Source organism: Tursiops truncatus, chromosome 3 (assembly GCF_011762595.2).
Source record: "Tursiops truncatus isolate mTurTru1 chromosome 3, mTurTru1.mat.Y, whole genome shotgun sequence".
In the NCBI taxonomy this organism is placed as follows: Eukaryota; Metazoa; Chordata; class Mammalia; order Artiodactyla; family Delphinidae; genus Tursiops; species Tursiops truncatus.
The window spans coordinates 164,481,512-164,544,355 of NC_047036.1; the positions used below are offsets into that span (position 1 = coordinate 164,481,512).

The following is a 62,844-nucleotide window of genomic DNA, read 5'->3' on the forward strand; positions in this document are numbered from 1 at the left end:
CACCGGTGAAGCCCTTGCCGCTTGTTTTTGTTTCACATAAATAATATAGCCACATGGTCCAGCATTCCAAAAGGGCAAAAAGATTCAGAAAAATTCCTTTGCCAATAGATTTAACCCTGCTAATTAACATTCCTTATCTCCAGGAATTTATCCATGTCTTGTCTCTTTCCCAAGATTTTATGTGTAAATAAGTAAGTATACATAATTCCTTCCATCCCCCCCTTTTTTACATAAACAGTAGCACACTGTGCATTCCGTCCTATGTCTTTTTTTACACCCACTTACAGATAGGAAACAACCTCTAGGATATTATATAGAAAAATATTCTTTTATTTTTTGTTGTTGTGGAGTCTGTCACCGTATGAATGGTAAACAATTCTTTTATCTAATCCCCACTGATGGGGAACTAGGTTCTTCCCAGTATTTTGCTACAGACAAGGCTCAATGAATGGCTGTGTCCACTTCTCTCTCTCTCTCTTTTTTTTTTTTTTTTGGCCACACGGCCCGGCTTGTGGGATCTTAGTCCCCCGACCAGGGATTAAACCCCAGGCCCTGGCAGTGAAAGGGCCGAGTCCTAACCACTGGGCCACCATGTGCAGTCCTAACCACTGCACGTGTTTGTGAGTACATCTTAGGAGCAATTCCCAGAAGTAGAATAGCTGAATAAAAGGGTGTGCATTTGTTGTTTTGATGGATGTTTGCAGACTGAGCAGTTAATGTGGGGGAAGAGGCATCACACGCTCACTCATGCAGGGCTACCTGAGCCTTTGCTGTGTGCCAACTACATCGTAGGTACTTTGCTAGGTGCTGGCATAAAGTTATCACCCCAAAATGTGCGATCACCAGCTGAGGCAAAGGCTCTAAAAGAAAGATCTGTGGTTTTAAGAGCCTATCGAGACACCCTGATAGTGTTGGGGGAGGTCAGAAAAGGCTCCTTGAAGGAGGTGATGGGTGAGCTAAAATAGGAAGAACGACTAGCGATTCTCCAAGTAGGAGAAGTAGGCATATGGAGCAACAGGGCTTTCCAGTTTAAAGGAACAGCAAGTGCTAAAACCTTGCAATAATTATTTATGGCCGAATAACAAAAAGCCCCACAGTCTAGTGGCTTAGAACACTACCACCCATGTATTCTGCAAGATGCTATGGAAAAACCCAAATGAACTTTTTGGCCAACCCCACATTATCATTCAGCGGTTTCTATAGGTTGGGAAATGGGGAGCAGCAAAGTGAGCAGTTCCAGCTGGAGGGGTCTCATGAGGTTACAGTCAGATATAGGCTGGGGCTACAGTCGTCTGAAGGCTTGACTGGAGCTGGAGGAACCACTTCCAAAGCAGCTCACTCACATGGCTGACAAAATGGTTCCTCTTCCCATGGGCATCCCCGTGGGGCTCCTTGAGCATCCTCACAACATGGTGGCTGGCTTCCCCCATGAGAACAAGGTGGTGCTGTGATGGCTTTTATGGCCTAGCCTCAGAAGTCCTGCACCTTCACTTCCAGGGAGTGGCCCTGATTCACTGTTGGAGAGGACTCCACAAAGGCATGAATACTGAGGCAAGGAATGTTGGAGGCCCTCTAGTAGGCTGGCTTCCACAGCCCTGAGGCAGGAAGGGGTAGGGAGTGTCCAGGATGTAGCTCAGCTGGGGTGAGTCAAGGGATGAGTGGCAAAAGCTGATGTGGGCAGAGCTAGGGGTTGGCTGTAGGGGTAGGGCTGTAGGGCTTTACCCTAAGAGCACTGAGAAGCCATTCAGGTACCTTCAGTGGGGCAGGGAGGAGGTGATACGATCAGATCTAGATTCTAAGAAGATCCTTCCCAGTTCCTTGCAGAGAATAGGTGGTGAGAGGGCTTAGTGGCAGCCCAGGAAGGAGGCCGGGCAGGCATCCAGGACAGAGGGGAGGATGACCTGAGCTGGGGTGGTAGCCCTGGAGGGGCAGATCAGCTAATGGACTCAAGGGCTGTTTGAAGGAAAACCCCTCCAGGCTTGGCAGTAAGCCTCCTTTGGTCCCAAACAGAAAGCCCTTCGCCCGCTCAAGGGCCCTGCAAAGGAGCAGGCTGGTTTGCCCAGCATACCCCAGAGTTAGTTTCCCCAGATCCGATTTCCGGTCACTTGAGCCTGGAGAGAGAGCGTGCGAGGGCTGCCCTTGCAGTCTTCCTGCCTGGCCGCCTGCCTGGAGTGAGAGTGGCGAAGTGTTCCTGTTGAACCCTCGAGTGCCGCTGTCACCGCCCGGGGCCTCTGCTGGGCTGGCACCAAGTGAGAGCTCAGACTAATTCCCCAGCATGTGGCGTGACTCAGCTTCGGCCTTCTGCCTGACTGTGGCTCCGGACACGTGACCATCCCTCCACCAGCCCTGTGCTCTGGGCTGCCTGGACCTTGGTTGTGCTGACCCCTGGTCTCTCCTGGCCTCTTGAGTATGGCCCTCTAGCTAGAGGCAGGAACGTGGCCTGGGAAGCAGGGAGCTGGGGCAGATCTTCTGAGGGGTTTGTGAACGCTACCGAGAGGTGGGGTCAGAGTGAATGCCCACAGGAGCTGAATCTAACTTTCTGGAAGTTCCGGTTGCTTCTCTCAAGGGATGAGCCCATTTCTAGGTGGGGAAGGAGTCTCTGGTGGTCCAGCCAGTCACTCTGGAGCCTCCTGGAAGCTATCAATATCCCTTCCCCATGACCTTGACTGATATATTACTGGTCAGGTGAGTCGAGTGAGGCAGGTGATTCAGGGATTAAAGACAGAACCTCGGGCTTCCCTGGTGGCACAGTGGTTGAGAGTCCTGCAGGCGACACGGGTTCGTGCCCCGGTCCGGGAAGATCCCACATGCCGCGGAGCAGCTGGGCCCGTGAGCCATGGCCGCTGAGCCTGCGCGTCCGGAGCCTGTGCTCCGCAATGGGAGAGGCCACAACAGTGAGAGGCCCGCGTACCACAAAAAAAAAAAAAAAAGACAGAAACTGGGTTTGCAAGTGATCTGATTCGGGCCTCAGTCTCCCTGTTTGTGAACTGGAAATCACTGTGTTGTGGGGCAGAAAACAGCTCTATACCTACCAACATTTGCATCAGGCACCTCCCAGGTGCGATCTCCCATGTCCTATATATTTATTTAACCGATATTTGGATTCCTACTGAGTGAGCCCTTGGAGGTCAGCTGTGAACGAGGCAGATCACCAAGTCCTTGCCCTCTGGAGCTCAGTCTTTGCAGGGGTCGGCACACTAAGGCCCATGGTCTAAATCTAGCCAGCCAAGTTTGTTTTTTTTTTTGTCTGTGCCACACCGTTTGCAGGATCTTAGTTCCCCCACCAGGGATTGAACCTGGGCCCACGGTAGTGAAAGCACCAAGTCCTAATCACTGGACAACCAGGGAATTCCTTGGCCTGTCAAGTTTTTATAAATAAAGTCTTATTGGAATACAGCCATACCTATTCATTTGTGTATTGTCCATGGCTGTTTTTACAAGGGCAGCACTGAGTAGTTAAAACCGAACATGTGGCCCACAAAACCTAAAATATTTACTATCTGATCCTGTATAGAAAAACTGCTGACCTCTGCTCTGCTCTAGTGGAACAGAAAGGCTACAACAGACGGAAATGAGTCTGTGACAGTGGTAAATGCTATGAAGCAACAGGATAATAGGAGAGAGAGACTGGGGGTGAGGGGTTGCTTCCAGGTGGGCAGGGGGAAGCCTCTGGGTAGTAGCAATCTTTGAGCTGTGAATCTCCCAGAAAAGTGGCCTGGGCAGAATTGACAGCAAAGGCAAAGCCCTGCGGCACTTAAGAGCTTGAAAGACTGAAAGTGGGTCAACGAAGCTGGAGCTCAATGAGGGGGAAATGAGCTGCATCCAGGCAGGACCCTGTAAATGGAGTTAAATGCTTACATTTTATTTCAAGGGCAATGAGAAGTTCTGGAAAGTTCTAGTGGGAAAGAAAAGGGCATTAACATTTTTTTAAATTAATTAAAATTTATTCTTGGCTGCATTGGGTTTTCGTTGCTGCGCGCGGGCTTTCTCTAGTTGCAGCGAGAGGGGGCTACTCTTCGTTGCAGTGCGCAGGCTTTTCATTGTGGTGGCTTCTCTTGTTGCAGAGCACGGGCTCTAGGCACGTGGGTTTCAGTAGTTGTGGCGCACGGGCTTGGTTGCTCCACGGCACGTGGGATCTTCCTGGACCAGGACTTGAACCAATGTCCCCTGCATTGGCAGGCAGATTCTTAACCACTGTGCCACCAGGGAAGTCCCACATTTTTTTTTTTTAATGCCCTCTGGATGCAGTGGTCTGGGAGACTGGGGAAGAAAGAGGCTGTTACAATAGCCCCGGTGAGAGATGATGGCAGTCTGGGTTGGAGCGGCAGCCCAGTCAAAAAGCAGAAAGACCTGGGTGTATTTCATCAGAGGACGAACAAACAAAGATTGCTCACCTCCTGCATGTGAGGGAAGAAGAGGAATTAGAGGTGGTGCCTGGCTTTTTGTCTCTGAGCAACTTGAGAGCAGAGCAGCTGGGCTGGAAGCCCAGCTTTGGCACCAACTTGCTGGGGGCCCTTAGGCAAATCTTTGTCCCTGAGCCCTTGCCCCATCTGTAAAATGGGTCAAATCATCCCTTGGCAAAGGGATTAAAAAGAGAACCTACCTGAGAGGGAGGCTCCAATAAGTGCAGCTGCTCTCCTGTGAGCTGAGGCCCCTGAAGAGGGCAGGTCAGCTCATCTATCTCCTCTTCCTTCCCTGTCCTGTGAGCGCCCCCTTTCCTAAGGTGAGTTAGGAACCCACATGCTGGCTTCTGACAGGTCTACAGGGCTTGACAGCTGGGTCACTGTTTTACATTCAGGCTTTGGAACTAAAGACACCTGGATTCATTGTCCCTGCTGCTTACTGAGCCTGTGATCTTGGGTATAAGCAGCTTCCTTTGTGACAAATATCCTAGACCATGGGAAATGGGGGTCCTGATATCTCCCTTTATGGCGGCTAAGGATTAAATTAAATAACTCCTAAAGATTCTGGTACAGTAAGAACAGAAGTGCTGATTAAATATGAAATTAATAGCTATTAGTTCTATTCCTAATATTTCAGCCCTCCTGGATCCTGCCCTGTGTGGGTAATGCATGGCAACCAGAGGGTCTGAGGTCCACTTCTAGAAGCTCTCCACCAGCTGTCGGAGGAACCTAGTTTGTGTGTGTTTACCAACATGTTCACTTGTAAATCTTAATACAAAAATGTAAATATATGCCATAACTTCTAACTCCATTCTGATGCTTTTTTTGTTGTTGTGGCAGATAAGTACTTTTTTTTTTCAACTCAACCCTATCCTATGAATGGTTTATTTCTTCTTTATTGCGGTAAAAAACACATAGCATTTACATCTTAACCTTTAAGTGTATAGTACAGTAGTGTTAACTACATGCACATTATTTTGCAGCAGATCTCTGAAACTTTCATCTTGTAAAACTGAAACTCCATTCCCATTGAATGAATCCCCTCCCCCCCCCCACCCCCCCAACCCCTGGTAACTACCATTGTTCTTTCCCTTTCTACAAGGCGACTAAATTAGATACCTCAAATAAGTGGAATCATGCAGTGTGTCTTTTGGTGACTGGCTTATTGCACTTAGCATAATGACCTCGAGGTTAATCCAGGTTGTTGCAAAAGGGCAGGATTTGCTGAATAATCCACTATATGTATATGCCACATTTTCTTTATCCATTCATCTATCCAAAGACATTTAGGTTGCTTCCACCTCTTGGCTATTGTGAATAGTGCTGCTATGAAGGTGGGTGTGCAAGTATCTCTTTGAGATCCTGTTTTCTATTCTTTTGAATATATATCCAGAAGTGGGATTGCTGTATCATATGATAATTCTATTTTTAATTTTTTGAGGAACCTCCACGCTTTTTTCTTTCTTTTTTTTAACTTTTGGCCGTGCTGAGTGGCATGCGGGGTCTTAGCTCCCTGACCAGGGATCACACTCGTGCCACCTGAAGTGGAAGCACGGAGTCTTAGCCACTGGACAGCCAGGGAAGTCCCCACACTTTTCTATAGCAGCTGCACTATTCTAAATCCCTACCAACAGTGTACATGGGTCCTAATCTCCGTGTTCTCCCTAATACTTTTTGTTCTGATGGTGGCCATCCTAATGCCTGTGAAGTGATCTCATTGTGTGTTTTTTATTTAATTAATTAATTGGCTGCGTTGGGTCTTTGTTGCTGCAAGTGGGCTCTCTCTAGTTGCAGCGAGCAGGGGCTACTCTACGTTGTGGTGCACGGGCTTCTCGTTGCGGTAGTTTTTCTTGTTGCGGAGCACAAGCTCTAGAGTGCAGCCTCAGTAGTTGTGGTGCACGGGCTTAGTTGCTCCACGGCATGTGGGATCTTCCTGGACCAGGGATCGAACCCGTATCCCCTGCATTGGCAGGCGGATTCTCAACCACTGTGCTACCAGGGAAGTCCCCTCATTGTGGTTTTGATTTGCATTTCCCCGATTGGTCATGTTGAACTTCTTTTCATATGCTTGTTGTCCATCTGTACCTACTTTATGGAACTGTCTATTCAAATCCCCTGCCTGTTTTTTAATTGAGTTGTCTTTGCATTGTAGGAATTCCTTATACATTCTGGATATTAAGTCTTTATCAGATATACGATTTGCAAACATTTTTCTCCCATTCTATTGGTTGCCTTTTCACTTTGATTCCTTTGCTGTGCATGAGTTGGGGTTAGGATTATTTTAATGTAGTCCCATTTGTCTATTCTAGCTTCTGTGACCTGTGCTTTTGGTGTCATATTCAAGAAATCATTGCCAAGTCCAATGTCACGAAGCTTCCCCCCCCCGCCGCCCCCCCCCACATTTTCTTCTAGGAGTGCCATAGTTTTAGGTTTAGGTTTAGGTCTTTAATCCATTTTGAGTTAACTTGTATATACGGTGTAAGGTAAGGGTCCAGTTTCATTCTTTTGCATGTAGATAGCCGGTTTTCTCAGCACCATGTGTTGAAGAGATTATCCTTGCTCAAGTTCTGGTGTTTTTTAAAGCACACAGACTGTGGAAGTGGCCCAGGTCTCCCTACCAGTGAGATCTTTGGTGCTACTCGCGTATTTTGTGCATCCTCAACATTTTCTGGAGTAAGTGCTATTAGACCCTTTTCACAGATGAGGAAACTAAAGCTGGGTCCAAATGACCTGCCCAAGATCGTCATAGTAAGTAAATAGGTGTAGGTGGGATTGGAACTGAGGACTTGAACTCTAGTGCCCACATCCTGGAACACCCTGAGGATGTTCCTCATTTTTTCCCTAGCAGGCGGGGAAAGAACGAATGAATGAAGGTCTCAGGCAAAGCTCCCAGCAAACGGAGGAGCTTGGACAAGCCCACTGCTCCACGCGGGGGTGCGCTCCCGTCCCGCGCATGCGCGGCCCCTACGCAGGGCCAGCCACACTGCGTCTACCCACACATGGTACGGCCTCCCTCCGTGTGGTACGGCCCGCTTTCCCCCACGCCCAGGCCGGGATGGTACGCGCTGCCTCCGCTCGCCGCCCCTCCCCATCGGTTTCCGCGCGAAAAGCCAGGGCTGCCTGTGCTGCCGCCGCCTCTGCTGCACCTTCCAAGATGCCTGCCCGTACCGCCCCAGCCCGGGTGCCCGCGCTGGCCTCCAGGGCCTTCTCACTGCCCGACGATGTCCGCAGGCGGTAGGTGCTGCGGGGGACTGCGAACCTGGGGTGGGTTGCACGGTGTTGGGGGTGGGGGTGGGGGCCGTTTCCCCTCCGGGTAGCCCGTGGCCGCCGCTGACAGGCGGGCGCGCATGCGTGGGATGGCGCGGCGCGCGGCGGCAGTTGGCGCGGGCAGGGTGGCACTTCCGGTCGCGCGCGCCCCTGGCCGTTTGGCGCCAAAATGGGCCGAGGCCCTCTCACAGCTCCCTGGTGACTGGAAACTTGGGGGTCTCTTCTGACCTCAAAGTAGAGCAAGCCTTGGGTTCGCCTTGGGGATCCCCTTCCTGGAGCAGCCTCAGGCCCAGCCCCTGCCGCCAGCCTGGTCGCGCAGGAAGTGGGCAGCCCGCGGCCTCAGAATACCCCTCGGCCCGGGCACTAAGGCCTCCACTTCCGGTGCCCGGTCCTCTCGAGGGGGTCGGGCCGGCCTGGTCCCCGGGGGTATTTTGGGGGTCCCCTGGGTGCCCCCACGCCACGCATCCCGATGGCAGCCTCCAGAGACAGATGTCGCCGGTCGGGGGACGGGCGCGGCCGGCTCAGGTTTGCGAGCCCCGTCTTCCTCTGGGGGCTCCCTCCATCACCTCATACGGCTAGGGTAGGCGCATTCTGCAAGGAACTCTTCACATACCGTGAGGGCTAGGGCTCGGACGCCGTGAAAGCTGAGTGGTTTCTTCTAGTAAATCGGTGCCTGTGAGCCGTGGGCATCAAGGAAGCCTTGCTAGGGAGAACTGGCTGCAGTTTCCTCCGTGTGTGTGTGTGTGTGTGTGTGTGTGTGTAGGGGGAGTGAGGGGCCAGCACCTAACATCGGGGACTTAGCCAGTCTTAGCTAATCTGTGCACAGGGGTCAGCGGCAAGACCGTTGGGCCCAGGTTTCTTGTTCCTGAAGGGCATCAGTTTCACTCCTGGAAGCTTGCACACCTCACTTGGAGCACTAGTCACGGGAGCCTCGACCAGCCCTGAACACTTCCAGCCAGATTTGTGAACCTGATCTTGCCATTTCTCTATTTCCCTGTGCTTGTTTCCTAAAGTTGTGCCAGTCCAGTCCTGATTTGGGCTTTTGGGCGTGGAGAGTAGGTGTTGCAGGCATTTGGGTCTCCCTCCCAGGCGTCAGACCACTTCTTAACCACAGTTAGAGGGTGCTCTGCCTTGCTGAAGAATCCCTATAACTTAAAAATGGAAACATAACTTAAAAATGGAAATGGCGTTAAGGAAGTATCTGGCTTCACTTTAGACCCAGGACAGAGATGTTTGGGCCCAGCCTTCCTTAACTTGATGGTGGGAATGCCACCTCCACTGGCTCATCTAACCTTGGGCAAGTTTCATAAACAAGTTACATCTGTGGACTAGGACAGTTAACATGGGCTTTAAACTGCTATTGGATTAAATGAGAATATGCCTGGCACATAAAGGCCCCCCCCCCCCCCGCCGTGTTAGCATTATTGACTAATCTAGCTTGCTTTTTTTTCCATTCTGCTAATTGTATAAAACACTTTACATTGTCTCATTTAATCCTCAAGTGTTCTCAAGAGTGGTTGCCACAGGAGTTAACAGCAAGGAAGCAAAGATTCCTGCGGAAGTCTGCTTCTTGCCAAAACCTTTCCCTTCAGCTAGGGCTTTTATTGGGCCAGAGCAAGTGTTTTGTTTGGTTGAATTTGAATGTTCTTAGGTGAGTGTTACAATCCGCCATTCACCCTAGGTTCCATATTACTTTGAATGAGAATTGCTTACTGTGGCTTAGAGTCTTGGGTTTCTGCCTCAGACCATTGACATTGTCAGCTTATGTGACCCTCTCAACAGCTTTTCTTAAATTTTGAATTTCAGCCTATAAAATACACACATAAGCATGGCATTCAGTACTCCTTTTACAATACTCCCTTATACCTCCTTGTAAACAGAGGTAGAACTTTTTGATTCATGGAAATTAGGGACCTCATATTATGGATTATACTGCTAAGTTCAGTAGAATGCTCTAGGAACAAAATGTAGGCCTAGACCTCACTCAGGCATTTCTGTCACTTGTGCTAACTTGTGTTTATATAGCAGCTTCTTTTAAAACTCACACAGTTACATTAACTATGTAACGATACTAGAAAGTATTCTTAACATTTGGGTTTTTAAGTTTAACTTTTTTTTGAAGTATTTTATGTCCTAAGTCTTCTAAAAATAACGCCTTTCAGGACAAGCCACATTTTTCCACTTGAATTTTCTTACTCTGTCCAAGCCACCATCTTTTGTATAGAAAAGCAATAGTCTTCCTACTCGTCTTTCTGTTGCCACTCAGGTCTGCTTTCTATAAGTGGAAACTGTGGTCCTCTTTCGATACAAGTTGGAGACAGAGGTTTTCCTGCCCCTTACACTGCCTAATGCACTTGGCTTCAAGTCCGGGATCCCCGTCCACTTGCCTGACTCATCTTGTGCTCTTTTCCTCACAAACCACACAGGTTACCTTTTAGGTTCTCAGGACCTGGGACCGTGCAGAGCAACCAGTGTGAGGCTGGGTTCCACCTACCCCTTCACCATGCTGGGTATTGTCTGTTCATCCGTAAGACTGCTCAGAAAGACACTCCCCTTTCCCTGCGATGAGGTGTTGAATTCTGTCAGCGCATCCGCATGCTGCCTTTGCAGCTTGGGAGTTGATGATGACTTGTTGTCTGAGCATGTTTGCCCCATTCATTGTACTTGCAGCTCGGTGTCCACTAGACTCGAATGCTTACATGCCAGACGTTCCCCTTCACCGAGGCCTGGATTTACATATTGATTCTAACAACCTCATTGCACAACTCATTTAGCCTTTGTAATTATGACAGCTTTCTTATCTGCTAGCCACTCTGATTAGATTAGAGTGAAGTTCTTAACTAGTTCCATGGCTCCTGAGTAGGTATGGAGGGCAAAACTGAGTTACCTTTTCTAGTTCTCCCCTGCACTAGGATTCTAGAGGTGCAGACTACTGGAGTTCAGATCCCACGCCACCCCTTGCCAGCTGTATGACCGAGTCATCTAACCTCCTGATGCTTTATCTGTAAAATGGGATGGAGGTGCCTGCTCCACTGGGGCATTGTGAAGGCTGAGCTGATAGGTGTAAACGTGGTAGAACAGCACCTGCACAGAAACCTCCTTCACTGCTTATCACGTGGCAGCTGTATGTTTCACTCCTGTTATTGGGGTGGGGGGCGGTGCATAACTTAAAGTACCAACACGCAGACCTGATACTAAGGCAGATACTAATATAGCAGTGTATGTCTGCTTATCATTCCAACCTTCCTGTTTGCCTGGTTTCTTGTATTATCGTCTCAACTTGCTCTTTTTAATTTTATTTATTTTTGGCTGCGTTGGGTCTTCGTTGCTGCGTTAGGGTTTTTTCTAGTTGCGGTGAGCGGGGGCTACTCTTTGTGGCAGTGCGCAGACTTCTCATTGCGGTGGTATGGAGCACAGGCTCTAGGTGCGTGGGCTTCAGTAGTTGTGGCACGCGGGCTTCAGTAGTTGTGGCACACGGGCTTCAGTAGTTGTGGCTCACAGGCCCTAGAGCGCAGGCTCAGTAGTTGTGGCGCATGGGCTTAGTTGCTCCGCGGCTTGTGGGATCTTCCCGGACCAGGGCTCAAACCCTGTCCCCTGCATTGGCAGGCGGATTCTTAACCACTGCACCACCAGGGAAGTCCCTGGTCTTGCTCTTTCTCCTGCCACCTTAGCTTAGCTTTTGTGCCGGGTGTCCAGTCTATTCTTCAGTTAAGGTGGTTTTCTACCCTTAATTCTTTGTATCCTTGGGTTTTGTGATGCTGTTTGCCACCAGGGGACCTCTTCCCTGATTTCTGCCATATTCCTTTTCAATTCCTGGACCCTTATTTTCTTCCAGTCTTAGATTTCTGCTTTCAGCAGTTGGGGGTACAGCTGGAGAGGCCTCTTTGGAGAGCCCGTTCTAATTTCTGGCTGCCGAATAGCCATCTAGATAGCTATTCACTGAAATGTCACTCCTAAAATTCATGGTCTGCTTACTTTCTCCCACCGAAAAGTTCAGAATTTCTGGTACTGTATTAATTTTTAATTGCTGCCGTAACAAACTACTTCAGTCTTAGTAGCTTAAATAAAACAAATTTGCTATCTTCTGATTCTGTAGGTCAGAAATGTGGTGTGGGTCTCACTGGATTAAAATTAAAGTGTCAGCAGGCTACATTCCTTTCTGGAGGCGCTAGGGGAGGACCTGTTTCTTACTCTTTCAGGTTGTTGGCAGAATTCGGTCCCTTGTGGTTATAAGACTGAGGTCCCTCTTCTCTTACTGGCTGTAAGGTGAGAGCCATTCCCAACTACTAGAGGTGATGACATCTGTTGGCTTGTGGCCCCCTTCCTCCGTCTTTAAAGCCAGCAAAGCCAGTTCTCACATCACATCTTTTTGACCCTTCTGTAGTCACATCGCTTGAAATACTGTAGCTGGGAAGTTTCTCTGCTCCTAGGATTTAAGTGACTCGATTGGGCCTACCTGGATAAGCCAAGAAAACCTCCCCATCTCAAGGGCTGTAACCTTAATCACATCTGCAAAGCCCCTTTTGCCCTGTAAGGTAACATATTCACAGGTTCTGGGGAATTAGGGCATGGATATCTTTGCGGGGGGTGGTCCGTTTTCCTTCGTACCACAAATATTATCTCTGGTAGCCCTATACCAACCTCCATGCAGCCCATTACAAAAGGCAGAGTAGACGGAGCTTTGTAACTTCTCTAGCATGTTCTCAGCTCCTGCTGCTAAACCATATTACAGACCAGCATTTCTAGTTTAGGATGTTAGAGTGATTTAACATCTTATCTCTTCCTGTCTGATATATTGTTTATTTCTGCCAGATTGACTTTATTTTTTCCTACTAAAAGATGCCTGATACCTTGGGTTCTACCACCCCCATGACTCTTCTGATGGTTTGTTAACTATGGAGCAAAGTCAATGATTTTGAGCCTGACATTGCTGACCTCCCTCAGACTGGCACCCACCTCCTCTCTCTGGACTTGCCTTTCTTCCCCTGTGTCAGCCCGACTTGTGTGGGTTCCTTGGGTGAACTCTGAGCCAGCGCCCCTGCTGTGCTGCTCCTGTTTCGGACAGCTCCCTCTGCCCGGTTCCCGCTGAGCTCTCAATGTCTCTGGATCCCTCCTTCCTGATGCTGATTATACCCTTTTGCTTCAGAAGCCTCAGATTTGAACTCTATTTGTCCACACAGTGGTTTATGTATATCTTTTTCTCCTTTAAAGAACTGCTCTGAGGGAAGCAACTAGGAATGAATTGTGGGATCTTAGACTGGAAGGGAGCTACGGTTTTCTTTTATAAGGTGGTTGCTGTTCTCTGTGACTCCTCTACCTGGTCCTTCATGTCTGCTTCTAATCCTCCTGGCTATGAATGTCAAGCAGATGTGAGGTAGTGTCACCAGTTTTACTGGGAAGGGGATGGGTGCTCCAGTGAAAGCCTGGGTGTCAGGAGCGGCGCACTGGCCAGCCTTCTTCCTGCCACACCTCTGGCTCCTCGGTGCCTGCCCTGGGCTCCAACCTTCCACTCTGGGGCCAAGCAGGTCAAATCCAATCTTCACAGGGCAAGACACTTCAGATAGTCTGAAGATTTGTTTCTCCCTGCCAGGCTAAATATCCCACTTCACAGGAAAGCTTCAAAGAATTCAGACCCACAGATCTGTCTCCTGGCCAGATGTAGGAGTTGTCAGCATTGTGGAAAGGGCCCTTTGATGGGCTTCAGTCTAAGTGTTATCCTTGACACCTGAGGTAACCTGGTCGAGGTAGGAGCTGTGTCCTGCCAGGGTTTTGTGAGGAGAATGACTGAAGACAGGTAGGTGTGATGCTCCTGCAGCAGCATGTGAGTACCGAGTTATGCAGTTGTCCTCATCCAAGGCTCTCCCAGGACCTGAGTTGCTTTGAGGGTAAAATGACTTTTGCCTGGAAGGGGCTTCACATGCTTCTGGAAAGCTTGACTCGGAATCTTGAGTCCAAGTTACACAACATATGTGAAATATAATATATTACCGCTGTATCTGGAGGCTGCTAAGTCTTTCTTTTTTTTTTTTTTTTGGCCGTACCTTGTGGCATATGGGATCTTCGTTCCCCGACCAGGGATCGAACCGGCGCCCCCTGCCTTGGAAGCACGGAGTCTTAACCACTGGACTGCCAGGGAAGTCCCTGCTAAGTCTTTTCTATAGAAAGGCCTTTCCTGACCATCCAGCAAGTCATGAGGTCCCTGCCTGGTAGTGCCTACATCCCATCACTCAGCTTGTTGCCTGGAACAGGGCCTGGCGTAGAGTAGGCACCCACAGATGGCAGTGGTGGTTGAAGCTAGAAGCAGGATCCACGTGCACTCGGAGTAGCCACTGTATGTCATTAGTCCAGCAAAGCCTGTCACTCAATTCCTGGCTGTGCTGCTTACACTTGCCCTCTGGGAAGGCCAGCCTGGCAGAGCTCTGTTCCTGTCCTCTGGGCTGCTGGTAACTGAGTACCTAGCCTGGGTGCTGGAGGGGAGGAGCCATAGATGGTGGAGGCCCAGTTCCCGCCCAGGGTGCTGCCCCTCTGCTGACGGACGCTTGCCCAGCTGGTTAGACCTGTTCTCACCCAACTGCCCACAGTCAGCACCCAGGCTAGGAACAGCAGCCTCCCCATTTCCTCGGTGTCTTCTAGTTTTGTTCCTTTATTCTTTTTGCTCCCTTCCTCCCCAAAGAGGCAAGATACTAATCTTCAATAATCAAATCAGACCATGATTTTCCAGCTAAACTCATGACAGTTCTGTACTTGTGAATGACTAGGTACAAACATTTACAAGGATGAGCTCTTGGGTGAGGCGCCAGCCAACTTTTCTAGCTTCATCTGTCTTCCTTGTGTGTGGGCACCCCCTGCTGCCTCAGATGCCTTGACTCCTCCATTTTCCTATATTCCTCATCAGGAATATGCTGCCACCACCCCATCCTGGCCTTTGGGAATGTTAGCTGGCTGTTCCCCACAGCATCCTGTCACCCTGGTCCACTCTTTCTAACCTCTGTATGCCCTCCTATGAAATCTTGTCAGGTCCAACTGGAGGAAGACCACCTGTAGGTCAGTTAACTTGGGAAGGACCCCAACTGTGTGACCTGCTTCCCCTTTCCCAGTGTCTTTAAAAGAATGTTAAAAAAAAAAAGAAATAATGTTGTTCTAGAGCTCCTATATCATCTCTTACCACCATCAGAAAACCACCCCCCAAAAGGGGGGCCTCATTCATATTGAAAATAACTTTTTAAAAAATTAATTAATTAATTTTAGTTTTGGCTGTGTTGGGTCTTTGTTTCTGTGCGAGGGCTTTCTCTAGTTGCAGCGAGCGGGGACCACTTTTCATCGCGGTGCGCGGGCCTCTCACTGTCACGACCTCTCTTGTTGTGGAGCACAGGCTCCAGACACGCAGGCTCAGTAGTTGTGGCTCACGGGCCCAGCTGCTCCGTGGCATGTGGGATCTTCCCAGACCAGGGCTCGAAGCCGTGTCCCCTGCATTGGCAGGCAGATTCTCAACCGCTGCGCCACCAGGGAAGCCCGAAAATAACTTCTTAACGTGTAGGCATTACAGTAGGGCATTCTAGACACTGGGGGAGGGAAAAACCATTGTATTTTTTTCTAACATTCATGTTAAACTTATTTCCAAAGTTCTTTAAACTGTGGTATTCTTACAGGTAGACAATGTTGCTTAACAAGTGTTTGTTTCTTCCCTTTTTCTTCCCCCAGGCTCAAAGATTTGGAAAGAGATAGTTTAACAGAAAAGGTAAGGTAATCTCTACCTTAACAAAATTTATGATCAAATGTGACCAATTGACAGATACTGTGTAGTTCATAAAAACAAATTTAAGTGGAATTGGCTCTCTTTTCCCTAAAGTTGAGGATACGTTGGATGTTTTTGTCTCATGTGCTGTACTAATAGGATATTATTGGTTAGCTTTTGGTAGCTCATCGAGTTTCCCCGTCTGGGTTCTGTAGCCTCAAGTCTGGATTATAACGTGTCCCGGTCACACTGTTTTTCAAAATCAGTTTTGTTCTAGTACACTATTATGTATCTGTTTCACCTCTAATCTTTCCATTTTTCACCACTCTGGAGATGGTGTGATATGATCTTAGTGGAAACATCACGAACATGTCTTGTGAATATTTAGTTTTCTTTTTAGCTGACTCAGCATTGCCTGCCATTCAGTCATTGTTAGGTGACCAGGCAGCGTAACTATTTGTGTATTGGTCCATTAGTTCATAGCTTGGGAGTGCAGAGACTTCTAAACCTATATCCTTCCCTTAGGAATGCGTGAAGGAGAAATTGAATCTCTTGCATGAATTTCTGCAGACAGAAATAAAGAATCAATTATGTGACTTGGAAACCAAATTACATAAAGAAGAATTATCAGAGGTAAGTCCTCAGCATCCCAGTGGCTAGAAAATGTTTCCTCCCATGTAACTTGTCTGTGACCAGGGAGGCAGAATAATCCCACCTCTCCCTGTTACCTGATAGTTACACAGGAAGCGCATGTGTTTCCTTATTCTCTCATTGCCACTTGTTTACATTCACTGCTACTTAAATTATCCTTTCCTGCTGTAGGAGGGCTACCTGGCTAAAGTCAAATCCCTTTTAAATAAAGATTTGTCCTTGGAGAACGGAGCTCATGCTTTCAGTCGGGAAGTGAATGGATGTCTAGAAAACGGGAGCCAGACAAGTGGTGAGGAGCACAGAGTGGAAATAGCAGAGAAAAAGAAGTCCCCCAAACCTGTTTCCAAACTTTGCATGCCCAGGAGAAGCAAGTCCGATGCAGAAACAAAATGTAAGAGTGCTTGACTCGTTTGACCTCGTTGGAGTCTGGTACCACCTAAGGGGAGGACAGACTTGGCGCCATAGGGTCTGTCTGTTCCCCCCCCACACAACCCCTCCACCGGCAGTACTTGTTTTTTGTGTATCTTTTGGGGTTTTTTTGTTTTTTGGGGGCGGGGGTGGGGGGTGGCTGTGTGGCTCGGCTTGTACGATCTTAGTTCTCCAACCGGGGATCGAACTCGGGCCCTCAGCAGTGAGAGTGCCGAGTCTTAACCACTGGACCACCATGGAATTCCCTCTTGTGTATACTTCTAACTAGCTTAGATATATACCTGCAATTTTTGTCTTCAACCAAGTTATAGAGCATTAGATCCCCAAATGTGGTTGAATTTATGAGGTATAAGATAACAGGAGCTACTGATGTTTATTACGTCTAAGTTACATGCCTGCTTAAGCTGAACATTTATTCTTAGACTCCTTCCCCGCTTGTAGTCAGAGTAACTCTTCTGGAATTTTTAAAAATAAGAGCATGGGACTTGAGCTCAGGTCAGGTGCTTGGCCACTTCATCTTTTGACGAAATAAGCGGAGGTTCTGTTTCCTTTTCCGTCTCAGGGTTGGGCCCCTCATACAAGAGCTTGTGTTGAAATGGCCCAGCAAACTGGCAGGTGCTAATTTGATGACTTTATCAAGATGGTGGTTGCTTAGAATAAGAAGAGAAGGATACTTAATCCTCAGAACCTGGTCTCTGCACCAGCTTGGTAATGCTGAAGAACTGTACCTTCGCTGTGAACTCTTTATTCATAGTGGCTTTTTTGTTTCTTTTTCTTTAAGCAGCTGAAGTCTCATCTAGCCCCAGGATTACAAGGCAAACTACCAGGCAGACCACCATCACATCTCATTTCACAAGGGGGTCAGTATATAATGAATGGACAGCCCCCATTTTAGGGGCCAACTGTTTTTGGTAAAACACGTATAGAATTAGTAGGATGTAACTTAGTAATTCTGACTTCCACATTGTTAGGTTTTCCTTTTGATATTCTGTAATTAGACATCCATGAACAGCATTTCTGAAGACCTCATCCATTTTTACTCTTAACATAGGAAACTTCAAATGTACATACACAAAATTACCAAGGATAGTAAAATGAACCCCTGTGTACCTATCACCCAGTGTCAACAACAGTTAACAGCTCCTGTCTGTTGTTTCATCTATACCCCCATATGCTCCAAGTGAATTATTCCAAATGGATTACAACTCCATACACACCCATGTCCCCCCAGTTGGATTACTTTGAAACAAATCGGACATGTCATCTTATCCACAAATATGATATTTCTAGATGACAAGGTCTCTTTCTTTGACAAGTTTTTTATTCATATTTTGCTATAATTGCTAACATCTAGCAAACCGTCTTTTGAAGAAGACAAAACATGCCTTATAAAGTGTAACAGTTCCTTACTAACAAATACATAGCAGTGTTCATTCTTCCCCTTGTGTAACAGAGTTTGGTTGATTTGCTCCTTAAGCCTTTCAAGTGATAGATTCCTTAGTTTCTTGCCATTTATTTAAAGAAAATAGGTCTTTTGTCTACTAGCTTCTAGGTCTGGCTGACTGCATCGTTTTGGTGGTTAATGTGTTCCCTTGTCTCCAGTTCTCTGTACACTGGTAGTTAGGTCTAGAGTCTTGATCAGATTCCAGCCTTATTTTGTGAGACTTCATTGACGGCATGGGGCTGTCCATCAGAGGCATGTAATGTCTGTTCGGTGATTCTAGCAGCCGTTGATCAAAGTCTAGATCCATTACTTCTTAAGGTTTGCACAATGGTGGTATTCTAAACCTGTCATCCAAAGAAACATTAAGCTTGAAGCTTCTTTTAATGTCCTGGCAGAAAGGGCTTCTCCTTGGAGGGAAGAGGGTGTCCATGCCCTGAATCTTTCCAAACAGAGGGTACTCTTGGTAGGGAGGAATATAAGTTGTTTCGTGCCCACTGGAGGACTAGGGTCTGGCTGAGCTAACAGTTGGCTTTACTGTGTGTGACAGCCCTGCCAAACGGAAACCTGAGGAAGACGCTGAAAAAGCAAAATCAGATGATTCTGTCGATGAAGAAGAAAAAGACCAGGTAGGGCTCGTGTTTAAGTTTCTTAACTCTGCCTTATTTTGGTACACTTGCTGGTAGTTGTGAATGTATACTTGGTCTATCTATGGCCCAGAAGTGACTGAGAGGATGTTAGAACATATCCCTGGACCCTGGGCAGTACGAAGTGTGTTAGGGTTAGACCTGAGGGCTCAGAAGGCCCGTAACTTTGGTCTGTTCCCTCCTGTCTACTTTCCTACCTCTCCAGTTGTCAAGATTTGACAGTCAAACCAGCAGATGTGATGTGTTTAAAGCATTTCCTTCTGATGTCAGATAAGCCCCTTTCCCACATCTAATTTCTCTAGAAAAGCAGAATTGTCATGTTATGTGTATTGTAATAATGCTGCTTAGACTTTTTAGGTTAGAAAACTGGCGGCTTGCCAAAGGCCTCCAATATCGAAAATGTCAGTCTCTAGCACTGTCCCATGTGACTTGAGGGGCAAACCTAGATAATACCAGATGGTCACACACTATCTATTTCAGTCCTGCCACAGGATTAGCTGTGTAAGTCGGGAAGTCTGTAGGTTACAGGTGGGTAGTAAATGCCCCGTTACCTGCTAAAGATGAGTATCCGTGGTTTGCTCTAAGGCAGGGTTTCTCAACGAAGGCATTGACTTTTGGGGCCAGGTAAACCTTTGCTGTGGGGGTGAGTCCTGTGCATCATAGAATGTTTAGCAAGGTCCCGACCTCTACTCCCTAGATGCCCGTAACATTCCCTCTCTCCTCCCAGTTGTGACAACCAAAATCACCTTCAGACTTTCCCAGGTGTCCCCTGGGGGGCACAGTTGCACTGAGCGAGAAGCACTGGACTCAAGGCTACCAATATCACTGAGGTGGACTTGACGTCCTGTTGTAAAAGACATACTCATTCTCCTGTTTAGTCAGACTACCCACTCACAGGTGGGACACTGAGACAGAGGGAAACAGCTTGTCCAAGTCACGTGGCCACATCCCTTGCCTCCTAAGAAAACGTGTCACAGGTGAAAGCAAGCTGGCTCTTGTAATATTGGCAAGTCTTTTTTTTTTTAACAAGTGTGCCAGTTTTAGAGTTGTTCTTTGCCCTCTAACCTTTTGGAGGGCTTACGTAGCCTTTTAGCTTCTAAAGAAACGAACTGGGGCACTCTTTCCCAAGCAGGAAGCAGTTTCACTGGCAGTGTGTGTGAGACCTTGGGGACTTGGAGGATGAACACTTGTCGAAACAGGGTTTATCCCGATATGCTAGAGTAAGGCTCAGTGCACCACACCAGTGTTATCAGGTGGTGGTGGTCAAATAAGTAGTACTACAGAGAGAATCTTACTTTAGTCAATTTAAAGTTTTGAGATCTCACTGTGTTTTTTAAAACAGGTATTAAATACATGCATTTGGTAAAACAGTACAAAAGGCTGTTTGGTACATAGGGGTGGTACTCCCCCCTCTCCATCCTGTCCTTCCTTTGAGAGGCGAGCATTCATCAGTTTCTTCTGTATTGTTTCAGATGATATGTATGTATGTATAACTGTAGTATAAAATCTATCTTAGGGTTCTCCAGAGAAACAGACCCAGTGATGTCTGTATGTATGAGATTAATTTAAGCAACTGAGTCACACGATTTCAGGCTGGCAAGTCTGAAATGTGCAGGACAGGCCAACAGGCTGCAGACCCAGGGAAGAGTTGATGTTGTAGCTCGAGTCTAAAGGCAGTCTGGAGGCAGAATTTTATATATACACATACAGATTAATTCCGTATAATATAGTACAGGGGTTCTGTGTAGTTTACCCAACTTTCTCCAATGGTAACATCTCACGTAACTGTAATAGCAAAACCAGAACATGGACATCGGCGTAATCTACAGACTTTATTCACTGTGCATGTATGGTCACATGTACGCATGCATGCATTCTTGTAACCTCCACCTCAAACAAGACATAGATCGGTTTCATCACCACAATATATTTTTTTTTTCACCACAATATTTTTATCCCTCTTAAATACATAAATACAGATATCCTGGAGATGGCAAGCGTTGTGAACTTAGGGAAGTAGTGTACTAAGGTATTCATCAGAGAAGGGCTGGTGTCCAGTTTAGGTTGTCATCATCACTTCCTGATGTGAATCCCAAATTACTACTTTGGTTTTTTTCTAGTATTAACAAATTCCTGACATGAGGCGGATCTTTGACTTTACGTAGCGTCACTGGATGACCTCTAGTGCCCAGATGTGTGCCGGGCCAGCTCCTGGGCCTCTCTTTGTTTTGAGGGTGGTGGGACATCAACACCAGGCTGAAGGTTGCCCAGATCGCCCCCAAACCCAGATTACCCCTCAACCCCTGTTTTTAACCACATCAAATGTATTTATTTAATACTTTGACTCATGCTTTTGGTTTTGATCTTCTTTTGAAATATTGTTTTTCTCTTTTTCCCTTCTCTCCACATAGGAGGAAAAGAGACGTAGAGTTACATCCAGAGAACGGTAAGAATAATAATCTTTTCTGTGCAATATGTAATCTTGATGACTGAAATTACTTTTCTGAAATCTTCTAAAAAGAAGAACTTTATAGTGAGTTGCCGGGGTGACCATAGATAGCTTAAGGATGCCGAGTTTGCAGTCAGATTATTAACCTTGTGATTCAGGTAGAATTGTCTTGCAAAGAGTGAATTGGGGGCAACTGGCCATTATCAGAACTAGATCTAAAGGTTGTATTAAATATTAAATGTTGAGGTAATATGTGCCTTTCAGGGCTTCTGAGATGAAGATTGATTTTTTGGGGCGGTGGGTAGGAAGGAAGACCTTTTGAAAATTGCTTCCACGGGAGGAGTCTGTGAAAGTCAACATTAGGGTGTGTGATTTTGCTTGACAGAGTTGCTGGACTGCTCCCTGCAGAAGAACCGGGAAGAGTAAGACCAGGAACACACGTGGAAGAAGAAGAAAGAGATGATAAAGTAAAGCCTGGTCACCTCCAGGTTTGTCACTTCCACCTTAATCTCAGAACCCATTTGGTTCTAGGAAGGGGGGTGAGGGTGTGGGGAGCGTGTAGGAACAGAGTGACTTTCACTAACGATCAAAGTGACCTTGAATTTAGCTAAAATGCTCTTCAAACTCATTTTTCTGCTGGTTCTCTATGTGGAAGGTGTGTTACGTGGCTGTGGTGATAGTAAATCAGCGGTAGGCCTGGAAGTCAGCTGAACCTCTGCTACTTGATCAGTCAGTCACAGAGCTTCAGTCTGTCCGCTCTCCTGCCTGCCTCTCCTGCCCATGAGGTCCTTGTGAAGGTCTCATTTTCAAACACATGAGGTGCTAAAGTGCTCTAGTATCGTCCAGGTATAGAGTTGCATTCTTAACTGAGATCAGATGAGTTCTTTCCCCAGACCTCCAGCTCCTTTGTAAAATCGGAGTTTAAGGTTCTGTGAAATACAGATGTACCCACTGAACCCCCATGGGAGGGGGTAGGAGAAGGAATAGGGGGTCTGATACTGGAAGCTTTACCATTAGACAGCACTGCCCCATATGACAAAGGGCTGACATTGGTCAGTCACAGGTGGTAGAACAATATCAGGTCCCTTTTGGGTTTTTTGTTGTTGTTGTTTTTTGTGGTACGCGGGCCTCTCACTGTTGTGGCCTCTCCCGTTGCGGAGCACAGGCTCCGGACGCGCAGGCCCAGCGGCCATGGCTCACGGGCCCAGCCGCTCCGCGGCATGTGGGATCTTCCCGGACCGGGGCACGAACCCGTGTCCCCTGCATCGGCAGGCGGACTCTCAACCACTGTGCCACCAGGGAAGCCCTAGGTCCCTTTTGGTTTTATTAAGACATTGATTAGAGGTTTCTTAGAAACTCAAATGGGTGGGTGGTGTGTGCCCTTATTGAGAGCCTGTTAAAGGATGGGTGTCTGTTATTTTGTCCTAATGGGGAATCAACTAAAGATGTATAATTCTTGAATTATTTGGTACTTGAAACTAGTCTTTAACTGATCACTTCCCTACCCTGATCCTAGTTAAAGTTAGCAGCAGTTACAGTTGGGACACATGTTGAATTGTTTGAGAAGAAGCGGTTCTAGTGGACTAGCGTGACTACCACCCTCCAAAGAAGGATTTGAGGGCAAGATTGAAATCCCTTGTCTGTGACCAGACTCCCAGGATCTCTTCTTCCAGGAGGAAGGTCTGCAATGTGTTCCTTCTGTTAACATCACCAACCTTTGTGATCTCCTTACAAAGTGTGGTGTTCCTGAGGCTGAATTCTGCTCTCTGGAGAGGCGTGTTTAGCTCTCTAAATTCAGGCTCAAAACAATTTGTTGTCCATGTTTGAGACGGAGCTCTTTTCCAGATTGGGTCATTCTACTTCATTTATTAGATTCCTAGTTTTGATAAAGTTTTCTATGAGACTGTCAACACTTAATAATGACAAGTAGATAGTATTTTGCCCCCAAATCCCTCTTAAACATCAGGATCTGTCTAAGAGTTCTTTAACTTCCTGCCTACCTACCCCACCAAAAAAAGTGCCTTTTTTTTTTTTTTAATTTATTTCGGCATTCGGGATCTTTAGTTGTGGCATGCGAACTCTTAGTTATGGCATGTGGATCCAGTTCCCCGACCAGGGCTCGAACCTGGGCCCCCAGCATTAGGAACACAGAGTCTTAGCCACTGGACCACCAGGAAAGTCCCAAAAATGTGCTGTCTTGAAAGAAGAGAATCTTTATTCCAACTAGACTGCAGGATCAGTTTAAGTATTTTATTTCCGTAAAACTCTTTAGTAGAAAGATTCAAATCAAATGCAAAAATTAACTAATCTGGGCTTCCCTGGTGGCGCAGTGGTTGAGAGTCCGCCTGCCGATGCAGGGGACACGGGTTCGTGCCCCGGTCCGGGAAGATCCCACATGCCGCGGAGCGGCTGGGCCCGTGAGCCATGGCCGCGGAGCCTGCGCATCCGGAGCCTGTGCTCTGCAACAGGAGAGGCCACAACAATGAGAGGCCCGCGTACCACAGAAAACAAAAAAAAAATTAACTAGTCTTTTTTTTTTTTTTTTTTGGTCTCCCCCTCCCCTCCACTTAGGAAGAAAAGAGACTCAGAAGTCAAACCAAAGAACTGTAAGTACAGTTAACATGCCTTTGTACTTTGTGAAGCTTACTTGCTAAAATAAGCGTCCTGGTAAAAATAATGGATTGGACAGAGTGTTAAGTGCACTGATCATACATATACTGTGTGGACGACTTCTGCTCGTGTAAGGTCGGACCACCACACTGAAGGCTGAGGTCAGGTGAGATTTAGCTGACCTTGACCCCAGGCCTCTTCTTGGTGGTGCTCATACAGCAAGCAGCTAGTCAGGTGGTGGTTAAAGGGCATTGAGCAGCTCTGTCCCTTCCCCACAGCTGTGAAGGCGCTGTATGACAAACTGCCCCGAAGCTCAGTGGCTTACGAGAGTAACCATGTTTTGAGCGTACATGTTCGCGGCTCAGTGGCCACTGGCTGATCTTGGTCAGGTGGACCCGCTTCAGCCCCAAGACTTGGCCAGCCTGGGTGTGCTCCCATGGCAGTGGCAGCACCTGAGGGCAGAAGTGGAAAGCAGCCTCTGACAGACAGTGGGCTGAAGCAAATGTTGAGGCTGCGCCTGAGTCTGGGGTGGGCAGAACACCTGAACTGAGTGGCCGGGCCCTGGCGGACGGAGAGGTGAGGACTTTCTGGACGGCACCTCAGGCCAGCTACCAAACCTGCACAGGAATCCACCACAGGCAGGATTCCCATCAGGTTACCAGAGATCAGTGGATCCCTGTTGTCTCTTTTGTTTGTAAACTACTGCGTGTCTCAGCAACAGGGAAGTGTAGACGGCACTTCCGAGATCATACTTTCTGAAGTAATAAATGCCTTCTGGGTTTCTTGCTCTGAAAACTTGCCCTTCAGATAAGAAATACAATCCATGCTCTAACTTAGGGGAGGAGACCGTGTAAACCCCTCACTGGGGCTGCTTGAAAGGGCAGTGGGCGCCCTGAGCTGACTGTGTGTTTCGTTCTGCGGCAGAACACCTAAACAGAAATCTAAGGAGGAGCCAGACAGAGATGCAAGGCCCGGAGGAGCTCAGGCTGAAATGAATGAAGGAGAAGACAAAGTAAAGACTGACTCTGTCACTTATCTCTACCTGATCCTTACGTTCCCAGTTGGTGGGGAGAAATGGCGTGGGGTAGGGCTCTGTGTTCAGCTCCAGCCCTACCTGCCCGTGGGGTGGCGCTGGGCAGGTCAGCTGCTACCCTTCGTGGGGGTGGGTGGCTGTCACTTCATGTCAGCGCCTGATACATAGTGAGTGTTCAGTTGTCTGTGCATCGTAACGGTGGGGAGGGCCTCTGTGTGCTGGACTAAGGCGTGTGTGGAGCCAGCTTCTCTTCAGAGCCTCTGCCCTGAGAAGGCTTGACGTGTCACCCCAGCTACATGGTGTCATCACACTTGTGCTGCTTTACCAACCAGTCAGTCTCCTGAGTTCTGAGCCTAGCTCTTCCCTTCCCTGCCAGCTTCCCCAGTTCAGCTAAGTGAGCACATTTAAACCCTAAAACACTACATTGATCCAGGGGTGGGCCTGTGTAAACGTCCTGGGCAGCAAGGTTATCCACAGGGCTGTGAACTCCAGGGGAGGGGGACACAGCTGCTGGGGGCCGCAGCACAGGACTCTTAAGCTCCTTAGCAGTTTGGTCCCTGTCTAAGAGAAGCCAGACGAGGGTGGTCCCAGGATTGTCTCTGGTTTTCTGTCTGAGATCTAGAGAGCAGAGCCAGAGGTCAGACTTGCTGGGTCGTGAGCATTCTCGCTTCCAGCGGGCACCCCTTCTTGTTCTATGGCAGATGATCCTTTCGGTGTTTCCTCCAGCTTGTTCTATCTAACATCTTATTGTCTCTCATCTTTTCTGTCTGGATATTCATTACCTTACTGTCAGCACTCGCCTGGCATCCCTTCAGATCTAGAGAGATCTTAGCGGTGCTGTCAAACCACCCATTTTCCTCAGACGGCAACTGGTAGGAGCTTTAGACCACACAGCCAGCACTTTTGCCTCTCGGCAGAAAAGGACAAAAGGATCAAACATTTGACTTTGTCTAATGAGTTGGTGACCAAGTCGGGAATTCCTACTTCTACTTCTGTCCCATACTAGATTCCGAAGTTTAGTGTTGTCACCCCCTACCCCACTCCTACTGTCCCAATGCCTGTCTGTATGACATCTTCACCCCTGACCAAACGACAGATGGAGCTATGGGCATTTTGGCCGACATAAGCAAAATGGCTATAATATTCCCTTTTACTTTGAGCTATCCTAGGACAGGGGTTGGTAAACTGTGATCCACAGGTCAAATCTGGCCCTCTGCCTGTTTTCATAAAGTTTTATTAGAACACAGTCATACCATTTCACTTATGTATTGTTTCTGGCTGCTTTTGTGCTACAGTGGCAGAGTTGAGTAGCTGTGACACAGGTCTGTGGCTTGTACATCTGAAAATGTGTATTTTTTTGCCCTTTACAGGAAGTTTGCCAACTACCGGTCAACTCTTGTTTGTAGGTGTTAGGAAACTGAGTTAACATTTTTGAAGCCTCATCTCTACCCTGTAGACCTGCCCAGATTTTCCTGTTCTCTCATTCCACAGTGCTGCAATCCTTAACTGATACTTTGGGGTTTTGTCTCGCTCTTACTCAGAAATTAATTTTCCCCCCTTTATTTCTCCACCCACACTTTCCCCTCTCAGGATGAAAAGAGGCACAGAAGTCAACCCAAAGATCTGTAAGTGGTTAAAATGCTTGTGCTTTTGTGCTGTGCTTTGTGTAATTTAAATTAGCGAAATAACTGTTGGAGATCTGTGATGTAGAGGTTTACAGGGAATTGCTGGTGCTATTGGAAGATTGGATCAGTTTGGGCGGGGCTGGATAAGAAATCAAACTCTGGGCCCCATCTTACCTGATACCCTCTGCCACGTGGGTAGTGCTCCTGTCACTGCACTGTCACGTGTCTCTTAGTTTCCGGCACCTCTCATCAGGCCCCACGTCTGAGGGTCACATGGGGCTTCTGAAGGCTTCCTTTCAGGATCACGAGTTAGTGACACACCTTTGGAGCTACTGTGACAAGGGGACTTTCTTTTTTGGATGGGAAGAAAGTATCTGTTCACCAGATCTATTGGGAATAGTTTGCTTTTCTGTAGGAAGGCATTAGTTTGTCATTTTTATGTGAATTGGCAATATAGTTTTTTTTTTTTTTTAAGCTAACATCTGACTTATTTGTTTATCCAATAGAGCTAGCAAACGGAGACCAGAAGAAAAAGAACCTGAAGGAGTAAAACCACAAGTTTCTGATGAGAAAGATGAGGATGAAAAGGTAAGGCCTAGTTTTTTCAATTCTACTGTGTTTCATAATATCCCATTGGCTGGAATATATTAAAGTGTTTTTTAAACAATTTTTCTTATGGAAACATTCAAACATACCCCAAGGTAGGCAGAAAAGGGTAGCAAACCCTCACATTGTCATCAGCCTTCAACAGTTATCAACCCATGATTAGGCATGTTTTACCCAAGCCTTACTCGTTCTCCTTACCCTCCCTCGCTCTGAAGATAAACAGATCCCAGATGTATTGCTGAAATATCTACAGAAGTGCTTCTAAAAGGAGAGGGGTCTCTTCTTAAACATTACCACTGGGCTTCCCTGGTGGCACAGTGGTTAAGAATCCCCCTGCCAATGCAGGGGACACGGGTTCGAGCCCTGGTCTGAGAAGAACCTACAGGCCGCGGAGCAGCTAAGCCCGTGTGCCACAACTACTGAGCCTGCGCTCTAGAGCCCGTGAGCCACAACTACTGAGCCCGCGTGCCACAACTAATGAAGCCTGCACGCGTAGAGCCCGTGCTCTGCAACAAGAGAAGCCACTGCAATGAGAAGCCTGTGCACCACAACGAAGAGCAGCCCCGACTCTGTGCAGCTAGAGAAAAGCCCGTGCGCAGTAACAAAGACCCAACTTAGCCAAAAATTTAAAAAATAAATAAATTTATTTAAAGAAAATCACCGCTATACCATTATCATAGCACAGTAATATAAAAACCTAATCTCCGTTCAGATTTCCCTGATGGTCTCCCTTGTGTGTTTTACAGTTGGATTCAGGACCCCAACACAGCCTATATAATACACTTGGTTCCTGTTTGTCCTCAGTGTGTCATCTGCAGTTTCACCCTGTCCTCTTTCTTGCACTTGGTGGAACTAGCCAGCTTACCTGTAGCGTCTGTGGGTTCTCAGGCTTGACATATCCCTCCAGCCCTGTCCGCCTGCAGACCGGTAGTTAGGTCCAGAGGCTTGACCAGAGGCAGGTCTCTTGTTTCCCAGAGTACTTCTGAGGTGATGCTGTGTACTTCCTGTTACATCATACCATAAGGCATGGTTATCTTTTGAAGGTGTTAGGATTGATCACTGAGCTCAGGTGCCATCTGCCTGATCCATCCATTATAAAGTTCCCCTCAGCTTTTCACCTAATGTTTTTAACAGTCATTGCTTAAATCCATTATTTCACTGGGAGTTACAGATTGTGATAGTTGTGTTCTACCATTCCTTCATTTACCCAAAATAATTCTAGAAATAAATTTTCTCTTATATTAGCCAGCAGGGGCCGTCATAACAAAATATGACAGTCTGGGTGACTTAACCAATAGACATTTATTTTCTTACAGTTCTGGAGACTGGAACTAAAAGTTCAAAGTGCCAGCAGGGTTAATTTCTGGAGAAGTCTTTCTTCCTGCCTTGTGGACGGCTGTCTTCTTGCTGGTTCCTTACATGGCCTCTCCCTGTGCAAGCACGTAGGGAGAAAGAGAGCTCTGGTGTCCCTTCCTGTTTATGAGGTCCCCAGTCCTATTGGATTAGGTCCACACCCTTGTGACCTCATTTAACCATAGTCACTTCCTTAAAAGCCTCATCTCCAAATACAAGTCACATTTGGTGTTAGGGCTTCAACGTAGGAATTGGGTGGGGGGCCAGGGATACAACTCAGTCCATAGTACCCCTCTTCAATTATATACTTACTCTGAGGTACCACTTATACAGTAAAGCTGGGTTTTTTTGTTTGTTTTTTTAAAGTGATCTTATGAGTCTTTTAAGGAAGTCTGGTTATAAGAATTTTGTTTAGGGGCTTCCCTGGTAGCGCAGTGGTTAAGAATCTGCCTGTAAATGCAGGGGACACAGGTTCGAGCCCTGGTCCGGGAAGATCCCACATGCCATGGAGCAATTAAGCCTATGCGCCACAACTACTGACCCTGCGCTCTAGAGCCCACAAGCCACAACTACTGAGCCCACATGCCACAACTACTGCGTGCCTAGAGCCCGTGCTCCGCAACGAGAGAAGCCACCGCAACGAGAAGCCCACGCACCGCAACGAAGAGTGGCCCCCGCTCGCTGCAACTAGAGAAAAACCCGCACGCAGCAACAAAGACCCAACACAGCCAAAGATAAATAAAAGAAAATCAATAAATTTATTTTTTTAAAAAAAGGAATTTTGTGTATAAGATTAGACACTGGAGATGGCTTGGGTCTCAGTGGTTCTCTGACTGCCTTCCTGCCTCTGACTTTTGTGATAACCATGTACGTTTTGTGATAACCTTGTACATTAAATTCTTAACTGAAGCATTATCCAAATGGAAAATACTTTTTTACCCTCCACTCTTTTGTTTTCTCCGTTTAGGAGGAGAAGAGACGCAGAACTACATGCAAAGAACCGTAAGAACGTATTTTTGTCTTTATACAAAGCAGATCATAATATTAAAATGGTTGTCCTAGAAAGCAAGTAAAGGGGCTTTTAGTGAATTCTGGAGTAGCCTTAGCTTTGTACGTGATGGAGTGTGAGCACAGGACCGAGACGTTCCAATCCTGCCGTGTGAGGCAGCTCCCCTCCGCGTGGTAAAGATGCTTACGGCCTCGCACCTTGCCCCTTATGCGGCGTCTGGTGCTCATCTGTGTCTGGTGGATCAGGTGTAACTTTGATGGCAGATTCTGATATGTTGTGAAATGACTAAAAAAACCTTCTGCTTGGTACACAGAACTGAGAAGAAAATGGCTCGAACCAAAATGGCAGTAGTGTCCTCCAAGGTAAACGTATATCTGGGAGTAAAACCAGTTGTGCACCACTAATGCGATTGCTTGGGGCTGGCTCTCTGAGCGCTGTTTGTGTTCGTGCCTCCACAGACCGATCCTCTGAAGTGCATTGAGTGCGGACAGTACCTGGATGACCCCGAGCTAAGATATGAACAGCATCTCCCTGATGCAGTAAGTTCCAGCTGTGTTTTCAGCCTTATATTGATAGTTTCCTGTCTCTTGTGTCTAGTTAATGGTCAATGTCTCTCAGGTGGAAGAGATACAGTTGTTGACAAATGAGAGACTGTCCATCTTTGATGCCAATGAATCTGGCTTTGAGAGTTACGAGGATTTTCCCCAACACAAACTGACCTGCTTCAGGTAACTGATGCGCCTCTGCTTTATCGTAACGGGGCATTTTCCTAAAGACACCTAAGTTCTTAATATCCTAGTGAAGTTTTTAATACCTAACCTGCAACATTTCTTAAGCTGCTGACACGAGATAAGGGCCAGCAAGCTGGTAGACGTCTGGTGGACGTTTGCTGGTGGTGGTGGGGTGGGTGGGCGGGTGGTTACAGCTCTACCTGTTAGGTCTTGAGCAGGTGAGCATCCTGGAGCTCATTCAGGTGAGGGCCAGCTATGTGCTAGGTCCTGAACGAGGTCTTACAGATGCAGCACCTCAGCTCCCTGGTCTCGTGGAGGCAGAACAAAAGTTAGGCCTGTCAGGTAGTGACACTGTGACAGATGTGAAAAGCATGGGGAGCAGAGAGTGGGTGGGGGAAAGTTGTTTTGAATGGAGAGGAAGGGACTGGAGCAAAGACTCGGTGGCTTAAGAACAAGCCGAGGGGCTAGTGAGGGAAAGACATCCAGGAGAAGGGAACAGCACGTGGAGGCTGGGAGGTGGGCACATCGGCTGGGGAAGGCTAGGCGAGAGGCTGTGTGGAGGGAGTAGAGGGACTGGGGGTGAGTGGTAGGGGAACAGGGGCCCGGGAGGGGCCTGGATCCTGCAGGGCTTTGCAGGCCGTGTCAGTGATGCCGGGCTCTTCGGCGTAGAGGTCCGTGACGTCTGGACTGTACCTTTGGAAGGGCTCAAACAAGCCTGTGAGTGAGCAGAGTCCCCGTGCTCTCCAGCCCCCTTGGTTCCGTTCTGTCCCCCTCACTGGAGGTGCTTCACTTTGCTTCTTGTGGGAAATGGCTTGGCTCCAGGACCAGCCCATGTCTCCTTTCAGGCCTTGGCACGTGCTTTTCCGCTCCCTGGACCAGAGAATAGTAGGGGTGGGCGGGCCGCCTGTTGTAGCCTCAGGTGGAATCATTTCTGGGCAGCCTTTCCGACACTCCTGCCCCACAGTGGGTTGGGGGGCTCTGGGCCCAGGGAAACCCCAGTATGTTTCTCCTGCAGTACTCCGTACACTCGCTGTGGTTGGTGGTGTCTCCCACGCTCCACGATCAGGATCCTGATCTGTAGTGGGATGCTGCCCATCTACCAGCGATCCCCTGGCTCAACCTCTGCCTGACAGCACAGCTGAAACGTGCTGTTGGCATTGCTGACATTCATGGCCTCCTGCTTCCCTGTGGCATTCCTGGGGCAGAGGTTCAGGAGAACTAGGGGCCGGGGCCGCTGTAGTCGGGAGTGTCAGGGCTTGGGGTCTCCTGGCCACTCCTCAAGAATAGCAGGTTGGGAAGGGGGCAGTAAAAACACACTTCGTAGGAATGACATGCCTTTGTAGCATCAGGCCATTGGAGCCAGACTACCTGGGTAATTAGGAACTCTGTTTACCTCTGGTACTTGGGCTGAAAGTGGCAGGTGGAAACAAGCCCTTCCTGTGAACCAGTGGGTCCTGCCCCTGCCTGGGACTTGGCACTTCTCCCTGATGTCCCCTCTACTGAGGGAGCATGTGGACAGCCCGTCAGGCTGGGCGCTGGATCCTCCTCTTCTGTGCGTCCGCGGTGTCCTGCCCTCCCTTGGTCCATCTTTCCCACATCTTCAGGTCCTGATGGCAAGGCTGTGACCCGTGTCTACCTACCGTGCTTGGTAGGGGAACTCCACTCAAAGTGGTCATGTTTTAATTTTTTTTAATTGTGTGAGAGTCCAAGATGCGGAATTTTGGCTTCCAAGGGCCTAGGTGGTGGGAGCGTGGTGGTGCTCTCAGACCTGCACGGATTCCACGGGACCCGCTTGGACTCTGAGGGGTAGCACGGCACCTCTGGCCTCGAGGCCAGCGTGAGCAGGTTCATAAGCAGAACCCACCCCAACCCCATGATTTTCTCAAGTTTGGCATCCGGCTTAATGATGCACATCCTCTCAAATGTCAAGGAGCATCTCTAGGCAGTGGATGCCCTTAAACTGGAGGCTGAACCCCCAGAGGGAGGTGGGAGTCCCTCCTTCCGATGTCCTTGATGTACCTCACCTTTTATGCTGTTGTATAATGTGCCTCATTTTAATTTTTTTTAATGAGGCGAAAGTCACATAGCACAAAATTAACCATATATGAAATGCTATGAAGCAGTAAATCCACAGGAACAAAGCAGATTAGTAGTTGCCAGGGGTGGGGAGGGGATAGGGAGTGACAGCTCAGTGGGTGTGAGGTTTCATTTTCAGCAACAAGAACATTTTGGAGCTAGAGGGGATGGTTGTACAGCTCTGGGTAGGATGTGTTTGAGAAGCCATTGTTTCTCCACTAGCAACTCACCGAGGGAGGGTGTAGCAGGTGGTGCCCTTGTGAGATTTCCCGCCATCCCACTATCAGTCTCGCTGACCTCTCCACGTTGCCTCTTCAGACACTTATACTCTTGATACCCAGGTGGGCGAATCGGGTAGAAGCTGTCTGGGTGAAAGAACACTGTACTGAGCCAGTGTTCTGGCAGCCAAGGAGACAGCTGAGCCTAGGGACTGCACGTAGTCCACCTCGTGTCTGAGCTTGACTCTGTACTTCAGCCTGCCTTTGGTTAGCTGGTAAATCCACTCTGTCGCCTGTCTAGCGTGTACTGTAAACGAGGTCACCTGTGCCCGATCGACACCGGCCTCATTGAGAAGGATGTCGAGCTCCTCTTTTCTGGTTCAGCAAAGCCAATATATGAGGATGACCCGTCTCCCGAAGGTACGTGGCACGTTCCAGGTTGTTTGGGACAGTTTACAAACAAAACTTTGAGATGAGAGCAATATTCAACTGGAACTATTGCCTCTTAAAGTTAGGGCTTGAGACTGGGCTGTGAGCAGCTACGAGCAGACTCTCTGATGGCTCCAGTAAGGACTGCCCGGCTTGGCTGATAAGAGGTGTCGGCTCAGGTGGGCACTCAGTGCCACTTAACCCTCCTCAGTTTTTGAGAGGCATATTCTTAGTCTACTTTGCTTTCAGGAAACTTTTTCCCCCCTTTTAGGTGGTGTTAATGGCAAAAATCTTGGTCCAATAAATGAATGGTGGATTGCTGGCTTTGATGGAGGTGAAAAGGCTCTCCTTGGCTTTAGCACCTGTAAGTATGTGACCAATCGTGGACCTTTCTGGGAGCTGAAAGGGGCCTTCGCTCCTGTCTTTCATAGGGTTTGGTTGGGCTCTGGGAAGTGTCAGGCTCTGGGAAGTGTCAGGCTCATGTGACCATGTGGAAAGCATGTCAGGTTTGAATGGAATGGGCTCTTTTTTTTTTTTTTTAAGATTTATCATTTACTTATTTTATTTATTTTTGGCTGCATCGGGTCTTTGCTGAGGCATGCGGGCTCTTCGTTGTGATGCGCGGGTTTCTATCTAGCTGTGGTGTGCGGGTTTTTTCTTCTTCAGTTGTGGCATGCGGGCTCCAGGGCACGTGGGCACTGTAGTTGTGGCGTGGGTTCCAGAGCGCGTGGACTCTGTAGTTTGCGGCATGTGGGCTCTAGTTGAGGCGCGTGAGCTCAGTAGTTGTGGCATGTGGGCTTAGTTGCTCTGTGCCGTGTGGGATCTTCATTCCCTGACCAGGGATGGAACCCGCATCCCCTCCATTGTAAGGCGGATTCCTAACCACTGCACCACCAGGGAAGTCCCTGGAATGGCCTCTTATATTAGCTACAACTGGCCCTGGAACTGACCCTCTGGTGTAAAAGCAGGTCATGTTCTTGCAGCTGAAACCCAAACTGAATTCCAAAAACCAGAATCGAGCCAAAGGAAAGCCACTTGGCCAGTCTCCGTCCTCTGGCTGGCTCAGACAGGCCCCTTCCGAATGAGCTAACTCTGGACTGTACTTCATGTTTTTTGACATTTGGGTACAGAATGACTCTTAGCCTGTTCTGTAAGCCTCATAGCCTCGTCCCTGCCCTTTGGCCACTGTAGCTGCCATCAGGTTCAAACTGCTCTCTTAAACATCCATTCACTGCAGCATTTGCCGAATACATTTTGATGGATCCCAGCCCAGAGTATGCACCTCTGTTCAGTGTGATGCAAGAGAAGATCTACATAAGTAAGATAGTAGTTGAGTTCCTGCAGAACAACCCTGACTCAACATACGAAGACCTGATCAATAAGATCGAGGTAAGAGGTTTAGGTTATTCACAATATGGGATTCACACCTATTTATATGAGATGTGCTAGAAAACATGTTCAGAGTCAGCAGAAATTGTTTGTTTGATTTAGATTAGTTTCGCTTAAGCCTAAGGGAAACCTCTGATTTTTTTTTTTTTTTTTTTCCCTAAAAGACCACTGTTCCTCCTTCTATGCTCAACCTGAATCGATTCACAGAGGATTCTCTCCTTCGACACGCCCAGTTTGTGGTGGAACAAGTAGAGAGTTATGATCGGGCTGGGGACAGTGACGAGCAGCCCATCTTCCTGACCCCCTGCATGAGAGACCTGATCAAGTTGGCCGGGGTCACCTTGGGAAAAAGGTAAGGATGCAGCAGGAATGAGACTGAAGACGTGAGACAGAAGGCAGAGCATCCTGTGCGCTCTTCCCAGCCCGCTAACACCATGGAAACTCTCTCCCAGGCGAGCTGAAAGGCGGCAGACCATCCGGCATCCTGCCAAGGAGAAGGACAGAGGCCCCACCAAAGCCACCACTACGAAGCTGGTCTACCAGATCTTTGACACTTTCTTTGCGGAGCAAATTGAAAAGGATGACAAAGAAGACAAGGAGAACGCCTTTAAACGCCGGCGGTGTGGCGTCTGTGAGGTAACCTTGCCTGCTCCCCTTGTAATCTCTGAGGAACTCACTTCTTTCTCTTTCTGGCTTGAGATGCTCACTCCTCAAATGTGACCCCTAAAACAGAAGCTAGAAGAAAGAGTTAGTGATCTGGGGGGACTTGCATGTCTTCTGGGACAGCTGTCAAAAGAGGCATGCTCGGGCACTTTGCTGTCAGCGCCACTGTTGTTGCAGAGGAGCCTGGCCTTCTGGGTGCCTTTGCTCTGGCTGTGTCCCATTGTGTCCTCAGGCCCTGGTGTAAGGGCAGAGGGAGTGACTACCCCACAGAGGCGCTGCTTCCTCCAAGTAGGGACATCCACCCAGGAGCCTGCCTTGTCTCATGGCATCAGTTCCCTGGGAAAGTGGGGACTTTGTCCAGCTTAGCTTTGAGGCCTGAAAAGACCTCTCTTACTGAATTTTTTAATATATATTTACTTCACTCTAGAGGAATTAATCCCCCTAATTCTCTGACCCAGGGATCGGGTCTGTTGGGTAGGCCATAAAGTTCATTTGGGTTTTTCCATCCAATCTTTCGGAAAAACCCGAACGAACTTTTTGGCCAACCCAGTATTTTGGTATCTGTTTGACTTAATTTGGATGAAAACTTAAACACAAAAATACAGCAGCTGCCTTCAGAACTGCCCTGCATTCACACTGGCCACTGACTTCAGAGTGTCTCCTTTGTCTTCAGGGGCTGCCCTTAAATAGGGATTTGCATGTCCTCGCCGTTCTTGTTGTGGTTTTACTTTATTTCATCTAGTGCATATGTATCCAAGCTTTAAAAAAAATTTTAAGGAAAGTATACGTAAACTGGAATCTTTCACAGCTGTTATGTGTGTTTGTTTCTTTTTCAAATTGTATTCATGCATATTTTTAGTTGAATTCTCACAGTACCCCGGTAGGTGAGTCAGATATCTCCCAGAGACAGCGTTAACATGACATATTCAAAGACGTCCAGAAGCCAGGAGTAGAAGTGAGCTGGAACACTCCTTACCGTGGTGCCCCCAATTCCGTGACTAATCTGTGTCTGACACGTGACCTTCTGTATGTCCGCGGGAGCTGTTTGGAGGTCACACTAGTTAACACTTTAACTTTTCCATAATATTTCATTGTGACTCTTCCAGCTTATCCCTCAGGGATGGACAACTTGATATTCTAACGAGGCTTCCTGTGACTCTTCTCTACTTAGAAGCAGAATTGCTGGGGTGTAGGTCATGTACTTAACTCTGATCTAGAACAGTGTTCTCCAGAGTGGGGTTACCAAATTATCCTTTGAGCAGTGCGTGTTCTCGTTTCCCCACACCTGTCCCAGCACCATGTGTCAGGCTTAACCTATGCAAACCTCGTATCTTGTTCCTAACTCTTACTTCCCTTCTAATGAGGTTAAATTTACAGTTTTTAAATTCACCAAAAACTGGTTACCAGCTATTAATAATGACTGTTTGATTACTTTTTCAATGTGTTTTAGATTTGTCAACAGCCTGAGTGTGGAAAGTGTAAAGCCTGTAAGGATATGGTTAAATTTGGTGGCAGCGGAAGGAGCAAACAGGCTTGCCAAAAGAGGAGGTAGGTTTGGCCAACGCTTGTTCTTGAAATGGAGGAAAATGCCAGCTGATGGCAAATAGGCTTTGTGTGGGACAGCTGGGTTGACAGGTACAGGGCAGGCAGGGTCCCTTTGTCTAGCACTGTCACCAGGCCTGTCCCCGATTTCTAAGTAAAACACCTTCAGTTGGTTTTACTTTTTTTTCTTTTTTTATTGCCTGCACCGAGAGGCTTGTGGGATCTTAGTTCCCCGACCAGGGATTGAACCCGGGCCCCAGCAGTGAGAGCACAGAGTCCTAACCAGTGGTTTTACTTTTAAAGAGGACCTTGCTTATAATAACTGACTTTGTAGGTGTCCCAACATGGCCATGAAGGAGGCAGATGATGATGAAGAAGTGGATGACAATATTCCAGAGATGCCATCACCCAAAAAGATGCATCAGGGGAAGAAAAAGAAGCAGAACAAGGATCGGATCTTTTGGGTTGGAGAAGCTGTCAAGGTAATCCACGAGCAGGCTCTCAGTCATTTTAGCGCTGCCCTTCTGAGAAGCCGGTTGTCTCGTATCTCGCTGCCAGACGTCTTAAGCAGCCTGAGCCCTGCAGCTGAGAAACCTGCCCGTTTGTCCCTGCCCATTTGTCCTGTTAGCGGAGCAGAGCTGACTGAGAGGCCGAGGCCTGTGGTCAAGCACCTGAAATGCATTTTTTTGCTTGTACGCCCAAGGACTCAGTTTTCCTCACACTCCAAAATGGGCTTTTTAAAACTATATATATTTATTTATTTAATTTATTTATTTTTGGCTGCGTTGGGTCTTCATTTCTGTGCGTGGGCTTTGTCTAGTTGCGGCGAGGGGGGGCTACTCTTCGTTGTGGTACACAGGCTTCTCATTGTGGTGGCTTCTCTTTGTTGCGGAGCACGGGCTATAGGCGCATGGGCTCCAGTAGTTGTGGCACGCAGGCTCAGTAGTCGTGGCTCTCGGGCTCTAGAGCACAGACTCAGTAGTCGTGGTGCACGGGCCTAGTTGCTCCACGGCATGTGGGATCTTCCTGGACCAGCGCTCGAACCCATGTCCCTTGCGTTGGCAGGAGGATTCTTAACCACCACGCCACCAGGGAAGTCCCCAAAATGGGCATTTGATACAGTTCTTGGGGTGTCAGGCTGGTTCCCCTTCCAAGCTTGTTTTGAAGAGAGCCTTCACAGTCCTCTCTGGCCTAGGAGTAGGTGTTTGGGGGCACTAGCAGACCGTCTCCCGGGGGTTCTGTGGTTACCTGCCTGTCTAAGGGTCAAATCCTTTACCAAAACTGGAGAGTGAATGTCATCTCAGTGTTGTTCTCTCGATGTCCATAAGGCAAAGATGGTCAGTTTCCTCAACAAGCATGAGGCCTACCCTGCTGGATGCTGCTCTAGGCCTAGGCATAACTAAGCCCCTGCCTGTGACACATGTACTGTCAGGAGGGCAGGGGGCAGGAAGGGTGCTGGGGCCACGGAGGCTTCTTGGTGGGGCAACATCTGAGCTGAAACCAAAAGGTTGGGGAGTAGCCAGCGCATGAAGGTCTGGGGAGGAACCAGAGCACAGGCCCTGAGGTGGGACCAGCTTTCCTTGTGGGAGAGAAAGAAGGAGGTCCGTGTGGCTAAGGGAGGTGTGAGGAGTGGGGTACGGTGCTATTACAATTGAATGCTAGAATCCCATTTGCTGCTGACACAAGAGGGCAGAGGTGGTGATAGAGGGATGTGAGCGGCCTTTGCTGCAGGCTTCCAGCCAAAGAAGTTGGGTGTTCTCTATAGTAGCCAGGCTGGTAGAGCTCACGGCTTCTTGGAGAAATTGTTATGAGTGATAATTTCCTATAAAGTAACAGGAACTCGCAGGTCAAGCCTAGCACGGACCTTCAAACCCATCCTCACCTGAAATTAAGCTCTTGTTTTCAGACCGATGGGAAGAAGAGTTACTATAAGAAGGTATGCATCGACTCGGAAACCCTGGAAGTGGGGGACTGTGTTTCTGTTATTCCAGATGATTCTTCAAAACCACTGTATTTAGCAAGGTTTGTGTCCTTCCCTCTGCTTGACTTCAGCCCACACTTTCTGTTGAGTAAGTAGGAGGTTCCTATTTTGTAAGAATAGCAGCAGCTCTTTGCCCTATACTAAAACCAAAAAATACATGTCCCCCAAGGAGACTCGGTCCAGATCTGCCGGTCAAGTTAGAACTTCCTTCCCGCCCCCTCTTCCGGCTCCAGGGTCACGGCGCTGTGGGAGGACAGCAGCAACGGGCAGATGTTTCATGCCCACTGGTTCTGTGCTGGGACGGACACAGTCCTCGGGGCCACGTCGGACCCCCTGGAGCTGTTCCTGGTAGACGAATGTGAGGACATGCAGCTTTCATACATTCACAGCAAAGTGCAGGTCGTCTATAAAGCCCCGTCGGAAAACTGGGCCTTGGAGGTGAGTGCCTGGCGCCCCTCGTGTGCCCCTCCTCAATGCGTGGGGTCATCATGGCTGACGGCAGTCTTGTCCCTAGGGAGGCGTGGACCCTGAGGCCCTGATGTCGGAGGGTGACGGAAAGACCTATTTCTACCAGCTTTGGTATGACCAAGACTACGCAAGATTTGAGTCCCCTCCAAAAACTCAGCCAGTGGAGGACAACAAGTACAAGTGAGTGCCGCGACTGCGCTCCTGGGCCGCTCTGGTGGTGCTCGTGGACGCCATGCGTCTGCATGAAGCCCTCGAGCTTTTCCCGTGCTTCTCTCTGCTGGGTTTGCTTTCCCCACGTCTTCTGATCGTCTTCCTCACCAACCAAAGAGCAGCCTGACTGGGTTGCAGTGGCTGTAAGTGTGTGGACAGCCCGGTGGGGAGAAGCTGTCCCATCCAGGGACAGGATGTGTCTTTCTGGGTTCCTCAGTGTCTGTACCACAGATCTTGTGTCTTTTCTCGTAAGTGAGATCTTTGATTCCATTTTATTGGAACTGGTGGGGGAATGCTTTTAGGGAAGCTTTTGCTTCTTATAAAGTGTTCAGTGCCCCACGTCTTCCTTTCTAACCTTGGTACCTCACTTGTTTTAACTAAAAGTGGCAGCCGGCACCTCCAGAGCGAGTGGTGTGTGACAGTAAGGCTGACAGGGCTGAGGCTAGGAGGGCTCGCTGCGATGCCTCTGGTGTTTCTCCAGTCAACCTGGAGCTGCCTTTTGGCTTGATCTGTTTTTAAGGCAATCTCTAATTCTCCTTTTAAGGGTTTATTAATCAGAAATAATGTTGCATTTTACCAAATACCTCTTCAGCCTTTAGAGGTAATAGCGTTTTGAGTTCCTGTCTTTACCACTGTCTGCATTATCGCTCGTGGTGGATTCTTGACCATATTCTAGACTGTTTGTTAATGTCTTAGGATCGACTACTCAAAAGTGGGGTTGGCTTGTCATTTTCCTATTGTGTGTATCTCTGGGCTTTGGTCCCAAATAAGTGCTTTCAAAGTGTGAACATAAAAGTGCAGGAAAGCCAGTTCCTCCTAACATCTGTAAATCCTTCCTCTTGGTCACCAGAGTCTGGATTAAGCCAGTGGCAGCTGCTTGTAGTCACTACCAGTCACTTAAGGGCCTTTGGTTTCTGTCCTTCACTCCTTCAGGTTCTGTGCAAGCTGTGCACGTCTGGCTGAAATGAGGCAGAAGGAAATTCCCAGGGTCATGGAGCAGCTCGAGGACCTGGATGGCCGGGTCCTCTACAGCTTAGCCACCAAGAACGGCATCCAGTATCGAGTGGGCGATGGCGTGTACCTCCCCCCCGAGGCCTTCACCTTCAAGTGAGTGCCCCTGGCTGCAGTCAGGGCCAGGAGCTCTGGGTCAGTACAGAGCTGGCTCCACAATGTCCCCCACCCCGCAGCCCAGTACCTGCTGCTGCCGAGCTGTCACAGTGTCATCTGCGGTGAGCAGACGTTATCCAGCCTTCCAGTGCAGAGCGACTATAATTCTGTGGCAGTGAAGCTGTCTGTGAAAGAAGTCAGACAGAGAGCCCGCTGGCTAAGGGAGAGCTTTAGGGTCAGTGGTGGGTTCCTGCCCAGCTGGTCATGGCAGAGAGCCCCTCCCAGTTCCCATCTATCAAGTGGGGAGAGGAGTGCCTTGCCTGCCAGGCCCCTAAGGAATAAGTGAGTTAAAAGAAAGTTGCTTATTAGCACAGCGCCTGGCCTAAAGTAAAGGCTGACTGTGAGTTGCTTGTTGGTAAATGGGAATTGCACCAAAAGACTTGCGGGACTTCCCTGGTGGCGCACTGATTAAGAATCCACCTGCCAATATAGGGGACACGGGTTTGATCCCTGGTCCGGGAAGATCCCACATGCTGCGGAGCAACCAAGCCCGCACGCCACAACTACTGAGCCTGTGCTCCGCAACAAGAGAAGCCACCACAATGAGAAGCCCGCGCACCGCAGCGAAGAGTAGCCCCCGCTCGCCACAACTAGAGAAAGCCCACACAGCAACGAAGACCCAACACAGCCAAAAATAAATAAAATTTAAAAAAAAGACTTCCACATCAGAGGATTGACGCTCTTCAGGGAAAAATCAAAGCCACAGATATTGTCCACACTTGATCCATTCCTTGTTCGTTCTAAGAACTAGTGCGTGGTTGGATTTACAACCACCATTTTCTGAGCTTAGTCAGCTCAGTTTCCCGACTTGCAATTCCATTTTCCTCGAGTCCTAATTGGAGCCCAGTCCCCAACCTCCATTCAGTCACCGTACATTACAAAACATCGGTCCTTCCAGGCCCGCACAGTGAGTGTGCATCACGCCCTTTAGCTCCAGTTTTTGGCCTCGAAGGGGAGGACTCCCTGTAGTGCTGTCTACCAGATGCTCCTGGCACAGCTGAAGTGAGAGCACAGGTGTTCAGAGACACCTCTGGAGCCCGTCAGACTTCAGGGGGTCTGATGGGAAAGCACAGCAGCTGCCTCCCTGAGCTGCAGTCTTCAGAGTTTGCAGCCCTGCGGTCTTGGCAGCCTGGCATCTCATTTGCTGGCCTGAGTTAGCCAGTACGCGGTCAGGCCAAATTCGGCTTGCCCAGACCACGAGTCTTCTCCCCATGCCTCTCCCGCATTGCCTCTGGGTCGATGCCTCAGTCAGAGTGTAGGCTATGCCGTGGTAACAACTCTAAAATCACAGAAGTTTACTTCTTGCCTGTACTGTGTGGCCATTGTGGTTCAGGGGACTCGGACTGTTGTGTCACTCAGGGCCCTGGGCTGACGGAGCCCTGCCTTCTCAGGAGTCGGCAGTCAGAGGCGAGGGGAAGCACGCTGGAGGCTCTCCTGGCGCTCAGAGCTCCCGCTCCAAGTGCTTGTGCGTCCCTGCTGCGCACACCTGTAGAGCTGAACGAGCCACACGCCTGCCCTGAGGCTGGGAGCGGGGAGAACCTGAACAGCCTTATCAACTATCCCCAGAGCACAGATGGAGAGTACCCATTTTAAAGTGTGGGTGAGATTTAGTCTCTAAATCTGGTCTAAGGGTACGTAGCTGCATTAGTTTAAAGTGTTTGAATTTAAGTGGTTATCGTCACTGATCAGTCATGCTGAGACTGCTTTTTAAGGCTTCATGTTCAGTCACTCATAACAGTTGCTTCTCTGCAGCATTAAGCTGTCCAGTCCTGTGAAACGCCCACGGAAGGAGCCTGTGGATGAAGCTCTGTATCCAGAACACTACCGGAAATACTCTGACTACATCAAAGGCAGCAACCTAGATGCCCCTGAGCCGTACCGTATTGGCCGCATCAAAGAGATCTTCTGCAGCAAGAAGAGCAACGGCAGGCCCAACGAGACGGATATCAAGATCAGAGTCAACAAGTTTTACAGGTCGGTGAAGCCTTTGCCCTTCGGGGGGCTCTGCCTGAGGCGGGGTGGTAACCGCACACACACAGTGGTGGTCTAAGAGTTGGGTGGAGGTATCTGTTCTTCCAAGTGTTTCTGATTACCTGGAGGGTACCGAGGATGACTACAGCTACATATCACAGCCCTCGCTTTCTCTCTTAAAGCTGCACAGCTTTGTCCAAAAGAAATCTGTGAGCAGAAGTCCAGAGTGTGACAAAGATAGGCGTGGAATGTCCTGGGCTTTGCCTGAGGCGCCCTCAGAACCCTGAGTTCTGTCCGCGTGTCCTGTCTCTGAACACTGTCCGTGTTCCGCCCCCCTCCCCATTCCCCATCCCCCTGTTCTTCTCTTCCCTGCTCTGGGGTTTCTCTCTGTCCAATGTCTTGGCTTCACTCAGTCTTTTTCTGGGATCCTAATAATGGTTAGGAGATAACCTGAAACTAATCCATACAGATAGGTCTAAAGTTGCTCCATGTCTTAGCTAATGTACGTGGAAGAGTTTTTGAGGTCTTTGCAATAATCAGTTGAGTAATGAGAAAGAACAAGGAATCTGGCTGTTATAGGCGAATGAAGGCAGCTCTAGACATGCTTTCTAACAGGAGACCAGCAGCTGGTCTTAACACAGGACAAGTTTTTTTGGGCTACACTGGGGGCATAAAGAGCAAGCAAACCATTAGTTGAGTTCATGGCAAGGAACCCCACTTAGTCTGTGGTTAGTGCCAACTCAGGGGGTCAGTAATCAAGGTGACTTGCTGGGGATGGGGAATGGTCTTTACCCACCGATCATCTGAGCATTGTCAGGAATGTGCCGTTTAATTGCCTGTCAGCTCGAGGCAAAAGAACTAACAAAGACCCTGGCACTCGCAGGCCGGAGAACACGCACAAGTCCACCCCGGCGAGTTACCACGCAGACATCAACCTGCTTTATTGGAGCGACGAGGAGGCTGTGGTGGACTTCAAGGCCGTGCAGGGCCGCTGCACCGTGGAGTACGGGGAGGACCTGCCTGAGTGCCTCCAGGACTTCTCCGCTGGTGGCCCCGACCGCTTCTACTTCCTTGAGGTGGGGCCCTGGGCTTACTGGAGGGAGGGCCTTGGGGTCAGACACAGCCCCCGAGAAAGCAGTTTATCCAGAGTACAAATCTGTGACATTCAAGTTGTTCTGGAATTTGACACTTTGGGCTTAAAACAAAACAGAATGTCACATTTGAGTGTCCTAAGGCAATAGCAATTTTTGAAGACTGTTAAGTGGCCTCTGCTGGCCTGGCCAGTGCCTGTGAGTTAGGGGAAAGTTCCTCTAGCCCTGGGAGATGCAGCCCTGCCCCCAGTGCCTTCAGCCAGGGTTCCGTGTCCAGGCCGGGGCCATACAGCCGAGCCTGTGCCTGGTTATTGAGAGTAGAGCCAGCAGTTTGTTGATTAAGCTAATCACTCTTAAATTGTTTGAGCATGGCTTTTCTGTGATAGGCATGTATCGTTCTAAGATAACCCATGTTTCCCCCAGGTTCCAGTGTGTACAGTCTAACTGTAACACTTGCCTGTTTTTAGAATGAGTAGTCCAGGTACTTGAAATAGCAAGAATTTCGGCCATATAAAATGTGTGTGTTAGTAGAATTTTCCTCTCATCTCTAATGTAATAAAACTCAAAGCACTTTTTGCTTATGGCCATGTTTAGGGAGAAATTAAGTAGATCTTATCAAATTAACTTAAATCGTATTTGTTAGAGAGGGGACTGGTGTTTCTCTTCCAGACTGTTGTGGTTCTTTCCTTCTCAGGCCTATAATGCCAAGAGCAAAAGCTTTGAAGATCCTCCAAACCATGCCCGTAGCCCTGGAAATAAAGGGAAAGGGAAGGGAAAAGGTATGTCGTTACTCCACGGGCTTCTTTTCAAGTCCGTCTCCCATAACTCGATTCTCGTGAATCAGTCAGTATAAAAGAGCAGCCTCTGACGTTACCTCGCTCTGCTGCCGTCAACTCAAAACGAGGCCGTCTCTGAATCACCAGGGTGTTTGAAGAGAGCACGCTAGGGCCCTGATCTGACTTGGGGCCTGTCTCCCACAGGGAAAAGCAGGACAAAGTCGCAAAGCTCTGAGCCGAGCGAGCAGGAGACGGAAATCAAGCTGCCGAAGCTGCGGACCCTGGATGTGTTTTCTGGCTGTGGGGGTTTGTCGGAAGGGTTCCACCAAGCAGGTAGGCTCTGGGTTTCTCTCCGCACAGCTGCAAAAACCGGACCGGGCGTGTTCTGCCTGGAAGACCTTCCTGGCTCTGGTCACAGTTCTGACTAAAGAGTCTCATATGCTACAGGGTTCGCAGCTCATCTTTGTCCTTGTGTCCCCCAGGCATTTCAGAAACGCTGTGGGCCATCGAGATGTGGGACCCCGCGGCCCAGGCGTTCCGGCTGAACAATTCCGGGTCCACGGTATTCACAGAGGACTGCAACGTCCTGCTGAAGCTGGTCATGGCCGGGGAGGTGACCAACTCCCGCGGCCAGAAGCTGCCGCAGAAGGGAGACGTGGAGATGCTGTGTGGCGGGCCTCCTTGCCAAGGCTTTAGCGGCATGAACCGCTTCAACTCTCGAACGTACTCTAAGTTCAAGAACTCCCTGGTGGTCTCCTTCCTCAGGTAAACAGGCTAGAATTCCCTCTGCGTTCGGTGCTGCCCCAGGGTGACTAGACGGCTGGTCCCGGGGCTGCGCCGCAGGAGTGCCAGGGCCGAGCAGTAACTGCTTTAGCCTTCGCACCTGCTGAAGGCGGAGTGCTGAGTGAGACGCCGGTCTTTGCCTTCAGGAAGTTCACGGCTGCCCCTCCGCTAGGGAGAGACCTTGAGAGTTGGCAGGTGCGTCTTGACAAACGTCAAGCATTTGGGAGTGGCTTCTGGCAGAGTAGGTCTCCTCCTCTCTCGTCTCTCCCGCCTCCACAGCTACTGCGACTACTACCGGCCCAGGTACTTCCTCCTGGAGAATGTCAGGAACTTCGTCTCCTTCAAGCGCTCCATGGTCCTGAAGCTCACGCTCCGCTGCCTGGTCCGCATGGGCTACCAGTGCACCTTCGGCGTGTTGCAGGTGGGCCCCCCGGGCAGGGGCAGAGCGGGCAGACGTGTGTGGCCGGAGAAAGGGCTGAGCAGTCCCTGGACAGCGGCAAGCTGTCTCAAAGGGAAAGTAGATCTGAGAGGGGCCACAGTGTGGTGACGTGCAGCGCGGGCGAGGGCTGGGGAGGCGGCTGCCGGGCCCCTCCCATCCAGCTTCCGTAGTGTCTCGGCCTCACTGACCAACCTTGTTGGCAGCCGTGTTCTTTCCCTTGTGACCGTGGGCTGCCAGGCAGGTGGCATGGCTCCTGGTGTCTCCTCTGGCCGCTCTTCTCCCCAAGTGCTCCTTCATGTGCTGTTTAAAGAGCTGGCTGGGATCGCCAGCAGGGTTCACTCCCATCTTCTCCAGGGGCTACCGACCACCTCCTGGGATCTTTCGTCCTCTTCTCCGGTCCCACCTCCTGTTAGGCATGAGCCCGTGGGTTAACTAGGGGCTCTCTGGGTGAGCTCCACACCAGCCAGACGCCCCAGAAAGTCAGGTGCTGCGGACCCCAGCCCTTCGCCCAGCTGCTCGGAGGTGCCCACTGACCATGTGTGTGTCTGGCCCTCTCCCACGCAGGCTGGTCAGTACGGCGTGGCCCAGACGCGGAGGCGGGCCATCATCCTGGCCGCGGCCCCCGGAGAGCAGCTCCCTCTGTTCCCGGAGCCGCTGCACGTGTTTGCGCCCCGGGCCTGCCAGCTGAGTGTCGTAGTCGACGACAAGAAGTTTGTCAGCAACATCACCAGGTAGGAGCACCCCCGGCCAGCCCGCTGTCCTGGCGCTTGTGAGCCTTCCCCGGCGAGGCCTGGTGCGGGTGGACCTCTGTGAAGAGGCCCGAGCCGAGGAGACAGTGTTAGCGAGGGCAGACAGCGCCGCGTCCGGCCTGCCCTGCGAGCGCTCTGCCACCTCTGCTCTCGTTCTGACCCCGAGCGCCCTGTGTCCGGGGCAGTGGCCAGAAGCCTGGCCGCAGTCACGGGCAGAGCCCACGCTATAGCCTGTCCCCTTTTCCGATGGGGTCTGAGAAGAATGCTGCCCCTGTGACCTCGGGCGGCCCTTTGACCCCGAGCGGTCCTTTGACCCCGAGCCGGGTTGCCTTCTCTGGAGAAGACGGTGCCAGCAGTCGGGGGATGGCAATTGTGACTCACACACATGATAGCTGTGTGTGTCCCCAGAGGTGCCACAGTCTGTGCTCTGTTGCAGGTTGAGCTCGGGTCCGTTCCGAACCATCACCGTGCGGGACACGATGTCCGACCTTCCCGAGATTCGGAACGGAGCTTCGGCGCAGGAGATCTCGTACAACGGGGAGCCTCAGTCCTGGTTCCAGAGGCAGCTCCGGGGCTCGCAGTACCAGCCCATCCTCAGGGACCACATCTGTAAGGTAACGTCACCTCCATAGAGCAGGGCCTCCTCCCAGCGGCCTCCCAGGAACAGCTCTGTGGTTGGAGCCCAGCCAGGGCTTGTGGGGGAAGCGGGGTCTGGTCTCGGCCCCCTTCCAGCTCCTTCTGCTCTTGGCCCCTAACCCAAAATCCGCTACCTCAGCCGGCCCCCAGCCTCACATCTCACTGCCTCCTGCTTCTCCTTGCACCCCACCCCCGCCCCAGTACATGGTCCTGGAAAGTGTCAATCAGAGCTTATACTCTGCCTAGAATCGGGCTAGAATGGTGTGTCTGGCCATCGTCTCCTATGACTGGTCTTGTCTCTCAGCACCGCTGTTCTCTGGGTATCTCCCAAACGCACCAAACCCCAGCTCTCCCCGCCGCCGGCTCCTCCTGTCCTGCAGGGCTCAGCTCCGACGTCACCTCCTCAGTAGCCCCGCGCTTGCCCGAAGCCGTCCCTTCACCCGTTCCCCCGTCGTTCACATCCCTGCTCTGGTGTCTTCATGGCACGTGTGTAACCCCCAGGTTGTCGATTGGGGTCACTGCTTGTCTCCCACAGTGGGATACAAGCCCCTTGGGGTCCTGGTCACCGTGGTATGCCCAGTGCCCAGTACTGTGGCGCCCAGCCCACTGCATGTGGTCAGGTGCTCCCTGAGCTCAGCGACAGCTGGGCCTGCTCTGCTCTTCCAGGACATGAGCGCATTGGTGGCTGCTCGCATGCGGCACATCCCTCTAGCCCCGGGCTCAGACTGGCGTGACCTGCCAAACATCGAGGTGCGGCTCTCTGATGGCACCTTGGCCAGGAAGCTGCGGTACAACTACCACGACAAGAAGAACGGCTGCAGCAGCGCCGGGGCTCTCCGCGGGGTCTGCTCCTGCGTGGAAGGTTTGTGCCCTGGCCTCCAGGTGTGGCTTCCTCAAGTTTGGTGTGAAGCCCCAGCCCCCTTAGGCTCTGCAGCGGGGCGGTGGGCTCAGGGTTTCTCAGCAGGAGATGCCGGGGCTGCCGCGCAGGAACCCAGCAGCCCTGGGTGGGGTGCAGACTCGCCAAGCCTGGGTGTCCCTGCTGCGCACGGCTGCTGAGGACAGGGTCCGTGATGAAGCTCTGCCTGGCAAACGGGGACTGTCGGCTGCTGTATCATCCCGTTCCGTCAGCACAGCCCCATCGCAGCCCTCTCTTCCAACAGGCAAAGCCTGTGACCCTGCGGCCAGACAGTTCAACACCCTCATTCCCTGGTGCCTGCCCCACACCGGGAACAGGCACAACCACTGGGCCGGCCTCTACGGACGGCTCGAGTGGGACGGCTTCTTCAGCACGACCGTCACCAACCCCGAGCCCATGGGCAAGCAGGTAGGTCTGAGGGCCACTTGGGCCTGGGCGGGGACGGAGGCACGGGCTTCGCGGCTGGGCCGGCCCTCCTCGCCGCCTCCTGCCTCTGCGCCCCGGCCCCGGGTGGGCTTCCCGTGGCCCCGTCTCCTTCCCACCCACATCGCACCTCTTGCCCCCAGGGCCGCGTGCTCCACCCAGAGCAGCACCGCGTCGTGAGTGTGCGGGAGTGCGCCCGCTCTCAGGGCTTCCCCGACACCTACCGGCTGTTCGGCAACATCCTGGACAAGCACCGGCAGGTCAGTGGAGCGGAGTCGGCCCGGGTCTCCTCCCCGCTGAGGAGAGGCGAGCGGCACCGTGCACGAAGCAGCCCTGGCCGGAGGGAGACCAGGGGGTCGGGGGTCGGTGGGGAGCTTGACTCGCAGTCACTTTCTAGGGGACGCTGAGCCCCCAGAGCTGGGGGCTGACTGGCCTCAGCACTCCCACGAGGGGGTGGTCAGGAAGGAGGGACCCTGTCCCCGGGACCCAGGGCGCTCCCGGGTCAGGCGGAGTCGCCAAGTGTGTCAGGTGCCGTGGACAGCTGAGGCACATTCCGCCCAAAGGAAAGTTCCAGCGCATTGCAGAGCGCAGACGAAATACCCGGTGGTGAAAACTCCCTGTTGCTAAGGGTTGAAACGAACCAATAATTCCTCCTGTTTCTCAGAGTGTTCGGTTTGGCTGTTAATGAAATGTATTTCCAAGGAGCGCAGGCATGTGGCTGAAAAGGCCAGCAGTGCCTGGGGGTTACAGCGAGACCCTCCCATTTCACCCCTCTCACCCCTCTCGGCCATCCTGTGCTCTGGGAGCAGAGCTCTCAGCTAGTAGTGAAACATAGTAGCTTCCATGTCCAGATTCTAAGATTTTCTAAAGCCCTTTAAAGGCCCCCTTCTCCGAGTGGTGCTTGACCTGCTGGTGTTTGGGGCGGGAGGGTGGGCTGGGTGGAGGGTCTGAGTGCCATCCTGAGGGAAGGGCTTTGGAGGCCTGTGTGAGCCTGAGACCGGGGGCCCAGTGCCCGTGTCCGAGTGGAGGCTAGCGCTGACTCCAGCCATGCCGAACCACATGTCGCCCTCCTTCCCTCCTGCAGGTGGGTAACGCTGTGCCACCGCCACTGGCCAAAGCCATCGGCTTGGAGATCAAGCGCTGTATGATGGTCAGAGCGCGAGAGAGCACCTCAGGTATGGTAGGGAGCGGTGGGGACAGCAGGGGTTTGGCTTTAGGCTCTGAGACTGGGGCGAGTCACCCACCCTCCCTGGTGGCCTTGCGTCTCTCAGGGTTGCTCTGAGATGAGTGAGCGTGTGGGTAAGCACGGAGCACCGGGGCCCGGCACGCAGTGGACGAGTGGTCAGATTTCGGGGTGCTTGGCTCTGTCCTGCTAAGTGAGTCTGGGTCGGCTGCGCCCGCCTCAGACACTAGCCCATAACCCAGGTGGTCTGGAAACCTTTAGGGAGCACCTGAGCAGTGTTCAGTCTCTGAATGCTGGTGCAGAGCTGCTGCAGGTTCTTATGAGGTGGTCCTTTTAGTGTCAACGACTGGGCATTAACGTAGTTCCTGGTCCACGTACCTGATGTGCTTGCCTATTGCTTCGTGTAACATTACATTACATACTCTCCCTTTTATATCTCTTCAGTTAAAATCAAGGAGGAGACTGCTAAGGACTAGTTCTGCCCTCCAATCGCCTTTGTTTCTGGCACCGGAGATCCCCAACGTGCACTGATATTGTTGTATTTTTAACATGTCAATCTGTCAGTTCAGATGTGTTGTACACGGTGTTTGTGGCCTTGGCTGACATGAAGCTCTTTTGTGAGATTTGCTTATCGACTAATTTGACTTAGTGATGAAACTGTGCAGTACTTTGTCCGTTCTGGATTTTAAAAGTTTTTTATTATGCATTATATCAAAGTTACCACTGTATGAGTGGAAATTAAGACTTTATGTAGTTTTTATATGTTGTAATATTTCTTCAAATAAATCTCTCCTATAAATCACCCTGGGTGATGACTCCTGATTTGCCAGGGACTTCTGGCCGCCTCTCAGCTGAGGCTGGATGAGAGTGGGCTCCTCAGTGTCGCAGGTGACCCCGCGGAGGCCTCGTTAGACGTCCCACGCCTGTTTGGGGTGGGGGTGGTGGCTCAGTTCTGGCCAATACGATGCAAGTGGAACTTGCTGGTGCGGTTTCCCAGAACGCCCTTTAAAGGAAGAATCTTGGACTCCCCGTGGCCTTGTAGCCCTGGGCTGTGATGCCTGGCAAGGCAGCAACTGTCCTGTGACCGTGAGGCCAGAAGCCCCATGCAATGGATGGTGGAGCAAAAAGAGTCACTCGTAGCCCTGGCCTGCCACCCCCAGGCAGAGCCCTTATTTGTTTAAGCATCTGGGAGGTGGGCTTTCCATACTTTCACCCTGACTCAGTCCTACTGAATTCTGAGATGAACGACCCTTTTCTTTGATTTGTCTTTGGGAAAAGACCTGCTATAAAATGACGACAAAGCAGAAGCAGACAAAGACATGTGAGTCACCAGCACACACAACCCAAAGGGCCGCTGTTAGAATGTCAAGTAACACCTGCCCCACCACCTCTACGTGTGCTTTTAGGAAAGCACTTGGTGGCATCTCAACTGTAACTGTCCATGTAAGTCACGGGTGCCTTAATCATAAGACTAAGGGACTAGGACTTCCCTGGTGGCGCAGTGGTTAAGAATCCACCTGCCAGTGCAGGGGACACGGGTTTGATCCCTGGTCCGGGAAGATCCCACATAACGCAGAGCAACTAAGCCCATGCGCCACAACTACTGAGCCTGCGCTCTAGAGCCCGAAAGCCACAACTACTGAGCCCTCGTGCCACAACTACTGAAGCCCATGCACCTAGAGCCTATGCTCCGCAACAACAGAAGCCACCGCAATGAGAAGCCTGCGCTCGCCGCAACTAGAGAAAGCCACGTGCAGCAACAAAGACCCAACGCAGCCAAATCAATCAATCTATCAATCTGAAAAAAAAAGACCAAGGGACTAGAGATAATTCAAATGTAAAATTTAAGCTCCTTCATGGTAATTAAGATGTTCCCTCTTCTCTTGTAAACGACACTGCACTGAACATCCTTGTATGGACTCTTCCATTGTATCCTTTAAGGAAATATGTAGAGAGCTTCCTGGATCACTGAGTATAAATGTTTTCATATTTCCCTTTCAGGTCATGTGGCTGACCTACCCTCCTGGAGAGGTTTTAATGCTTCTCCCACCAACAGTGCCACCTGGACTTTACCCTACCCTGGCTTTTGCCTCTTCGATCCTTGTCAATGGAATAGTGAGTCTTGTTAGCAATTTTTTCTTTTTTTTTGGCCACATGCATGGCTTGCAGAATTAGTTTCCCAGTCAGGGACTGAACCCTGGCCCTCGGCAGTGAAAGCACTTGAACCCTGGCCCTCGGCAGTGAAAGCGCGTGGGGTCCTAACCACTGGAACACCAGGGAATTCCCTTGTTAGCATTTTTTAGGAGTGATTCAACACTCCCAAGTGTCTGGTGGCCACTGGAATTTGTTCCTTATCTCCGTGGTGACACATGCTGTAACCTTCGTCCTTGCTAGGGGCTGTCCCCTGCTTGTGTTACTTTCATCTTGAGTCATCCTATCTTTGCTGTAAAGAGACTTTATTTTTAGGGATTAAATTTATATTTGTCTGCTCTTCTATTTTTTTAGAGCCTACTCAGAAAGGCCTTCCCTACCCCTAAATCAAACTAGTGTTTTCTTGCATTATTTCTATGACGTCTTAACATATGAATCATTTTTATGTGGCGGGAAATTGACATCTCAACTTATTTTTTCAACAGGTAACGAACGCACATGGTAAACACAACAGCTCGACATGGTAAAGTTCCCCTGTCAGATTTTATTTTTTAGCTATATGTTCTGTTTTGGTTTTTTTTTTAAGCTAAAAACACATGAAAAAGTATATCGTGAGTACAGTGAAAAGTATGCTAAGTCTTCATTCCCAGGCCCCCTGACCAAGACACTAAATCCTTGGCTTTCCAAAGTCCTTCTGTGCCCGAGTGCAGGTGTGTGTGTCTATCTTTGCTACAAATAAATGGTGGCATCGATTATAAGCGCTTTGCACTTTGAAGGTTGTTCTACCTAGGAGTGTCTCACTGGATTCCCATTGTAAACTGAGGTCTAATATGAAATGCACAAGTCCTGGGTGTGCAGCAGTTTATTCCGGTAAATGAATCAGTCTGAGGACCGACATCCTTATCAGACTATAGAATGTTTCCATCACCCCAGAAGTCCCCTGTGTCCCTTCCCAGTTCAGTATCCCCCTTTGCCACCGCCACCAGGCAACTTCTGGTCCACGTCCATCTTCATGGATGACTTTCTCCTGTTGGTGCAGTGTGGGCTTCTCTGGCTGCTTTCACTCAGCCTAATGGTTTTGAGATTCACCCATGTTGCTAATGTATAATCGGTAGTTGGTCCCTCCTTCTCACTATGCAGAAGGAATGCCCTTATTTTAAACCTCATCAGTCTGTGTTTTAAAGTCTTCATACAGATATTACAAGTTTCTTAACTCAATTCCTAGGTATTTAATCCTTTTATTACTAATGTATGCAGGATGTTATTTTCCAAACAGTGGTCCTTTGCCTACAGAAAGATTATTGACTTTGTATTTTCTATTTTTATATATATATATATATATATATATATATATATATATATATATATATATATATTTTGTGTGTGTGTGTGTTACGCGGGCGTCTCACTGTTGTGGCCTCTCCCGTTGCGGAGCACAGGCTCCGGACGCGCAGGCTCAGCGGCCATGGCTCACGGGCCCAGCCGCTCCGCGGCACGTGGGATCCTCCCGGACCGGGGCACGAACCCGCATCCCCCTCATCGGCAGGCGGACTCTCAACCACTGCACCACCAGAGAAGCCCTATATATATATTTTTTAACTTAGCCAACTTACTGAATTCCATCATTTTTGTGATACTTTTCCAGTTGAGGTCATCGTTTCAGGTATTCAGTATGCAACCAGGAAAAATCTGAGGAGCACGTTAGCATAAAGAGTGGAAACAGTGTTCTGTGGCTCAGCCCTTGGGTCTCAGCTGGGTGGTGGGCTGTCCCTCAGGGGTGCAGTTCCAGGGGTGGCCCAGGGTATACCTGCCTGTGAGATATACCCACCTCCATGCACCCCGAGCTCGCTGGCCTGAGCCAGGCTTGTGGACCTAGGGGGTGCTGCTGTGCTTGGGTGGGCCAGAGTGAGGGGACACTGCTGCCAGCAGGTAGCTCCTGCCACCCTGGCCGACTGGCAGGGAAACTGTTCCTTCCATCAGGGTGGAAGTTGAGCCTTTTCTGGGGAGAATAGTGATGGTAGTAGATTGGCGTACATGTACTCTATTTTTGTAAATTGAAGTATAGCTGATTTACAATGTTGTGTTAATTACTGCTGTACAGCAAAGTGACTCAGTTATACATTTATATACGTTCTTTTTTTATATATATTCTTTTCCCTTATGGCTTATCAAAGGATATTGAATATAGTTCTCTGTGCTATACAGTAGGACCTTGTTGTTCATCCAGTCTATATATAAAAGCTTCCATCTGCTAACCCCAGCTACCCACTCCATCCCTCCCCCAACCCCCTCCTCTTGTAGACCACAAGTCTGTTCTCTATGTCATGTCTGTGAGTCTGTTTCTGTTTCGTTGATAGGTTCATTTGTGTCATATTTTAGCTTCCACATGTAAGTGATATCATATGGTATTTGTCTTTCTCTTTCTGATTTATTTCACTTAGCATGATAATCTCTAGTTGCATCCATGTTGCTGCAAATGGCATTATTTTGTTCTTACTTACTACTACTGAGTAGTAGTCCATTGTATATATGTACCACATCTTCTTTATACATTCATCTGTTGATGGACATTTAGGTGAATAGTGCTGCAATGAACATAGGGGTGGATGTATCTTTTTGAATTAGAGTTTTGTCCAGATATATGCCCAGAATTGCTGGATCATATAATTTTTTTTAAAGATTTTTTTGATGTGGACCATTTTTAAAGTCTTTACTGAATTTGTTACAATATTGTTTTTGTTTTATGTTTTATTTTTTTGGCCACAAGGCATGTGGGATCTTAGTTCCCTGACCAGGGAACGAACCCACACCCCCTGCATTGGAAGGTGAAGTCTTAACTACTGGACCTCCAGGGAAGTCCCAAATTGTAAGTAACCCCCTAGGTAATTCTATGTTTAGTTTTCTGAGGAACCTCCGTACTGTTTTTCACAGTGGCTGCAGATTGGCATACATTTAATCAATGGAAATCCACTGGTGCTCAAAACCTCATTACCGGACTTCCCTGGTGGTGCAGCGGTTAAGAATCCACCTGCCAGTGCAGGGCACACGTGTTCGACCCTGGTCTGGGAAGATCCCACATGCCATGGGGCAACTAAGCCCGTGCACCACAACTACTGAGCCTGCGCTCTAGAGCCCGCAAGCCACAACTAGTGAGCCCACGTTCCACAACTACTGAAACCCGCGCACCTAGAACCTGTGCTCCACAACAAGAGAAGCCACGCAATGAGAAGCATGTGCACCGCAACGAAGAGTAGCCCCCGCTCACCTCAACTAGAGAAAGCCCGTGCGCAGCAATGAAGACCCAGCACAGCCAAAAATAAATAAATAAAATTAACAAAGAAACACACACAAAAAAACCTCATTACCATTTGAGGTGACTATTCACAAATGCCCCCTTTTTTTTTTCGGCCACACAGCACGGCTTGTGGGATCTTAGTTCCCTGACCAGGGATCGAACCCGGGCCCCAGCAGTGAAAGCACTGAGTCCTAATCACTGGACTGCCAGGGAATTCTCAGAAGTTCCTTCCTTTTTTTTTTTTTTAAATAGTTTTTAAAATTATTTTTTAAATAAATTTATTTGTTTATTTTTGGCTGCGTTGGGCCTTCATTGCTGTGCGTGGGCTTTCTCTAGTTGCGGTGAGTGGGGGCTGCTCTTCATTGAGGTGAATGGGCTTCTCACTGCAGTGGCTTCTCTTGCTGCGGAGCACAGGCTCTAGGCGCGCGGGATTCAGTAGTTGTGGCTTGTGGGCTCTAGAGTGCAGGCTCAGCAGTTGTGGTGCATGGGCTTAGTTGCTCTGTGGCATGTGGGATCTTCCAGGACCAGAGCTCAAACCTGTGTCTCCTGAACTGGCAGCTGGATTCTTCACCACTGCATCACCAGGGAAGTCCCTCGTTTTTAAAACTGAATAGTATTCCATTGGATGGATGGACCACATTTTGTTCATTCATCCGTTGATGGACTCTGTGGTTGCTTCCACCTTTTGGCTAGTGTAAATCATGCTGCTATGAATGTGGATGTACAAATATCTGTTTGAGACCCCCCCCTTTTTTTTTTTAATCTTTTGGCCATGCCGCATGGCATGTGGGATCTTAGTTCCCCGACCAGGGATCGAACCTGTGCCACCCGCAATGGAAGCGTGGAGTCTTAACCACTGGACTGCCAGGGAAGTTCTGAGACCACACTTGCAATTCCCAGTAGAATTGCTGGGTCGTATTTCTATTCTACAGTAATTCTATTTCTAATTTTTTGTGGACCTGTCATACTGTTTTCCACAACAGAAGGGGTTTTTTTTTGGTCTTTTTTTAAATGAAATAAATATTCAAGGCACAGCGGAAGCCCATTTGTGTAACTCTCGGATCCCCGTCTGCTACTTCCCCAGACACAACCACTATGAAAGTGTTGGTCTGTCTCCTTCCTGTCTATGTTTTCCCACAGTTATCATGTCCCTAAACTCAGTTATTCTCTGTGTGTTCAGAAACATTAGGTTAATCTATTCTACCACACATATCTATCTGCAACCTGCTTTTCTCCCTCAAGCATGTTGGCAGTTTTTAAAAAGCAAGCTATAGAAAAAGAGACACTGAATCCTACGACTGCCAAAACGAATGGTCAGCACTTGTTTCCTCTTTTTGTGTCATGAGGAAGCCTTTCTAACACCCCATCATCACCACAGTGACCATGATCACACACATGTGTAATGTGCCTGTGAGCTTTGTCCACACTGACATGCAATCGTTTGCAACTACTAATCAAAAACTTACACAGACATCGTCACACAGCCACTGATCTACCGCTGACTATTCCAGTCCTGGTTCCGGGGCTGGGCATGCACGTAGCAATAAGACAGACCAATGCCGCCCCTGTCTGTCTCAAGAACAAGACAGGCAGGCAAACTCCACAACGAACAAGGGGATTTGAAAGAGTGAGAACTGCTACAATCAAAATAAATCAGAGAATTGGGATGGAGTGACTCTGATCTTTGCTTTGTTCCTCTCCAGATTTTATTATTAAAATGCACAGATCTTACATGTGCACCTGGATCTTTTTAAAGGATCTGACCCTTTTATTTTTAAGGGTAGCTGGAGTTTTTATGTGTGTATTTGTCTGTGTCATCAACCGCCCAGATCAAGATGGAGAAAAGTCCCATCACCTGCCTGGAACCCCTCGCAAGTGGGTCCCATCCCCATTAAGAGATGGTCACAGTTCTGATTTCTGTTACTATGCATTAGTTTCGCCTGTCTGAGAATTTCACACCAATGGAATCATATGGTATCTATTCTTTTGTGTCTGTGACATGCATCCATGTCACCGTGCATCAATGTCATTTGCCCCTCTTTATTGCTACGTGGTACTCCATTGTAGAGATGGAACACAGTTTTTTGTCCATCCATTCGTTGATGGACGTTGGAGTTGTGTTATGACCTGAACTGTGTCCCCCCGAAATTCATACGTTGAAGCCCTAACCCCCAGTACCTCCGAATGTGAGTGTATTTGGAGATAGAGTCTTTAAAGAAGTGATTGAATTAAAATGAGGTCATTAGGATTTGCAGCAGCATGGATGGACCTAGAGATTATCATACTAAGTGAAGAAAGAGAAGTACCATAAGGTATCAGTTACATGTGGGATCCAAACTGTGATACAAATGAACTTACGAAACAAAAACAGATTCACGGATATAGAACACAAATTTATGGTTACTAAAGGGGAAAGGGGGTAGGGGAGGGATAAATTAGGAGTTTGGGATTAGCAGATACAAAGTACTATATATAAAATAGATACAACAGGGAATTATATTCAATATCCTATAATAAACCATATTATAGGATATAATAAAACCTCCCTGCCTCCCTGTCTCTCCCTCTCCGGGAGGGAGGGAGGGAGAGGGAGAGACAGAGGGAGGCAGGAGAGGGAGAGAGGGAGAGGGAGGGGCAGAGAGGGAGGGAGGAGAGGAAGCAGGGAGAAATCAGAGAAAGAACACACCATCTACATTTCTGTCAAATGACACCGGGGATCCTTACACAACCAGGAGAAAATAACACAGCGAGGCTCTTTCTCAGCTGGAACTGGAACTGCAGACGGGGCCAGACACCACCAGGCTGGCCACACATGTCCAGCCGCCGCCCCAGCCCCGTGAGACCGGTCACCGGGGCTCTGAATGTCTGTTCCAGGGAGCTGAGGTTCACCCTCTCGCCTGGGAGGCCGGGTGAAGACAGCAGGGCCCCGGACTGGACACACAGGGGGAAAAGCAGCCCCACAGCACAGCTTGTGCGAGCAGATTCAGCCGCCAGATTCCAGAGGCCCGGGATCCCCCTGTGGCCCGTGAAACCCAGGAGCCACGTGGGTCTTGCTGCCCGGGACAGCGGCTTGGGGAACAGAAGTTAGGGCAGCGGAAGTTGGCGTGATGGACCCGAAGCATCTGCCTGGGTCCGCGTGCATCCGTGGCTGTCCCCGAAATCTAGCCGCCCAGAGGCAAACGAGGTGTCACATCTTATGCAGCAGCCTGTTACACAGAAGCGGTGAGGATGCTCAGCCCCGTCTGAACCCCGGGCAGAGCTCACAGGCCGATGCCCACCTGGCCTGGAGTTTGCAAAACTGTCCACGGGGGCGAGATGGAAGCAAGTTTGTAAAAGGCTGAGGAACCGATCAACTGGGAAGGAGCCTGTAGAGACAGGAACTAAACGCAGTGCCTGAGGCCTGGCTCGAGCCAGATGGGGCCAGGAACATAAAGACTGCCATGGCGGGGGTGGGGTGGGGGGACTTCCCTGGTGGCGCAGTGGTTAAGAATCTGCCTGCCAGGCCATTTCATGGACGACGGGTGTGAGAGAGCATCTGCGGGTGCCAGGCGGGAGGGGACAGGGAAGACCCCGCCAGGGGTGTGTGGATTTGAGCCTCTGCATTTCTAACCCGAGATCTCAAAATGCACCGTGATTCCTGTCCATTGGAGTGTAAAGTTTATGTAGGGAATCTTGGAAACGATGGTAACAAGACTGAATTAGAACGAACTGTAGGCTATTAGGGACCACTCCGAAGTGTGTGGGTAGCTAGATACCCTACCGACTTCACTTTAGTTGAATTTGAAGATCCCCCAGATGCAGCCGATGCTGTCCGAGAACAAGATGGGAGAACATTACGTGGCTGCCTATTAAGAGTGGACCTGTCGAATGGGGAAAAGAGAAGTCGAAATCGTGGCCGCCTCCTTCTTGGGGTCGTCGCCCTCGATATGATTATCAGAGGATTCCTCCATCTCGCCACAGATCTCCAAGACGGAGAAGCTTCTCCCGCAGCCGGAGCACGTCCCCTTCTAGAGATAGGAGAAGAGAGAGATCACTGTCCTGGGAGAGAAATCACAAGCTGTCCCGATCTTTCTCTAGGTCTCCTAGCCGATCCAGGTCAAATGAAAGGAAATAGAAGACCACTTTGCAAGAGGAGTGGTGCACAGGAAATAACTTCATTTGACAGGAGTATGTACAGAAAATTCAAGTTTTGTTTGAGACTTCCGAAGCTTGGTGCATTTTTAAAATGTTTTAGCTGTTCACATTTGTTTGTCTCTTGGAATAGTGACACATAAAGGTGTCATTCTCTATGGTTTGAAATGGATCATATGAGGCATGTAATATGAAGAATTGTTACTTTACAATGTTCCCTTTAGCAAAATTGAACTTGCTTTGAAGTTTTGGTCTTGCCTAGACTGATAATAAAACTCTAACTCCTGCCCACCTAAAGTGTGATGTTTATTATTATGGAAACAACACTGGCAAACATTGAAAAGACTTTCTGTAGCTGGGATATGGTATGCAGCTGTAGTTAAGCAAGCAGTCTTTAAAAGCTGCTGTGAACACAAGCCAGCAGGTAGAAGTGAAAGCCGCACCCTTACCCTAGATTAGAGGTTTAAAAATTCCACCAGTCTTCACACCGGACGAGAGGTTGTCCAGTGGGTTTAGAATCTAAGGAGTTTCAAGAAAGTTAGTTTACCTTTGCTTTAGGTCATAAGTTCCTTCTGTGATTGCTGTATATGAATACATAACTCTTTGTAATATTATTTGGAAATTTGAGACTATTCAAGATACCAATGTCCTGCCCGTTTAAGGGTCCATTGTAGAGCTGAACTTTTGAGTTACTGTGCAAGATTTTTTTTTTTCATGCTGTCATTGGTAACATGTTGTGTGAGAATCCTTGGGATTAATGTTTTGGTTACAAAAAACAAACAAAAAAAAGAATCCTCCTGCCAATGCAGGGGACAGGGGCTCGAGCCCTGGTCCGGGAAGATCCCACGTGCTGCAGAGCAACTAAGCCCGTGCACCACAGCTACTGAGACTGTGCTCTAGATCCTGGAATTCACAACTACTGAGCCCACCTGCCAAAACTACTGAAGCCCGGACACCTAGAGCCCGTGCTCCGAAACAAAAGAAGCCACCGCAATGAGAAGCACGTGCCCACAACGAAGAGCAGCCCCCGCTCGCTGCAACTAGAGAAAGCCCGCGTGCAGCAACAAAGACCCAACACAGACAAAAATACATAAATTAATTAATTTTTTAAAAAAACCGCCATCGGGACGGCTGGGGGACAGCTTCCCGCTTCCCGAGGGGGGCCTGCACCCGGGGACTCAGGAGGCGCCCTTGCTCCTGGCGATGTGTCCGGAGGCCCCGGCTTAGGAACAGCACACATGGCATCCACGTAGGGAGGCCGGGCCCGAGGAGCACACGGGGTCTCCCTGGTACTATTCTTGCCACTTTCCTACAGGTGTGCAGTTTTCAAAATAAAGCATTCGGGGAAGAGGGCAGAAGCTGAAAAAGCCACCCAGGCCCCAGCCTTTCAAGACCCCACGCCGGGTCAGGTGGGGGAGGACCCTGTGAGATTAAAGAAACATCACAGAGAACGGGGGGGGGGGGGGGGGGGGGGGGGCGGAGTCTCGAGGGACAACTCCCTTTCGGGGCAGAATCTCGGTAGACAGACCGCCACATTCCCCTAGGAAGGATCCAGAACCTTGGGACCCAAACAGTCTGAGCACCTCAGGGGAAGAAGGCCTTCCCGGGGGTCAGGGGCACACGGACGCCTCTCCACCCCCGCGCGGGGCCCGCACGCACCCAGCTCCTCGCGAGTGAAGGGCAGGAAGGTGGTGCCCTCGTTCAGGTTCTTGTTGAAGTCGATGCACAGGAGACTCAGCTGCTTCTTGATGCTCTTGATTTTCTGAAGGAAGAAGACGGCCGTGAGAGCGGGGGTGGGGGGGTGGTGGGGGGGTGCGGGGGCACGGAGGGGGGTTAAGGGAGAAGAGGCGGATGAGAGGAGGGAGATGGGAGAGAAAGGGCCTCGGGTCCTAACTGTTAGGACCCTCCTCAGGAGTTACCCCAAGGTGACAGCCTAAGCTTCAGCCATTTCAACGGAGCTAAGTTTCTGCCCCTTCAGGGTCTATCTGGTTTGCAGAAACAGGTAGAAATGGACCTGCCTGGGGAAGGGAGCGACGTGGGGTGCAGGGGAAGGTGCCGGTTCCCCGGGGCCCCTGCCGGGCCAGCAGCAGGCGGGGCGCCTCGAGGACCTGCCCAGGCTGAGCGCCCTGCCCAGCCCAGGACTCAGCGCGCCCGCCCCGCTCCCGGGCTGAGCAGACGTGCCTGTCGGAGGACAGGAGGGGCGCTGGGGGACCGTGCCCGCTGGCTCTGCCAGGAGGAGGGGCTCGTCGGGCACGCTTGGCTCAGAAGCAGCCCGAGGGACACCGGGCCTCTGTGGGCAGCAGGCGCCGTGCCGGGTACTGGCCTCCCTGCAGCCTCACGGCCCCACCGGCCACTGCTGGGCGGGAGCACAGGGCGCCCTGGGAGGGCGGGGCGGCACTCAGGACCCCGCCCCGCGCCAGCAGGCCGCCTCTCCTGGGCGCCCCCCTCCACGGGCGTCCCCGTGGTCCCTCCGGCCAGTGGTTCTCAGGTGCCAAGGCAGTCTGCGCAGCCCCACGGTCCACACCCCCGCCTCCCCCAGCCTCGAAGCTCCATGCGCCTGCCGCTCCGGAGGACTTCGGGGCCCCCGTGCCCAGAACCCACCCTGGATGCCAGAGTTCCACAGTCCTCTGAGTCCCGTTTCCTCCACCACAAGGCACAGCACCGGCCAAAGCAGGACAGCATTTGTGTTGAGTAACAAGAACTGTGGCTGAACCCTGGGTTGAACCTGGTACCCGCGTTAAGCGTTAACCGTGTCTTTCACTTTTGATGCAAACCAGCCAGCGCAGGGCTGCACCCCAGCCCCTTCTGTACGGGGCTCCCACACTCGGGGCCACCGTCCCCCTGCACTCATCATGCCCGGTAGGCCCGGAGCCCCGGGTCATTCTAGCCGATCCTGAGCTGCTCTTACCGGGGACCCACACCTCAGGCTCCAGTCCCCAGCCACCCCTCCCCTCCTTGCTGCTGAACCCTCGTGCTCCCGGGAGGCCCTAGGGGACGAGGCGGGCCCCTGCCCAGGACCGCGAGTGACAAGCTCTTTCCTCATCTGCTGGCCTTACTGTTCTCTGTCCTCCACACAAACCGACTCGGTCAGCGCTCACGACCACCTGTGAGGGGGTCCTCGGGTCACGCACGTTGCAGAGGGTGAACAGGGACAACGGGGTCCAGTGACCGGCCTCCGGGGACCCAGCCGGTTGGTGGCAGAGCTGGGTCTGATCCTGGCCATCAAGACGCGTGCAGCCACGGCGCCACACGTCCCCCACCGAGGTGACGCGCTCGACCGTGGGTAGCTCACCATGCCCGCCCCCCTCCTCACCCTACGGGGCTGCCACCCGGGAGGGGCCGGGCTGCCCATCACCCGCCTGTCCAGGGCGCCGCAGGGACCCTGTCCGGCTGGACCAGGGGTGGGAAGAGCTGAGGGCTCTGGGGTCCACGCTGGGGGCAGAGGGGTATCAGGCAGCTGGGAGGACCTGAAGGGACGGGCCCTGGGGGACTGGGCCCACTGGGACCCCACGGGGCCGCAGGGCTCAGCCCAGAGAGGAGGGAGGGGGTGAAGGCAGACGCCACGCTCGTCAGCCTCCCATCGCCATGCAGGAGGAAGGAGACGCCATGCACCTCCATGCAGGAGGAAGGAGACGGGGCCAGGGGCTGGCTCTGCATCCAAGCCACGCTTTCCAGCCGGGCGGTCCGGGAGCCCCCTTCCCTTCCCTCGGCCTGGCCGCACCTGGGTTGGCCTGCTGGACTTGGTGAGCTTGTCCAGAAGCTCCTGGGGGACGGCGCTGCCCGTGCGGTGGTGCTGGGACATCCTGAGCAGCGGCTCCACCTCCCACACCCCGTTCTCCAGCGTCTGCGAAGGTGCCTCCACGAAGTCCCGCTCCCTGTGGCGAACTCGGCCTGCAAAGCGGCCTGTGGAGCTGCAGGAGGGCCCTACCCTGGACCACAGATCTGCCCGGGACACAGTGAGGCAGAGAGCCAGCCGTCCTGCGGGTCACCGTGCCCCCTCCCCACCCACGGAGCCAACAGTCTCCAGCCAAAGCCCCGCGCCCAGGAGGCAAAGGCGCAGACACAGAGGATCCGGATGGCGGCCGTTGGCAGGTGCTCGTTGTTCCTCTTGCGTCTGAAATTCTTCCTGAAGACACGGCACCTGATGCAGTGCGGCTGGAACCCAGGC

The 62,844-nt window shown here is 50.2% G+C and overlaps 1 protein-coding gene and 1 pseudogene across 6 annotated transcripts; both read left to right on the plus strand.

Moving 5' to 3' along the window:
* Window positions 1-7,487: 7,487 nt before the first annotated feature.
* On the plus strand, window positions 7,488-49,901 carry DNMT1 (DNA methyltransferase 1). Of its 6 annotated transcripts, none has more exons than XM_033854381.2 (40): window positions 7,488-7,637; window positions 15,372-15,408; window positions 15,931-16,038; window positions 16,228-16,447; window positions 17,267-17,345; window positions 18,477-18,555; window positions 20,985-21,019; window positions 21,408-21,510; window positions 23,594-23,628; window positions 24,557-24,644; window positions 26,256-26,290; window positions 26,797-26,878; window positions 29,217-29,251; window positions 29,572-29,620; window positions 29,717-29,797; window positions 29,877-29,986; window positions 32,585-32,703; window positions 32,984-33,076; window positions 33,950-34,101; window positions 34,266-34,453; window positions 34,554-34,737; window positions 36,215-36,312; window positions 36,641-36,788; window positions 38,213-38,328; window positions 38,521-38,725; window positions 38,802-38,935; window positions 39,899-40,072; window positions 41,885-42,106; window positions 42,987-43,179; window positions 43,889-43,973; window positions 44,175-44,303; window positions 44,453-44,735; window positions 45,033-45,174; window positions 45,757-45,923; window positions 46,378-46,555; window positions 47,244-47,439; window positions 47,738-47,901; window positions 48,060-48,176; window positions 49,001-49,096; window positions 49,544-49,901. In XM_033854381.2, exons 1-40 carry the CDS (start codon window positions 7,558-7,560, stop codon window positions 49,628-49,630), a joined length of 4,926 nt encoding a protein of 1,641 aa, XP_033710272.1. In that variant the 5' UTR covers window positions 7,488-7,557; the 3' UTR covers window positions 49,631-49,901. The 6 variants fall into 6 exon arrangements, with proteins under 6 accessions (XP_033710272.1, XP_033710267.1, XP_033710268.1 ...); XM_033854376.2 differs by having other exon boundaries at window positions 49,001-49,091; XM_033854377.2 differs by having other exon boundaries at window positions 17,270-17,345; window positions 49,001-49,091.
* An 8,153-nt stretch (window positions 49,902-58,054) lies between these two features.
* On the plus strand, window positions 58,055-59,122 carry LOC117311762 (serine/arginine-rich splicing factor 3 pseudogene; annotated as a pseudogene).
* The last annotated feature ends 3,722 nt before the right edge of the window (window positions 59,123-62,844 follow it).

What these genes read in the sequence shown, in the direction of transcription:
- DNMT1 (XM_033854381.2), top strand. Translation starts at nt 7,558, where the DNA reads ATGCCTGCCCGTACCGCCCCAGCCCGGGTGCCCGCGCTGGCCTCCAGG. An exon ending in TGGCAGTAGTGTCCTCCAAG is followed by an intron (nt 29,621 to 29,716) that starts GTAAACGTATAT and finishes GTGCCTCCACAG; the next exon opens with ACCGATCCTCTGAAGTGCAT. An exon ending in AGGGAAAGGGAAGGGAAAAG is followed by an intron (nt 43,974 to 44,174) that starts GTATGTCGTTAC and finishes TGTCTCCCACAG; the next exon opens with GGAAAAGCAGGACAAAGTCG.